The 71,888-nt window shown below is 44.5% G+C and overlaps 5 protein-coding genes and 2 pseudogenes across 6 annotated transcripts; all 7 read right to left on the bottom strand.

The window, feature by feature from the left end:
* Window positions 1–21,071: 21,071 nt before the first annotated feature.
* Window positions 21,072–22,016, bottom strand: LOC146566333 (olfactory receptor 8G17-like). The gene has a single exon (XM_085289960.1). The coding sequence runs from the start codon at window positions 22,014–22,016 to the stop codon at window positions 21,072–21,074; it is 945 nt and encodes a 314-aa protein (XP_085146086.1).
* A 5,606-nt stretch (window positions 22,017–27,622) lies between these two features.
* On the bottom strand, window positions 27,623–28,550 carry LOC146566332 (olfactory receptor 8G17-like; annotated as a pseudogene).
* Window positions 28,551–31,909: 3,359 nt separating this feature from the next.
* On the bottom strand, window positions 31,910–32,854 carry LOC146566331 (olfactory receptor 8G17-like). The gene has a single exon (XM_085289958.1). It carries the CDS (start codon window positions 32,852–32,854, stop codon window positions 31,910–31,912), a length of 945 nt encoding a protein of 314 aa, XP_085146084.1.
* Window positions 32,855–33,051: 197 nt separating this feature from the next.
* On the bottom strand, window positions 33,052–34,360 carry LOC146566330 (olfactory receptor 2J3-like; annotated as a pseudogene).
* A 12,380-nt stretch (window positions 34,361–46,740) lies between these two features.
* LOC146566329 (olfactory receptor 8G17-like) lies at window positions 46,741–47,685 on the bottom strand. The gene has a single exon (XM_085289959.1). It carries the CDS (start codon window positions 47,683–47,685, stop codon window positions 46,741–46,743), a length of 945 nt encoding a protein of 314 aa, XP_085146085.1.
* Window positions 47,686–61,034: 13,349 nt separating this feature from the next.
* On the bottom strand, window positions 61,035–62,335 carry LOC146566328 (olfactory receptor 8G17-like). Of its 2 annotated transcripts, XM_085289963.1 has the most exons (2): window positions 61,420–62,335; window positions 61,035–61,060 (listed from the first exon to the last, which is right to left on the bottom strand). In XM_085289963.1, the coding sequence occupies exons 1-2, from the start codon at window positions 62,333–62,335 to the stop codon at window positions 61,035–61,037; spliced, it is 942 nt and encodes a 313-aa protein (XP_085146089.1). The 2 variants fall into 2 exon arrangements, with proteins under 2 accessions (XP_085146089.1, XP_085146088.1); XM_085289962.1 differs by lacking the exon at window positions 61,035–61,060 and having other exon boundaries at window positions 61,391–62,335.
* Window positions 62,336–69,432: 7,097 nt separating this feature from the next.
* Window positions 69,433–70,603, bottom strand: LOC146566327 (uncharacterized). The gene has a single exon (XM_085287875.1). It carries the CDS (start codon window positions 70,601–70,603, stop codon window positions 69,476–69,478), a length of 1,128 nt encoding a protein of 375 aa, XP_085144001.1. The 3' UTR covers window positions 69,433–69,475.
* Window positions 70,604–71,888: the final 1,285 nt, after the last annotated feature.

Genomic DNA, 71,888 nt, shown 5'->3' with positions numbered 1-71,888 from the left:
AAAATATTAAATACCTGAGTCAGAACGTTACACGCGGATCACCTTAAGAGTCTGGGAAACTTTGTAGCTGCCTAACTTTTTTTTGAATGTTCTAGCTCCGTTGATTTGACACATTGGAATGTGTCAAAAAAGGGGGGGAAGGTTGAGCTTTGACATCAAACAAGGATTATTTGAACATTTTATAACTTCATTTGTGTCTTTAATAATTTAGGAATGGTAAAGCTTAAGCTAATAGCGGTCCGAGAAGACGGACCTTTTAGAGAATCAGTGAAAAAGCATAAACTATCACTTTCATGTTTAATCATTACTCATTGAAATGAACTGAATAGCGTTTAGAAGATTTGTTAATTTTTGTCTTTTGTTAAAAAGAGGGGTTTCAATAATTTTCAGACACACCTTGCAAATGTGCTTATAACGAGTTGGCACTCGGCCTATTGAAGGTCAGAAGCTTCGTTCGGCGTGACTGTCCGGACTGATAAAGTGTAAGAAATGCCTTGAGTGCGGAGGGCTAAATGCAAACACTGCTTACACACACATAAGATATGATTAGAATAAGTCCCTGGGACATTCTGAATGTTTTAGACCAATTCTGAATCACTAGAAGGTCAGTAGATAAGAACATTAGATTATTAGGGTTAGGAAGAGAGGTGTTTTGGTTTTCTGTCTCTTACAGAGAAAGGAACAGACACCAGACGAGGTCACAGAGATGCGAGGATCCTCCGTAGCAGAGTCAGACACAGTGACTGCCGAGACATCAACTGGGTCCAAGGGTCATGGCGTTTGGGCTCCAGCTAGTCACCACAAAAGGATGGATCCCATAAACACAGCAATAACCATGAAGGGGTTGGCGGAAATCCGGGAACACCAGACCAACGAAGTTCGAGAGGCTTTTGGGCAAAAAGGGGACACCTTCCTGTTCCTTTTTCTGGAGAATACACAGATCGTTGTTTGAAATCGGAGCAGAATAATCCCCTGATCTGTGTTACGACTGAAGGGTTGTCTAACCCCTAAGGTTGGAGAATTAAGAGCAGAGGATCACCCAACTGGACGACACTGGTAGCTGCAGCAATAAAATAAAGGTTAAGAGCTCTTCGGACAGAGGTTCTAGTCTATGTCTGAATGGTATAAGGGAACACCAAATAAAGCAGTGGGAGACAAGGACATTGTCATCTGGACCTGCTACTGTTGGAATCCTAGTTTTTCTTGCACCTGACTTGCGTAAACACAGAGGTCATCTTACATATGGTTTGCCCCTCAGGGGGACAAAGGACCTCAGGAGTGAGAAGAGATGAACCCGGCCACACTGGGCTACAGGGTGTTTGTGAGGTCATTATTCTAATGACCTCATCAGGGGGAATTGTAATATTATGATATTATTTTATGCCATGTTATACCCCTAATTAAAGATTGTGAATTATTATGTAGTTTTAGTTTGCATTATTCTCCTGAATTAGAAGAAGCTGATAACTATTGCATTAGTTAAACTGATTTGCATTACATTAAATTGCTGACTTGTTGTGAATGAATGATATTGTTTTATGATGCATTATATTGCTGAGTTATAAGAAATACTGTTCGCAGAAGGTTATTGTCTAATTTGTCTGAGTAGAAGAGAACAGAGTGTGCTGGAGTTTTCTGCCCCATTTCAGCAGGAGCAGATAAACAGGGAGCCAAGGTCGTAGCTTAGGCGCTGTGTGAGAGAGAGCATGTGAATGTTTAGGCTTTTTATGATAAGGTGGAGGCACCAGAGGTTATAAAAGTTTGAGCAATGCTCCACCATTTTGAGATTTTGAGGCTGTCTGCATCAGTGTCCATCTCCCACGTGTGTGATCATTAAATCATCGTTTGACTCAACCCGGCCGGACCAGTGTTGTTATTGTGGTTTTTTCTCTTGTCTTCATCCCCAATATTTTGAACCTTAACAGAACCCACACAAACACGGGGAGAACATGCAAACTCCACACAGAAAGACCCCGGCCTGATGTTGGAATGTTGGCAGCACGGTGGCACGGTGGTTAGCACTGTTGCCGCACAGCAAGAAGGTCCTGAGTTCAATTCCAACATCAGGCCATGATGATCCACTTGGTAAAATAAATCCGCTTGGCATCTTTCTTGGCCTTAAGACAACAATTCTGATGGCTAAAGATCCAAACGGGACACAAAAAAAAAAAAAAAAAATCCAATAAAGGTAAAAAGGTTGCACGAATCAAATGTCTTCTTACTTGGAGGGAGAAACAGGATTGGTTTCTAAAAAAGTAACCTAGTTTTAGTTTTAACTTCGACACAAGCCTTTGAATGTGAGTCTTAAATGACAAATTCTGATCTATAATGATCCCTAGATACTTGTAAGATGTGACCATTTCAATTTCAGATCCTTGAATTGTTTTAATCTTAGGAGACATAGCTAACAACTCTTTGCCATTTGAGAATAACATTAACTTGGATTTCTCTGGATTTAACACCAACTTAAGTTGAGTTAAATGGGACTGAACGACATCAAAGGCAGACTGCAGAAATTGCAGGGTTTGTGCTACTGAAGGGGATGAACAATAGATAATTGTATCATCTGCATAAAGATGAAATGCTGCATTTGACAAATTATCACAAAGGTCTTTTATGTAAAGAGAAAATAGCAATGGTCCTAATACGGAGCCCTGCGGAACTCCTTTGGATACTGGGAGAAAAGAGGAAGAAGACCCAGCAGCACGGACACACTGTTTTCTTCTGACAAGTAATTTGAAAACCAACTTACATCATTTACAGATAGACCGATATTGTTTAGTCTATTTAATAAAATAGCATGGTCAACTGTATCAACAGCCTTTGACAAGTCAAGAAAAAGAGCAGCACAGTATTTTTTGCAGTCCATTGAATCAACAATGTCATTAACTACTTTAATAGCAGCAGTTATTGTGCTGTGTTGTTTTCTGAATCCTGACTGATGTTGGGAAAGAACTGAATTTTTGTCCAAAAAGTCTTTCAGTTGTTCACTAATGAACTTTTCTAGAACTTTTGCTAGAACACACAATTTAGTTAAACAACTCCTTGGTGGCAGAGCCCCTGGTGTTGATGAGGTCCGCCCCGAGTTCCTGAAGGCTCTGGAAGTTGTAGGGCTGTCCTGGTTGACACGCCTCTGCAATGTTGCGTGGAGATCAGGGGCAGTACCTGTGGACTGGCAGACCGGGGTGGTGGTCCCCATCTTTTTTTTTTTTTTTTTTTTTTTTTTTTTTTTAATGGGAGGTTCTTTATTCATTTTTTTTTTTTTTTTTTTTTTTTTTGGCCTGTCCCGTTTGGCTCTTTTGCCATCAGAATTGTTGTCTAAAGGCAAAGAAAGATGCCCAACGGATTTACTGTACCAAACTGACCATCCCAGCCTTGCCGTAATGGTCCATTTGATTCACCTTTTATTGTTTATTTTATTTTCACTTACTGAATACGGGACAGACTTGACTGGGGGAAAGAAGGGGAGAAAGAAAGAGGGAAAGAGAAACAGCTGAGAAGAGGGACGGGGGAGAAGGGCAAAAGACAAAAACCAACAGAACGGGCAGAGAAAAAAAATGCATATATCAATCACCTGGCTCACCTGCTGAGAAAGAAAAAAGAAAGCAAGCAGAAGAGAACAAGAGTAATAGAATAAACAACATCACAATGATATATGGGAATATGACAGTAAATACTAAATGTTAAACATTATTGTGCAGCACATAAGATCAACAGAACACAGTGTGCTTTGAGGTAGGAGCCAAAAAGGGTGTAGTTTGTGGGTGTGATCGCCCGTGTGTACACCTGTGAGCATGGACGCGCTTGTTTTTTGTTTTTTAAAAGGTTCCTTCATGTAATAATCTGCTAGAGGGTGTGGGGGGGCCACAGCCCCGTCCTCCAGGGCGTGAAGCAGGTGTGGAGGAGATCAAAACTCCAGACATCCAGAGGCCCCCAGAACACAAGAGACCAAGGAAGACCAACAGAGGGGCAGCTGCGCCACTGTCCCGGAAAGAGCTGAGGAGAGTCCCAGATGAGGGCTCACTCAGCAGCCGCGGAGCAGAAGCCAGGGGGAGTTGCAGTGACGCGCCCGTGAGCTCCGCCGGCAGCCAGCTGCGCCTGAGTGACCGAGCCCCAGGCCGAGAGGCCGGGGGCACCCCACCTCCGAAGTGGCCCGAGCGAGCCCCAGGCTCCAGGCCCCGATAAGCGGCCGCCAAGGAGTGAGCCGGTGTGTACCTGGACGCCCATCCCCGGACACAAAGATCCACCAACGCACCGATGTCTGAGGGGGTCCGCCACTGGCAGGGGAAGTGGTGGTAGGGGGAGATAGGCCTCCAAACCTTGGAGGGCCTGAGATGTCCCCAGAGAGGTGGCGCCTGACACCCAACCTGACATATAGACACAGACATACAGGCACACACAGATACAAACATCCATTCCCACCCTCATGCTCTCATATGCACTTACTCCACACTAAACCAACGTGGAGACAGACATAAAGAGACGTTGTACACACGATCACACTCCCCAAGCGTACTCTACAAACCGGGTCTAGGTGCCCTCGCCCCTGGAGGGGGGAACTGCACCCAGACCCAGGTGGTGTTTCCCTTTTCCCTGCGGTGGGGGGAGGCAGACCGCCCCGACTCCGCAGCAGCAGGAAGGCTCCACACTCCAGACCGCAGTCGGACGGCCAACTCCTCCTCCTAGCCCCCCTGCTCCAGCAGGTCGCAGAGAACGGGGGTGAGAGAAGACTCCAAACCTCCCTCCACCCGCTCATTGTAATGTTGATGCATGTGTGTTCTAAGGTGCATTTAAAACCCAGGAGGGCATGGAGCTACCTGCCAGAGAGCAGCAGGTAAGCGCATGGTCCCTCCTGCTAGCCCTCAATGTCTACGTGTATTTAAAATTGAGAGGTGGGCAACGATGCCAGGGGTGGGGTGTACACCCTGATGGTACTTTGGACTCCGTGTATCGTGCCCACCCCCAAGACCCTATATGTATGTGTAATGAGAGTGTGAGTAATGTGAATGTCTAAGTTGTGGGATAAAATTGAGGCAGAGGCAGCCAGAAGGGGACAGAGGGGGGGGGGGGGTAGCCTCCTCTGCACCCTGGTGACATACCCCTACTCCAAGGCCCTGCATGTGTGGGTTGTTGTGGTGGAGCGGGAAGAGGGAGGCAGCTGGAGATGGGGAGGGAAGGAAGGGAGGGGCAAGTGACCCCTCCCTGGGGCCAGCTCCCCCGCTGACCCCAGTAGGCACCCCCATACTCCGCGACCCGCCAGGGAAAGGGGACCCAGGCCCATCCAGACCGGGCCCAGTGCAGCAGCGCCGCCCGGCCCCACAGAGCCCGGGACAGTCCACCCAACCCCACCACAGAGAAAACTGCACCCACCCCACCATCCACTCATCTTCCAAACTACATGAGACAATAGACGCCCAGGCTGAGATCTTCCTCCACCTCTCCTGTATCTCCCCCTCCTGCAGAGGGAGCTCCTGAGGAGAGGAAAGCTCCTGCAAGATGTGACAATCTCCCCCACCAGTTGAAGAGCCCCCCAGGCGGCTCGACGCACCGGCGGCACCCTGCTCCAGGGCTGGGCCCCCATGCACCCACCCGCCCACAACCCCGGCAACACACCAACCAGGACCCAAGCCCCCGAGGCCCAGTCCGGGTCCCAGCCCAGAGACGGAGCGCCCCCAGAACCTCACGCCCATCCCGGACCCACCCAGGGCCAGCCAGGCTACCAGGTCAGTAACCCACGTCCGTCAGCACAGACCCTCCCCTAGCCCCGCTGCACGCAGCCGCGAGGAAACAGTCACCGGAGAGCCAACAGAGCCCCTAACCGGACATGACCGCTACCCCGGGTTGAGCTCCCCAAGGAAGATGCCTCCGGGGAACCCCCCGACGCCCTAAGCCTGTCCCTACCCCCACACCAATCACAACAGTGAAGGCGGGACCAAACTATGACCCCCCACCCCCACTAGGTGATGGAGCTGATCAAAGGAGCCCAGAGCAATTGATCTGATGTGGTGGCAGAGGCTGTATCAAGACTAATGTAATCTAATAGATAATTTCTATATTGGTTAGAATTAAGATTATTTTTATTTTTCCAGTTCATGAGGACTGTTTTCTTGGCTATGCATAGGGCAGTGAAAACCATATGGGCGATATTCTTTTCTGAAGTGACATTATCTAAGCTGCCCAACAAACACACTAAGGGGGAAGTTGGAATGTTACATTTCAGACACTTCGATAAGTCTTCACATATCTCGCGCCAAAACTTCTGAACTGGTGGACAGAACCAAAGAGCGTGGATATAATTGTCCGGTGAATTGGTTTGGCAGTGTGAGCAGTTGTTGGTAGACGTAAAGCCCATCTTGAACATCCGATGACCTGTATAGTGTACTCTATGTAATATTTTGTATTGAATTAATTGAAGACTGGGATTTCTAATTAGATGAAAGGTTTTTAAGCAAATCTGAGACCAGAAGTTTAGGTCTAAGTTAACTGATAAATCCGCTTCCCATTTTGCAATAGGAAGTGATATTGATTCATCTGTTTTAGAAAGCATTCTGTATATTTTGGATAGTAATTTGGGGGGTCTAAGAGTAAGAAATTGAACCACACTTGGTGGTGTTTGTAGTTCAACTTGACCCGGTTTAAATTTCGTTTTTACTATGGATTTAATTTGTTGATATTCTAAAAATCTTTTCTTGTTGATCCCATATTGTGTAACTAGTCCGTCAAATGAAATAAATTCTGTTCCTTCTAGTATATGTTCTAAATATTTGATTCCTTTATCACTCCAATCTGAAAAGTTTATCATATTATTGTTTTGTAATATGTCAGGGTTGTTCCAGATAGGTGTACGTTTGCATGGGATTAATGAAGACGCCGTCAATTTTAGAAACTCCCACCATGCTGTCAGAGAAGAGCTGATGTTGATGCTTTTAAAGCATTCATGTCGTTGGATGTTTGAGCTGATAAATGGTAGGTCTGAGATATCTAGATTATTGCAGAGTGCTTGTTCTACATCTAGCCAAGGTTCATCTAAGAGGGTGTGTTTTAGCCATCCTGAGATAAACTGAAGCCTGTTGGCTAAGAAGTAGTGCTGAAAGTTAGGCAGTTCTAGTCCTCCTTTATCCTTGGTCTTTTGTAGTGTTTTTAAGCTTATACGTGGGGGTTTATTTTTCCAAAGGAATTTGGACATACATGAATCTAGAGATCTGAACCAATCTTGTGGCGGTTTAGTTGGGATCATTGAGAATAAATAATTTATTTTTGGTAAGACCATCATTTTTATAGCGGCAACCCTTCCCATGAGTGATATGGGTAGACATTTCCATCTAGCCAGATCATCTTCTACCTTCTTTAAAAGTGGGATATGGTTTAATTTAGTTAGATCTGCAAGCTTGGGAGAAACATTAATACCTAAATATTTTATATTTCCCGATTGCAGTGGTGTAGAAGAGGAATTATGGAAGGAGCAATTAATCGGTAGGACTGTAGATTTTGACCAGTTAATTGAGTAATCTGATATTCTTGCAAAAGCGTTTATCAATTCAATCACCCCAGAGATATTGGTTTGTGAATTTTGGAGAAAGAGTAACACATCATCCGCATAAAGGCTGATTTTATGTTCCACGTTCTTGCATTTTATGCCCTTAATTACTGAATTCTGTCTAATTGCTGCTGCTAGTGGTTCAATAAAAATTGCAAATAGTGAAGGGGAGAGTGGGCATCCCTGCCTGGTGCCCCTCAAGAGACAGAAGCTGGAGGATGTCTGGTCATTTGTTCTAACACAAGCTGTTGGGGAATTATATAATATTTTTAACCAGTTTATGAAAGAGGATCCAAAACCAAATTTGTGTAAAGTTGCAAATAGAAATTTCCAGTTAACTCTGTCAAATGCTTTTTCTGCGTCTAAAGAGAATATTGTAGTTTCTAGGTTTTTACTGTATGAGTAGTCTATCAAATTAAGTAATCTACGTGTATTTGTTGATGAGTGCCTACCTTTTATGAAACCAGTTTGGTCAGGATGAATTAAGAGGGGGGTTATTTTCTCCAGTCTCTTTGAGAGAGCTTTGCAGATTATTTTAAGGTCTACATTTATAAGGGATATTGGACGATAGCTTGAGGGATATACAGGGTCTTTGCCTGGTTTTAGCAGGAGATTAATGTTTGCAGAATTCATATTTGATGGAAGTCTGCCCTTTTCTTTAATTTCCAACAACGTTCTGTAGAAAACTGGTGCTAGAATCGACCAGAATTCTTTGTAGAATTCTGCAGGAAAGCCATCTGGACCTGGAGCCTTATTATTGTGCATACTTATCAGGGCTTCCTGGAGTTCACCTGGTGTCAGTGGTGAATCCAGTGCCATTGCTTGAGTGTCCAATAATTTTGGAAGAGTTATGTTGTCCAAAAACTGATCAATTTCTTTTTTAGATGGGTTTATTTGTGGTGAATACAACGTTTTATAGAAATCCCTGAAAATGTTCTTTATTTGTATCGGTTCATATAATGTGTTCCCAGATGAATCTTGAACAGCACATATAGTTGTTTTTTCTTTATTTATTTTTAGCTGGTTTGCTAGAAATTGACCGGATTCATTACCATGTTCATAATTTTGTAGGCGTAGTCTTTGTACTAAGAATTTTGTTTTTTTATCAATTATCTCATTTAATTCTAGTTTTGTTTTGCGTATTTTGTTCAATGTTTCCTGATCTTGGTGGGACGCGTAGGCTTCTTCTAGTGATTTGATGTTTTTTTCTAATTCCTGAATATTTTTGTTTTCTTTTTTCTTTTTATGTGATGAGAAAGAAATTATTTTACCTCTCATCACAGCTTTCCCTGCTTCCCATAGAACAGAAGCTGATGTTTCGGGAGTGTCATTATAGTTCAAATATGAAGTCCACTCTTTTTTAAAATATTTAATAAAGTCTTCATCTTTAAGTAGTGATATATTAAATCTCCAGTTTTTTCTTGGCGTAGTATTATTCTTGTGCATTAGTGTTAAAGATACAGGACCATGATCGCTGACAGCTATAGGGTGAATCTCAGTGTCTGAAATGTCGTTCAGCAGTGAGCTGCTGACCAAAAAATAATCCAGACGAGAGTAGGAGTGATGGACATGTGAGAAAAAAGTATATTCCTTACTGGTGGGGTGAAGGGAGCGCCATGCATCGCAAAGACCAAAGTCGCTCATATATTTTTTGATTATATTTGTGGACTGCCAATTACGCTGAGTTCCCGCTGTATTGAGCCTATCCATGTCTTCATTTAGTGGTCCCCATCTTTAAGAAGGGGGACCGAGGGTGTGTTCCAACTACAGGGGGATCCCACTCCTCAGCCTTCCTGGGAAAGTCTATGCCAGGGTGCTGGAAAGGAGGGTTCGTCCGCTAGTCGAACCTCGGTACACGAGGAACAATGCGGTTTTCGTCCTGGTCGCGGAACACTGGACCAGCTCTTTATCCTCTCGAGGATACTTGAGGGCACATGGGAGTTTGCCCAACCAGTCTACATGTGTAGACTGGTTGGGCAAACCAGGGCTGCCCTTTGTCTCCGGTTCTGTTCATAATTTTTATGGACAGGATTTCTAGGCGCAGCCAAGTGGCGGAGGGCTTTCGCTTTGGTGGCCTCAGACTCTCATCTCTGATTTTTGCGGATGATGTGGTTCTGTTGGCTTCATCGGGTGAGGGCCTCCAGCTCGCACTGGAACGGTTCGCAGCCTAGTGTGAAGCAGCGGGAATGAGGATCAGCACCTCCAAATCTGAGGCCATGGTTCTCAGCCGGAAAAGGGTGGAGTGCCCACTCCGGGTCAGGGATGAGTTCCTGCCCCAAGTGGAGTTCAAGTATCTCGGGGTCTTGTTCGCGAGTGATGGGAGAAGGGAGCCGGAGATCGACAGACGGATTAGGGCTACAGCTGCAGTAATGTGGACGCTGCACCGGTCCGTCGTGGTGAAGAGGGAGCTGAGTGTAAAAGCGAAGCTCTCAATTTACCGGTCGATCTACGTCCCTACCCTCACCTATGGCCACGAGCTGTGGGTAGTGACCGAAAGAACGAGATCGCGGATACAAGCGGCAGAAATGAGCTTCCTCCGAAGGGTGGCTGGCCTCTCCCTTAGAGATAGGGTGAGAAGTTCGGCCATCCGGGAGGGGCTCAGAGTAGAGCAGCTGCTGCTCCACATCGAAAGGAGCCAGCTGAGGTGGTTCGGGCATCTGACAAGGATGCCCCCTGGGCGCCTCCTGGGTGAGGTGTTCCAGGCATGTCCCACCGGGAGGAGGCCCCGGGGCAGACCCAGGACACGCTGGAGAGATTATATCTCTCGGCTGGCCTGGGAACGCCTTGGTGTTCCCTTGGATAAGCTGGAGGAGGTTTGATCTTAGTTTTGTTTTCATTCAAAATAAGAGAATTGCCGACAACCAATCCTTGACCTCTTTCATGCAGTCTAACAAGCAGTACTGTGGCGTGGTTTAAAGCCAGACTGAAATTTGTCAGTAATATTATTTGTGTTTAAGTAGGGCTGTATTTGCAAAAAGACAATTTTCTCTAGTACTTTAGATAAGAACAGGAGTTTGGAGATCAATCTATAGTTTGCATGATCATTCCGGTCAAGGCTGCTTTTCGTCACACGTTTAAAGGCAGTTGGGACACAGCCCACCAGTAATGATAGGTTCATCAAAGATAGAATATAAGGCCCAATTACATCAAAACCATCCTTAATAATGCAGAAAGGGGGGGTGTCATGTACAGAATTAAACCTTCTCAAGTGTTCAATTAATCTCTTGAGGGTGGAGAGTGAAATTGGCTCAAACTGATTAAAATTTGACTGACATCTTAAAGTAGGAAGAGGTTTCACCACAGAAGGGTGTAAAGTGAAGCCTTAAGAAATAAAACATTTTCTTGTAAAATGAAAGAGTAGAAAGAGTCATAGGAGGGGCAGCCAGCCTCAATAACTGTACTTCGGAGCTAGAAAAGGTGGGAGAAGGCAATTGTCGGACTGTAAATTTATTTTTAAAAACCGAGGCTAGGCCACCATCCCTCCCAGAGGATCTCGATGAGGTGAAGAAAACACAATCCAGGGGAAGAAGTTTAGAGAAGGAAAAGGACTCACCAGGGCAAATCCAGGTTTATGTCAGGAACAAAGTATCCAACTGCAAGGTGAGAAACAAACCAAACACAAGGAGCTAGAAAAAAAAAAAAAAAAAAAGCAACACTGGAGCCCGGAGAGCAACAGAACAAAAACAGGCTCACGACAGGCGCAGGCGGCCAGGAAAAACAGTTCACACAAAGTTCAAGGGGGCGGCCCGGAGGCTGACGGCCCAGGAGCCCAGAAAACAGGTCAGGGGGCCGGGCAGGCGGGAGGCACCGGCGGCGACCGAACAGGTCAGGAGGCCGGCCGGGCGGGAGGCACCGCGGGCGACGTAGTTCAGGGGACAATAACGTCCAGTCATCGGCCTGGAAAGCGGCTGAACAGGACGTGCAGGATGAGCAGGCCGGACAGGACATGCAGGCCGGACAGGACGTGCAGGCCAGACAGGACGTGCAGGATGAGCAGACCAGACAGGACGTGCAGGCCGGACAGGACGTGCAGGCCGGACAGGACGTGCAGGACCAGATGGCATGGGGACCTCAGGCGCAGACGAAGCTAGACGGAGCAAGGGAGGACCAGGCGACGCCGAAGGCGAAGACACGGAGGCTGGACCAGGCGACGCAGAGGCTGAAGCTGGACCAGGCGAAGCTGAAGACTCGGAAGCTGGACCAGGCGAAGCTGATGACTCGGAGGCTGGACCAGGCGAAGCTGAAGACTCGGAGGCTGGACCAGACGAGGGCGAAGACTCGGAGGCTGGACCAGACGAGGGCGAAGACTCGGAGGCTGGACCAGAATCAGAATCAGAATCAGAATCAGAATCAGAATGGGGTTTATTGCCAAATGTTGAGCAGGTTTACAACATTAGGAAATTGCTGCGGTGCTTCAGTGCAAACATGCTGTCATAAATAGCACTTAAATAGACATGGAAAAAAATAAAAGTAGGGATAAGAATTAAAAGTGCTACGTGGAAAGATATGTGCATGAGATATACATGAGATATATACATGAGAATAAGAATTAAGAGTGCTACGTTGAAAGATATATACATGAGTGCAGGTGGTGATCAGTGCCAAACATAGAATGATGCAGTGACACAGCGTAGGGTCATGTGTTAGTGGCGGGTACAGTCATATGGTTATTGTTCATGTGTCCAACAGCAGAGGGGAAGAAACTGTTCTTATGGCGAGAGGTTCTGGTGCGAATGGACCGGAGCCTCCTGCCTGAGGGGAGCAGGTCAAACAGACTGTGTCCAGGGTGAGAAGGGTCAGCTGAGATCCGAGCTGCACGCCCCAGTGTCCTGGAGGTGTACAGGTCCTGCAAAGATGGGAGTCTGCAGCCAATCACCTTCTCAGCAGAGCGCACAACACGCTGCAGTCTCTGTTTGTCCCTGATAGTGGCTCCAGCGTACCACACGGTGATGGAGGAGGTGAGGATGGACTCGATGATTGCAGTGTAGAACTGCATCATCGTCCGTGTTGGCAGGTTGAATTTCTTCAGCTGCCTCAGGAAGTACATCCTCTGCTGGGCTTTCTTGATGACGGAGGTGATGGTGGGCTCCCACTTCAGGTCCTGGGTGATGGTGGTACCCAGGAAGCAGAATGAGTCCACAGAGGTGATGGGGGTGTCAGTCAGGATGATGGGGGGGAGTGGGGCTGTGTGCTTCCTGAAGTCCACAATAATCTCCACTGTCTTCTGGGCATTCAGCACCAGGTTGTTGTGGCTGCACCAGGACACCAGACGTTCAACCTCCCTCCTGTAGGTAGACTCGTCCCCGTCCGAGATGAGTCCAATAACGGTGGTGTCATCTGCAAACTTGATTAGCTTGACAGACTGGTGGGTGGAGGTGCAGCAGTTGGTGTACAGGGAGAAGAGCAGAGGAGAAAGAACACAGCCCTGAGGGGAGCCGGTGCTGATGGTCCGGGAGTCCGAGACATTCTTTCCCAGCCTCACATGCTGCTTCCTGTCCGTCAGGAAGTCAGTGATCCACCGGCAGATGGGATCAGGCACATTCATCTGGGAAAGCTTGTCTCGGAGATGGTCTGGAAGGATGGTGTTGAAGGCAGAGCTGAAGTCCACAAACAGGATCCTGGCGTAGGTTCCTGGGGAGTCCAGATGCTGCAGGATGAAGTGTAGGGCCATGTTGATGGCGTCATCTACAGACCTGTTGGCTCTATATGCAAACTGCAGGGGGTCCAGGAGGGGGGCCGTGAGGGTCCTGAGATGGGAGAGAACCAGGCGCTCAAAAGACTTCATGACCACAGATGTCAGAGCCACGGGTCTGTAGTCATTTAGTCCAGTGATCCTAGGTTTCTTGGGGACAGGGATTATGGTGGAGGACTTGAAGCAGGCAGGCACATGACATGCCTGCAGTGAGGAGTTGAAAATGCCAGAAAACACTGGGGCCAGCTCGTTTGCACAGTGTCTGAGGGTGGCAGGAGACACACCGTCTGGGCCGGGAGCTTTCCGAGCATTCAGGTTCTTAAACTGCTTCCTCACATCTGCTTCATGACCAGACGAGGGTGGCGCTGCAGGCGACGGCGTGGGAGCCGCAGGTGGTGGCGCTGCAGGCGACAGCGTGGGAGCCACAGGTGGCGGCTGGACGGGCCCCTATGAGGAACACCCCTATGAGGAACACCCAAGGCAGGTGTTCCGCGTCACCGGTGCCCCAGCACCCTCTCCCGGTCCAGGAGGGACATACAGCATTCCGGTAAGGACTCGAGAGGGGTATATGCCATGCTTTGGTGGACACGGGCTGTACGCAGACCCTCGTGCACCAAAGCTTGGTTCGCCCTAGGGCATTGCTGGAGGCAGAACGGGTGGAGGTGAAGTGTGTCCATGGTGATGTTCACTGGTATCCCATAGTGCCGCTGTTATTAAAGTATAAGGGCAAAACGCATAGAGTAACAGCTGCGGTTAGCCCGCGCCTGTCGCATCCCCTAATTCTGGGCACGAATTGACCGGGGTTTCATCATCTGTTAGGGCAGTATGCGGGGATGTGATCACGACCGTTAGTAGCGTGTAGTGTCTGCGCGGCGCTCAGGGGTGACGTGGGGTCGTCCGACGCTGACTCCGGGGAGGGGGAGACAGCGGGTCCTTCATGGGAGGCCCCGCCGGCTCCGGAAATTTCCCCCATGGGTGATTTCCCACTGGAGCAGTCTCGTGATGACACCCTACGCTCAGCCTTTGACCAGGTGATTGAGATTGATGGTCACGTGGTGCGCCCTGAAGTCGTGCGGACCTACCCGCGCTTCATTTTATTAAAAGATAGGTTATATCGAGTGAGTTGTGACACTCCCACGGAGGAGACACACACTCAGTTGTTGGTGCCGCAGGGCCGCTGGGAAATGATTTTCCAGCCGGCTCATTATAACCCCATGGCAGGGCATATGGGATACGAAAAAACTCTGGAGTGAATAACGGCCCGATTTTATTCGCCGGGCATCCGAGCGGATGTGCGCCACTGGTGCGCGTCCTGCCCGGACTGCCAACTTGTTAATCAGCCGGCCATACCAAAAGCGCCTTTGCGCCCACTCCCACTTATAGAGGTCCCATTTGAGCACATTGGCATGGACCTCATCGGGCCATTTCATCGGAGTGCACGCAGCTACCGCTTTGTATTAGTCCTGGTGGATTATGCAACGCGGTACCCGGAAGCAGTCCCGCTGCGCAACATCTCTGCAAAGAGTGTGGCGCAGGCACTGTTTCAGGTCATCTCCCGAGTCGGAATCCCGAAAGAGATACTGACTGACCAGGGCACGTCGTTCATGTCTTGCACACTGCGGGAACTGTACAAATTACTGGGCATTAAATCTATTCAGACCAGCGTCTACCACCCTCAGACAGATGGGCTGGTGGAGCGGTTGAATAAGACTTTAAAATCCATGATTCGTAAGTTCATTACCGAAGATGAACGCAATTGGGATCGCTGGCTAGACCCTCTGTTATTTGCAGTGCGGGAGGTGCCCCAGGCCTCCACGGGATTTTCTCCCTTTGAACTGCTGTTCGGCAGGAAGCCGCGTGGAGTACTCTACCTGATTACAGAAACCTGGGAGGAAGGTCCGAGCCCCGCCAAGAATGAGATTAAGTACGTGTTGGACCTGAGAGCGAAACTCCACACTTTGGGGAGGTTGTCACGGGAGAATTTGCTCCAGGCTCAGCAGCGTCAGCAACGCCTGTATGACAGAGGGGCTAGACTCAGGCAATTTTCACCGGGAGAAAAAGTGCTTGTATTACTCCCTTCTTCTAGCTCAAAGTTGCTCGCCAAGTGGCAAGGACCCTTTGTGGTCACACGGCGAGTTGGGGACGTTGACTACGAGGTCGCTCGGTCGGACAGGGGAGGGGCCAAGCAGATTTATCACCTCAATCTCCTTAAAGAGTGGAGAGAGGCTGAAACCGCTTCTGTGGTAAGCCTGGTTAAGGAGAGAGATGAGTTGGGGCCGGAAGTACCAAATTCCATCATTCCCGCCTCCCTCCCTTGTGATGACCATCTCACACAGACCCAGAGAGCGGACGTTGTCGCGTTACAACAGCGTTTTGCTGATGTGTTCTCCCCCCTGCCCAGCCGAACGTCTCTCATTGAGCATCATTTTGAAACGCAGCCTGGCATGACGGTGCGTTCACGGCCCTACAGGCTTCCTGAGCATAAACGGCAAATTGTTCAGAGGGAATTAGCTGAAATGCTGAAAATGGGAGTGATAGAAGAGTCGCACAGCGCCTGGTGTAGCCCCATCGTTCTTGTGGTGAAGAAGGATGGGTCTATACGGTTCTGTGTCGACTATCGCAAGGTGAATGAAGTGTCACGCTTTGATGCTTATCCCATGCCCCGGGTCGACGAGCTCCTGGATCGGTTGGGCACGGCCCGTTTTTTCACGACACTGGATTTAACCAAGGGCTACTGGCAGATTCCCTTGTCTGCTGAGTCAAAGGAGAAAACGGCCTTCTCCACTCTGTACGGTTTGTACCAATTCGTTACGCTTCCGTTCGGCTTGTTCGGAGCCCCTGCCACCTTTCAGCGCCTCATGGACCGGGTGCTGCGTCCGCACGCTGCATATGCTGCTGCCTACCTGGATGACGTGATCATCCACAGCGACATCTTGGCGGAGCATGTGCAGCGGGTGTCCGCGGTCCTGGAGTACCTGAGGAGGGCGGGGAAGTCTGCAGTTGGACGGAGGGAGGTACAGTATCTGGGGTACCACTTGGGGGGTGGGCAGGTGCGTCCACAGGTGGAGAAGACGGCAGGTATCGCATCCTGCCCGCGCCCCAAGACTAAAAAGGAGGTGAGATGGTTTCTGGGGCTGGCAGGTTACTACCACCGTTTCGTGCCGGGGTTTGCGCAGCTGACCAGCCCCTTGACCGATCTCACCCGAAAGAGTGCTCCAGATCTGGTTCAGTGGACGGGGCCGTGCCAGGCGGCATTTGTGCAGGTGAAAAAGGCTCTCTGTGGGGAGCCGCTGCTTCACACTCCTAACTTTTCCCTCCCTTTTGTTCTGCAGACTGACGCCTCGAACAGAGGGCTGGGGGCTGTTTTGTCCCAGCAGGTAAGGGGGGCCGACCGTCCCGTTCTTTACATCAGCCGGAAGCTGGCAGAGCGTGAAAGACGGTACAGCACTGTGGAGAAGGAGTGCTTGGCTATCCGGTGGGCGGTCGACTCCCTTCGCTATTACCTCCTGGGGCACTCATTCACCCTCTGCTCGGACCACGCCCCGCTGCAGTAGCTCCACCGCATGAAGGATGCCAACGCCTGGATCACCCAGTGGTATCTGGCTTTACAGCTCTTTAAGTTCAAGGTGGTCCATAGGCCGGGGGCGCAGCTGCAGGGGAGGAGTGGTGCAGTGAGCTCAACGGGGCGGTGCTGGAGACGCAGGTGAGAACAGCTGATGGCGTTTGGACTGATGATGGTTTCCTTCCCTTTTATAGTGAGACGGAGAGGAGCGGAGGGGAGGCTGGAAATCAGCTGAGACCGGAGCTGTCAGATTGTGGTCGGTCATAACATATGTAAACTATAAATAAACGTGGCATCTGGCGACAAACAAATGTGCGTGTGTGTACCTGTGTGAAGTGCATTTCACAGACATATATATTTCTTTTTTAAAATCCACATACATTTTAAGTCATTACATACATTTCCGACTACACATATGGGGAAAAGCCCTACAAAGAAAGAAAAAACAGTATTTACCATCTATTCCTCAACAGATTTAAAAAATAAACTACAAGTGTGAACTCTCATCCTTTATGCTGACTTCCTAATTACCTGGGGGCACCTTAAAAACAGCCAGCCCCTCTCAAGAATTGGGATGGTAAATGGCCTGTATTTGTATAGTGCTTTTACTAGTCCCGCCTAGGGACCCCAAAGCACTTTACACACCCAGTCATCCACCCATTCACACACACATTCACACACTGGTGGAGGCAGCTACAGTTGTAGCCACAGCTGCCCTGGGGGCAGACTGACAGAAGCGAGGCTGCCATATCGTGCCATCGGCCCTTCTGACCAACACCAGTAGGCGGTAGGTGAAGTGTCTTGCCCAAGGACACAACGACCGAGACTGTCCGAGCCGGGGCTCGACCGGCAACCTTCCGATTACAAGGCGAACTCCCAACGCTTGAGCCACGGTCGCCCGGGATAGATCATTTGGCAAAAAAAAACAAGCAAAGGGGACCAAACATTGAGGAGCAAATCCTCATTTTCTGCTAAGGCAGCAGCAAATCTTTCATGAGAAATAACTTTAAACAATTCCCTGTACCACAAAGTAACAGTGGGTTTAACGGTTTAACGTTAACCTCCTAGGACCTGGTGTCCACATATGTGGCCATCACATTTTGGGTTGTCTAGACCAAAATATCAGGATCAGCACCTCCAAATCTGAGGCCATGGTTCTCAGCCGGAAAAGGGTGGAGTGCCCACTCCGGGTCGGGGATGAGTTCCTGCCCCAAGTGGAGTACAAGTATCTCGGGGTCTTGTTCGCGAGTGATGGGAGAAGAGAGCCGGAGATCGACAGACGGATTGGGGCTGCAGCTGCAGTAATGCGGACGCTACACCGGTCCGTTGTGGTGAAGAGGGAGCTGAGTGTAAAAGCGAAGCTCTCAATTTACCGGTCGATCTATGTCCCTACCCTCACCTATGGCCACGAGCTGTGGGTAGTGACCGAAAGAACGAGATCGCGGATACAAGCGGCAGAAATGAGCTTCCTCCGAAGGGTGGCTGGCCTCTCCCTTAGAGATAGGGTGAGAAGTTCGGCCATCCGGGAGGGGCTCAGAGTAGAGCAGCTGCTGCTCCACATCGAAAGGAGCCAGCTGAGGTGGTTCGGGCATCTGACAAGGATGCCCCCTGGGCGCCTCCTGTGTGAGGTGTTCCAGGCATGTCCCACCGGGAGGAGGCCCCGGGGCAGACCCAGGACACGCTGGAGAGATTATATCTCTCGGCTGGCCTGGGAACGCCTTGGTATTCCCCCGTATAAGCTGGAGGAGGTGGCTGGGGAGAGGGAGGTCTGGGCCTCTTTGCTTAGGCTGCTGGCCCCGCGACCCGGCCTCGGATAAAGCGGATGAAGATGGATGGATGGATGGATGGATAGACCAAAATACTAAATTTAGCTCCACAAGGGACTGATATCCACTTACGAGAACATTACACTGCCTCTGTTTTATCAAAATTTAAAACAAATTTCTTCATATGTGGCTCTCGTTTTTCTTAGAAACAAAAATTGGGTAAAAAAAAATCTGGTAATTCTTTGTTTTTACATTCATTGGGTTCCAATCAGCCCAAATATCAAAGAGAAATTAAAAACGCATGCCGTGGAAGAGTTCAGGTCTTAGGAAGTTAACTGAGTTAAGAATAAGAAAACATTTCCGAGCTAACAGCAATATTTTATCACATAATTTACGCTGTGAGTAAGTTAATGTTAATTCTTTTGAAGGTAAACCAAGAATAAAATATCCAGGGTTCTTTTGGATCCAATTCTTAAAGATATTACTCAGATCTTGAGATATAGAACTCCAAAATCTTTTAATTAGTTTGCATTGCCAAAAGTAATGGGAAAACGTACAAGTTTCTTTTTGACATTTGATACAGACACATCAGGTGTAATCTTATGCAGGCATTAGGAGTTAGGCGGTGTCAAATTTTTTTATTGGGTATCTTGCAAACAGTTGCAAGTAAAAGTAGATCTAGCTATGTTTCCACTCCTCCTCCACATATTGATTATTAAGATCTCTCTCCCATTTATGAATAGCACTCAATGTGCTGCTACTATGAGTATATAGTAAAGAATAAAAGGCAGAAATAAAATGAGTTCTGTCTTTTTGTTTAATAAGAAAAGTCTCCAAATCTTCATATATAGCTGTTTCTGCAGATTGTGAAATTTCAGAATCAACAAAATGACAAACATGGAGAAAGCCCAAAAAAAATTTCTCTAGGAATATTAAAATTTGAATCCAGTTGCTGAAAGTTCATCAGTGTGTTGTTTAAATACAAATCGCCCTTAGCCTGTTGTTATGCCACATATCAAACAGACTGCGAGACATTCCTAGAACAAAGTCTTTGTTTCTCAATAAAGGAGTCAAAAAAATCTCTGCCCAACCTTTTGTGCATTTCCCTCCAAAACCTTATTGTATTATAAATAACTGGGTTATTGTTAATCTCTGTTTGTAATTTCTTTTTGTCACAGACAACTAGGCCCCAAAGTGAAGAAGGTGAAGCAGACCAAGAGTAAAAAAAAAAAGACTGAACTTTATACCCTTTGTGTTCTGAACATGCACGAAAGGTCTGACAGATGGCAGGGTCATTGTATTTTAGCATAAAAATCATACTCTTTAAAAACATTTTCCTTTTAGTTAACATGAGAGAATGAGTAACTATTGATGTACTTTATGCAGTAACTTTATGAATTTAAAGAAAACAATCTTAATGGGGGTTTTTTTACCTCACAAATGAAATGCATTTGGAAATCAACAACTCAAATTTTACTGTACAAGAATCTCACTTAAGATTATCACAATGACATGCCTAATGCCAAATTGCCTTATTATAATGGATTGGATTTATATAGCACTTTTCAAGGCACCCAAAGCGCTTTACAATTCCACAAATTTCCACTATTCATTCACTCTCGCATTCACACACTTATTATTATTCTTTCAGTTTAGGTTCAGTTTCTTACATATACAATACTGAACCAAAATGGTGATATGTGCTGATTTTGTGAACTGTTCCTAATTCACTGTTCCAGTCTGATTTGCCAACATATGCACAGTAGTAAGAACAAAATTGGCTAGTGTGCATGTGTCATAAATGTGAGGGATTTTTCATACAAGCTAATTTTTGCAAGAAAATAAACACATTTTTTTCATGGGGTAAGAAGCTTTTCATGCTGATATTAGTGAATTATTCCCAATGAGTCTTTTGTCACTGGATTAATTAAAGCTCTCTCTCTCCTTTGCAGTATTGTTTTAATTCAGCTGTATTTTAAGCGGCCTGTTTAAGTTCATATAAACATCTCAATCAGATTTAAGTCCAGAGATAGTCTTTTTTGGTTTTAAATGAAAGCTACGGTATAAGTAAGAATACTAAAAATTACTTCCATGCAAAGGTATTCTCTTGGCCTTTAAAATTCATTACATCGGTATAACCGGGTGTTATTGCTGGTTTCATACCATTATGTTCTTTCTTAAATACTAATTATGTATTTAGCTCCAATAAAACTGCACAGTCCTTGTGTCTGTGTTTAACAAAGGCTTACCAGCAGATAGCGAACATTTGCTTTTGTATTTAACGTCATCTAATGTAAATTAAACTTCATGAATGAGACAAAACCACAGATTGGCTTAAGCTTTTATTTTACACAAACATACACACATTTTGAAATGCTGACTAAAGTTTTATACATTAGTTTCTTACAGCAGCAAAAACATTAACTTCCGTCTAATTATGATTAAAATAGCTGTCAGAGATGATCTCCCTTTAGATGTTGAATTTCTATAAAAACAAACAGAAACACATTCTGTTTATGATGCCAAAACCTTCTTGGATACACAAAACTTCAAAAGGGCTTTTTGTAGGTCTTTGGACTGCACACCATAAATAATGGGGTTCAGACTGCCTGGAAATATACCAAACAGAATAGCAGAGATTTTTCTGTACTCTGTGTACTGAGGGAAGCGATGCAGAGTAATAAGTGCCATTCCACTAAGTGTCATAATCAGATAAACAACCAGATGAGTGCTGCAGGTCTTCAACGCTTTACTGTTCAAAGACTTGTTCTTACTGGTCAGACAAACCACTGCAATGCTTGTATAGGAAAGAACTATTGCCCCTATAGAGCCCACATAAAGAGCCACAGTGAAAGTGATACCATAGATGTTGTTAATGACCACACTTTCACAGGAAAGTTTAAACAATGAGGCATTGTCACAGTAGGGGTTTGTGATCAAAGTCCTGCATCGACTCAGTCGTGTGGTCAGACCTAGAAGAATCCCGACCAAAACAAAGGCCACTCCCCAGGCACAAACTGTCAGCTTGATCATCATTTTGTTGGTCATTATGGAAACATAGTGAAAAGGATTACAAATGGCCACATATCTGTCATAGGCCATAATCATGAGAACAGTGTGACTTGTGGTTCCAACCAAGTGCGCAATGTAGGCCTGAACAACACACTGATTATAACTAATGAGGCGCTCAGATGGAGGTCTCATAAGGTCTATAAGCAAACGGGGCACCACGTTAGAGTTTACAAGAATATCATTCAATGGCAAGTTGCAAAAAAGGAGATACATGGGCTGGTGAAGATTCTTGTTCATGACAATCAAAATAGTAATGCCCACATTTATAATCATTATAAACAGGTAGGAGAAAAACAAGAAAAGAAAGGCGGGGTAGAGAGAATCCTTTGAAGTGTTTAAGCCCTCTAACTGGAGGATGTAGCTGTTGTAGGTGTAGTTCTCCATCATCCTGAAAGAACGTTATTTTACACTTACAGATCTTATGAGATAGTAAGTCCATATGATCTTATCAGAAACAATAAAAGTTACAGGAGGAACTTTATAGTAGTGAAAACAATGAGGCTGAGTTATAGAAAAGCTGATGTAAAGCTGTTGGTAGACTAATACATCAACGCACAGCTTGTTTGCCACTGTTCTCCGCTGTCTTATAGGCACAGACTCCCAGAGGGTGTCCACATTGCCTCAGATTTTGAATGATGTAATTGCAATGATAATAAGATCAAAGGTGGTTTGTTCGTGAAAACTCAAGGCAATTCCTTTGTTATCAGGGCCCTTACCAAATAATCCTCCAAGAGAAAGCACACAACACCCACAAATGACCAAAATAGTAGGAACAAGCATTTTACCATTTCAATTCATTCAGATATCTTTTATTTTGACAAGGAATTTCTTTCCATCTTTTCCTTATAATACACGCAGATAGTAGGGGTGCAACGCTACACAAAATTCACGGTTCGGTTCGATTCTTTGGTGTCACGGTTCGATATTTTTTCGATACAAAAAAAATGTTCATGCCTTTTTAATTTGTCATTTATTAAAATTATAAATATATATTTTAACTCAAAAGTACAGTTTTTAAATTTAATGTTGCTGAAACAACAAAGTAACAAAATAATAAATCTATCTGATTGAGGAATCACTCATCTTTGGAAAAGAGAGTTTATTACAGAGAAATGGCTCTTTCCCAAAATAAAAGCTATACTATACGCTTCTTCTGGGCTATATTCTCAGCAGCATATTAAACATATCAGGTCCCCATAAGGAGAATCCTGTGCTAACGGCTGTCTAAACGACTCGGGTAAAGTTTGTAGCCTGCTTGTTGTTTTTGTCTGCTTCCACTTGTCTTTGCACTAGGATGCTGTCGGAGTAAATGTGTAGTCATATTCGTTGTGTTCCCACTAGAGCTGTCAGCTTTAATCTGAAATGACGTTAACGCCACAACACGGCAAATCTCCGTTAACAAGCTAACACGGATCGCCCCGTGCATGGGGCTGGACGGCCAACACGTTAACGAGCTAACTGCGCTAACGCACTAGTTCCCACCCATGTAATTGAGCATTACGTGGCACATCCGACATACTGTTTTACTTTTGTCCATGACGCGCTTACCTTCAGGGTCATACCGTCACATGGAAACCAAAATAGTTCCAAACGCCAGAATGAGGGTGGGGGAGGTTCAATTTGCCATGTTGCAACGAGAGCTTAACTTCTGTCTCGTTAGCTTGCCCTGCGCTCAGTGAATCTGCGTTCGACTACTCCGCCTAGGCTGCACTGTCGAGCGCAGATCACTGAGCGCTCAACACAGACAGCATCGTCAGAAGGAAAGTTGATAAAATAAATTAAAAATTTTGTATTGTTCGATACATATGCGTACCGAACCGAAAGCACTGTATCGAATGGTTCAATATCGATACGAGTATCGTTGCACCCCTAGCATATAGAGTGCAAAAAGCAGTGCTTCAGAAGCAGTTTCAGCAGTGTTGCATTACTCCCTTTTATTTTAGCAATCTGGTACTGACAGAAATGTAATGACTTTAATTCATATTAATAGAATTGGAGAAGTAAATTTGTAATACTGACAACGGATCGAGTTGGCAAAGATCTCATTTATTAAGCCAGGTTTGTCACGGTGGTGGACGGACTCAGGCACAGACTGAGGTATCATGGTTCAACAACACTTTATTAATAACTCCAGTGCGCTATGTACACATGAAGGGGGGGTGGAGAGAAACACCAGGGTCCCAGGGATAAATAGGCCGGGGAAACACACTTCTTCACACTTGCTCCGCTCCTTGTCCAAACACTCCTCACACGAGCAACCCACTCACACTCACGGAGTCAAAACGGGCGGGTCCAAATAAACCTATAAACATAGACGAGGGTAAGTCGGCGGCAAGCACGGGAACAACTGATTCACAATGAAGCCAGGCAATACTGATGAGGGTTACTCAATATTCCAGCAACGAATAGCTCAGAGCCCCAGCCTTAAGAAGAGCCAGGGATCAACTGCAATTCACTCGAGATCAGCTGCAGGTGCGTGGGCCAAGGGCAGGAGCCCAATCAGAGCTCCGCCCAGGCAGACAGGTAGGAGAGAGAGAGGGAGAGAGAGAAAAACAACAAAAACTTGTGGCCACACTGGGCTGGCCAGGGAGGCACAGGGACCATGACAGTACCCCCCCCCCCCCTCAACGGGAGCCTCCCGGCGACCCACCAGGCTTACCCGGGTGCAGGCGGTGGAAGTCCCGGAGCAGACCCCTATCCACGATAGCCGACCGGGGCACCCAGGAACGTTCCTCTAGCCCGTAGCCCTCCCAGTCAACCAGGTACTGAAATCCCCGACCCCGGCGCCGGGAGTCCATGATGCACGAGACGGTGTAAACCAGCTGGCCATCCACGAGCCGGGGGGGCGGCGGGGGCCTGCAACGAGGGCATACCGGGCTGGAGACCACTGGCTTGACCTGAGAGACATGGAATACATCATGAACATGCATATTGCGTGGCAGTGCCAATCAGACGGATGCAGGGTTGATTATAGCACTGATTTCAAATGGGCCGATGAAGTTGGGGGAGAGTTTTTTAGATTCGGCACGTAAGGGCATGAATCGAGTGGAGAGCCATACCTTCTGCCCCACCACATATTCAGGGGCGGCTGTCCGGTGGCGATCTGCGAGTGCTTTATTGCGTTCCTTCATCCGGAGTAAAGCCGCCTGAGTGGCCCGCCAGGCCCTGCGACACATGCGGAGGTGATGTCGGACAGATGGAACAGTATGCTCACCTTCAACCATGGGAACCATGGGTTGGTATCCCAGAGACGCCTTGAAGGGTGACACGCCGGTAGCAGAGGATGTGTGACTGTTGTGAGCATACTCCATCCATGGCGGAAGGATGGAAGCCAGAGGAGAGGCTGACCTTGGCTCCTATGGCAGAGCAGAACTCCTTCCACACCCATGACGCGAACTGAGGGCCCCGTCCGAGACAATGTCCTCAGGGATGCCATGGAGCCGCAAAACATGTGTGGTGAGGAGTCGGGCAGTCTCCAAGGCTGTAGGGAGCTTAGGAAGCGCAATGAAATGAGCAGCTTTGGAGAAACGGTCAACAATGGTCAATATTGTAGTGTTACCTGCAGATGGTGGCAGACCAGTGACGAAATCCAGAGAGATGTGGGACCAGGGTCGGCTGGGTGTGGAGAGTGGCTGCAGACGTCCAGACGGGTGTTGATTGGAGTGCTTATTTTGAGCACAAGTGGTGCAGGCGGTTACGTACTCCCGTGAGTCTTTAACCCTTTAAGACCTACCATAGAACCAAGTCCACCAGAGCTTATATTATATTTTTACATGCTGTAGTGCCATTTTTGGGAGCATTTCAAGTTGCTATACATCAATACAACAATTATAGCCCAGATTTTAATGATATGTATTCATTAAGTGCATAGTAATTACATAAATTGCAAAAAAGTGCAATAAACTACAAAAAAATTGAAAATCGTTTTTGCTTTTTTAACATATATTTCTAGTTAGAGAAATTTAAGAGGCTTATCCCTCAAAACTGTAAATACAAAAAAGTTGCACAAAATAGTTTCCTACCACAGGAAATTTATTTTGAGTGTCTTCATAGTTTTATTTTTGAAATACACCAATTTTTATATACTGCAGGAAAAACTAAAATAAATATTATACTGCAAATTTGCAAAAACTATTTCCAGCAGTGCAATATGAGTCCTAAGCATCCCAGAAAAGACACAGAAAGTCACAAAGTCAAATATAACTTTTAAAAACACCAGTATAGGCCCTGAGTCCCTGATGGTAAAAACAAACTACATTTCCGCGAAAATGACGTCACTTCCGGTTTCGGGCAGGTAATGGCGGACATGCAAAAGTTCGCGCTGACGTCTATTCCAACGTAGGAAGTGTTATGAACAGCTGGAAGGATCGGCAAAAGCGTGTTTCTGGAATATTATGTTTTTGTTGCTGCAAGCGCTTTTTATGCAGTTTTTGCAAAGCTATATGTGGAAGGAAACTGTGACATAGGACAAGCTGATGGCATAAGATGTAAGTACAACTCCTCCGGTTTCATATGCAAAACAAATTATTGCGCTAGCTTACGTGGTTGCAGAGCTACCAGGATTTAAAAATAGTTATGCAAAACAGAGCGTGCCCGCTCCGACCGGCTCATAAGGGTTAATGAGGGCGGGCCACCAGAAATACCTGCGCAGGAATGCAGTGGTGCGGTTAACTCCTGGATGGCAGGAAAAACGGGCTGTGTGAGCCCACTGGAGCACTCGGGACCGGACAGCCGCCGGAACGAAGAGTCGATCAGGGGGGCCCGTGCCAGGATCAGGGTCGGTTTCTTGTGCCTCCCGGACGAGCTCTTCGATCTCCCACGTAACGGCTCCAATAATACAGGAAGCAGGCAGAACAGATCCAGGGTCGGACTTCTCTCCGACTGGAGCGAATTGCCAGGAAAGAGCGTCTGGTTTAACGTTTCGGGAGCCTGGCCTGTAAGTGATGGTGAAATTAAACCGGGTGAAAAACAAAGCCCACCTGGCCTGCCATGAGTTGAGCCATTTCGCCGAGCGGATGTATTCAAGGTTTTTATGATCAGTCCATACAATAAACGGCTGTGTGGCCCCCTCCAGCCAGTGTCTCCACTGCTCCAGAGCCAGCTTCACGGCCAGAAGTTCGCAGTCTCCGATGTCATAATTCTTCTCGGCTAGGGAAAGACGACGAGAGAAAAAGGCACAGGGGTGGAGCTTGCCCTCGAACTGTTGAGAGAGCACGGCCCCTACGCCAGTCTCTGATGCATCCACCTCCACGATGAACTTCAGGGAGAGGTCTGGCTGGCGAAGGATTGGGGCGGTGGCGAACTGTTCCTTGAGGCAAGAGAAGACTTCCTGAGCCAGCCGGTCCCATTGGAATGGCACCTTGGGTGACGTTAACCTAGTGAGAGGCAGAGCAACTTTACTAAAATCCCCGATGAAACGTCTGTAGAAGTTAGCAAACCCCAGAAGGCGCTGAAGCTGCCGGCGATCGGGTGGTTTGGGCCAGTCCAACACTGCCTGAACTTTTGCCGGGTCAGGTTTCAAATCCCCTCTGGTGATGATGTAGCCCACAAATGCCACTGAATCCATGTGGAAGTCGCATTTCTCTCCTTTAACAAAGAGCCTATTTTCCAGTAGACACTGCAGGATCTGCCTTACATGGACCTTATGTTCCGCTTTAGATTTGGAGAAGACGAGAATCTCATCTAAGTAGACAAAAGCACATCGGTTAATAAAGTCTCTGAGAACATCATTAACAAGAGCCTGGAACACAGCTGGGGCGTTGGTCAGGCCGAACGGCATCACAAGGTACTCGAAATGGCCCAGGTGAGTATTGAAGGCCGTTTTCCACTCATCCCCTTCACGGATTCTCACCAGATGGTAGGCGTTGCGCAAGTCCAACGTACTGAAGATCGTGGCGCCCTGGTTAAAATCAGGTTACAATCTCTGCACACTGTCAGTTTAAAAAACATTAATATGTCACTTCAAACTGTTCAAATAACCCTGAAAATTGTCTTTAAAATAATGGCAAAACCTTCTTTAACTTAACATTTGATATATCTCTTTGGATTGCATACCATAAATGATGGGATTGAGGCTTCCAGGGATGATGTGATACAGGACAGCAACAATTTTTCTGCTCCCTTAGTACTCAGGAAAGCGATGCAGAGTGATTATGGACATACCACTGAACAAAAAAATCAGATATACAACCAGGTGAGTGCAGCAGGTCTTCAAGGCTTTATTGTTCAAGGACTTGTTCTTAGTGGTTAGACACACCACAGTAATCTTAGTATAGGTAAGAACCATGCTACTGATAGAACCTGTGAACAAAAGCACAGTGAAAGTGAGGCCATAGACATTGTTAATGAACACATCCTCACAGGACAGGTTAAACAGTGCAGCATTGTCACAATAGGGGCTTTTGATCAGAGTTCTGCATCGGCCCGGTCTCAAGGTCAGACCGAGCAGAATCCCAACCAAAACAAAGGCCACCCCCCAGGCAGAAACTGTCAGCTTCATCAACATCTTATTTGTCATTACTGCAGCATAACGCAGAGGATTACAGATGGCTACATATCTGTCAAAGGCCATTATCATAAGCACTGTGTGAGCTGTGGTACTAAACATTTGTGTGGTGAAAGCTTGGACCACACATTCATAATAACTGATGAGGCGCTCAGACGGAGGCCTCAACATGTCTACAAGCAAACGAGGGATCATGATAGAGTTTCCAAATAAATCATTAATGGACAGATTACAAAAAAGGATATACATGGGCTGGTGAAGACTCTTGTCAACAAAAACCAAAACAGCAATGCCCACATTTGCAACAATTAGAAACAAGTAGGAGAAAAAAGAAAAAGAAACACAGCATATGTGGCTTCCTGTGGGACATTTAAACCCTCCAGCTGTATTGTGAAGATGTTGTTTGTATTTTGCATGGACCTGAAAGAACAAGACAATTTCAAAGGCATTTCAAAAGCAATCCAGTAACTATCTAAAATCACATTTTGGGTTGTCTAGACCAGAGATGGGCAGTAACGCTTTACTAGTAACGCTTTACTGGTAACGCGTTACTGTAATCTGATTACTTTTTTCAAGTAACGAGTAAAGTAAGGGATTACTATTGCAAAAACGGTAATTAGATTACTGTTACTTTCCCGTAGGAACGCTGCGTTACTGCGTTACTAAAACCGGGATTTTTTTGCGAGAATGTCTCACGACAGTGGCGTAAGCGAGTGCGCCGTTCTCACAACAGCTGTGTGCAGATCAACAATGGATCACATATCGATTGTGTATGAGCGTGCAGCGTTTAAAGCGTGGAAGTACTGACCTTACTTTGAGTTTGATTCCATAAAAAGTGACAAAAACATTAGCATCCATCGTGCGTGGGAAGAAAACTTCTTTTTACAGCGAAAAAAAACCCCTAAACTTCCAAGCAAGCACCGAGTAGCTACGACGTAATGCGCAACTGACCGCGGCACACCTGCACCAAGGTAAACCTCCGCCTACTGCAGTCCTGCTTTACAGGTGAAAATAGAGCAACAGGACCGCTGAGTCTTTGACTTTATTTATTTTCTGCTGTGTTTTACTTGCATCTATTTGAAAGACTGAGTGTAAACAAAAAAAATATTTTATTTTATGTGCTGGAATGTGCAGAAAATAGGTTTAAATGTTAAACTAATTTATTCAAGTCAGAGAATGTTGCATATAATTAAATTTTTGCTTGATGCATAAAGTTAAAAGATTAAAACTGATAAAAACAAGTTTTAAAAGGAGACTTTTCCATTTGATTCCATTTTGTATGATGGATTATGCAGAAAAAGTAGAATTGGGCTGAAAGATCTATCACTTTATCACCTCTAAATCGTGTTTTTAAAAAGTAACTAAGTAACTAAGTAATTAATTACTTTTGAAAATAAGTAATCAGTAAAGTAACGGGATTACTTTTTTGGGGAACTGATTACTTTTTTCAAGTAACTTGACCAACACTGGTCTAGACCAAAATACTAAATTTAGCTCCACAAGGGACTGATATCCACTTACGAGAACATTACACTGCCTCTGTTTTATCAAAATTTAAAACAAATTTCTTCATATGTGGCTCTCGTTTTTCTTAGAAACAAAAATTGGGTAAAAAAAAAATCTGGTAATTCTTTGTTTTTACATTCATTGGGTTCCAATCAGCCCAAATATCAAAGAGAAATTAAAAATGCATGCCGTGGAAGAGTTCAGGTCTTAGGAGGTTAACCCAGTTAAGAATAAGAAAACATTTCCGAGCTAACAGCAATATTTTATCACATAATTTACGCTGTGAGTAAGTTAATGTTAATTCTTTTGAAGGTAAACCAAGAATAAAATATCCAGGGTCCTTTTGGATCCAATTCTTAAAGATATTACTCAGATCTTGAGATATAGAACTCCAAAATCTTTTAATTAGTTTGCATTGCCAAAAGTAATAGGAAAAGGTACAAGTTTCTTTTTGACATTTGATACAGACACATCAGGTGTAATCTTATGCAGGCATTAGGAGTTAGGCGGTGTCAAATTTTTTTATTGGGTATCTTGCAAACAGTTGCAAGTAAAAGTAGATCTAGCTATGTTTCCACTCCTCCTCCACATATTGATTATTAAGATCTCTCTCCCATTTATGAATAGCACTCAATGTGCTGCTACTATGAGTATATAGTAAAGAATAAAAGGCAGAAATAAAATGAGTTCTGTCTTTTTGTTTAATAAGAAAAGTCTCCAAATCTTCATATATAGCTGTTTCTGCAGATTGTGAAATTTCAGAATCAACAAAATGACAAACATGGAGAAAGCCCAAAAAAAAATTTCTCTAGGAATATTAAAATTTGAATCCAGTTGCTGAAAGTTCATCAGTGTGTTGTTTAAATACAAATCGCCCTTAGCCTGTTGTTATGCCACATATCAAACAGACTGCGAGACATTCCTAGAACAAAGTCTTTGTTTCTCAATAAAGGAGTCAAAAAAATCTTCTCTGCCCAACCTTTTGTGCATTTCCCTCCAAAACCTTATTGTATTATAAATAACTGGGTTATTGTTAATCTCTGTTTGTAATTTCTTTTTGTCACAGACAACTAGGCCCCAAAGTGAAGAAGGTGAAGCAGACCAAGAGTCAAAAAAAAAAGACTGAACTTTATACCCTTTGTGTTCTGAACATGCACGAAAGGTCTGACAGATGGCAGGGTCATTGTATTTTAGCATAAAAATCATACTCTTTAAAAACATTTTCCTTTTAGTTAACATGAGAGAATGAGTAACTATTGATGTACTTTATGCAGTAACTTTATGAATTTAAAGAAAACAATCTTAATGGGGTTTTTTTACCTCACAAATGAAATGCATTTGGAAATCAACAACTCAAATTTTACTGTACAAGAATCTCACTTAAGATTATCACAATGACATGCCTAATGCCAAATTGCCTTATTATAATGGATTGGTTTTATATAACACTTTTCAGGGCACCCAAAGCGCTTTACAATTCGACTAATTTCCACTATTCATTCACTCTCGCATTCACACACTTATTATTATTCTTTCAGTTTAGGTTCAGTTTCTTACATATACAATACTGAACCAAAATGGTGATATGTGCTGATTTTGTGAACTGTTCCTAATTCACTGTTCCAGTCTGATTTGCCAACATATGCACAGTAGTAAGAACAAAATTGGCTAGTGTGCATGTGTCATAAATATGAGGGATTTGGAGTATTGTTTTAATTCAGCTGTATTTTAAGCGGCCTGTTTAAGTTCATATAAACATCTCAATCAGATTTAAGTCCAGAGATTGTCTTTTTTGGTTTTAAATGAAAGCTACGGTATAAGTAAGAATACTAAAAATTACTTCCATGCAAAGGTATTCTCTTGGCCATTACTCTGATTCATTACATCGGTATAACTGGGTGTTATTGCTGGTTTCATACCATTATGTTCTTCTTAAATACTAATTATGTATTTAGCTCCAATAAAACTGCACAGTCCTTGTGTCTGTGTTTAACAAAGGCTTACCAGCAGATAGCGAACATTTGCTTTTGTCTTTAACGTCATCTAATGTAAATTAAACTTCATGAATGAGACAAAACCACAGATTGGCTTAAGCTTTTATTTTACACAAACATACACACATTTTGAAATGCTGACTAAAGTTTTATACATTCGTTTCTTACAGCAGTAAAAACATTAACTTCCATCTAATTATGATTAAAATAGCTGTCAGAGATGATCTCCCTTTAGATGTTGAATTTCTATAAAAACAAACAGAAACACATTCTGTTTATGATGCCAAAACCTTCTTGGATACACAAAACTTCAAAAGGGCTTTTTGTAGGTCTTTGGACTGCACACCATAAATAATGGGGTTCAGACTGCCTGGAAAAATAGGAAACAAAACAGCAAAGATTTTTCTGTACTCTGAGTACTGAGGGAAGCGATGCAGAGTAATACGTGTCATTCCACTAAGTGTCATAATCAGATAAACAACCAGATGAGTGCTGCAGGTCTTCAACGCTTTACTGTTCAAAGACTTGTTCTTACTGGTCAGACAAACCACTGCAATGCTTGTATAGGAAAGAACTATTGCCCCTATAGAGCCCACATAAAGAGCCACAGTGAAAGTGATACCATAGATGTTGTTAATGACCACACTTTCACAGGAAAGTTTAAACAATGAGGCATTGTCACAGTAGGGGTTTGTGATCAAAGTCCTGCATCGACTCAGTCGTGTGGTCAGACCTAGAAGAATCCCGACCAAAACAAAGGCCACTCCCCAGGCACAAACTGTCAGCTTGATCATCATTTTGTTGGTCATTATGGAAACATAGTGAAAAGGATTACAAATGGCCACATATCTGTCATAGGCCATAATCATGAGAACAGTGTGACTTGTGGTTCCAACCAAGTGCGCAATGTAGGCCTGAACAACACATTGATAATAACTAATGAGGCGCTCAGATGGAGGTCTCATAAGGTCTATAAGCAAACGGGGCACCACGATAGAGTTTGCAAGAATATCAGTCAATGGCAAGTTGCAAAAAAGGAGATACATGGGCTGGTGAAGATTCTTGTTCATGACAATCAAAATAGTAATGCCCACATTTATAATCATTATAAACAGGTAGGAGAAAAACAAGAAAAGAAAGGCGGGGTAGAGAGAATCCTTTGAAGTGTTTAAGCCCTCTAACTGGAGGATGTAGCTGTTGTAGGTGTAGTTCTCCATCATCCTGAAAGAACGTTATTTTACACTTACAGATCTTATGAGATAGTAAGTCCATATGATCTTATCAGAAACAATAAAAGTTACAGGAGGAACTTTATAGTAGTGAAAACAATGAGGCTGAGTTATAGAAAAGCTGATGTAAAGCTGTTGGTAGACTAATACATCAACGCACAGCTTGTTTGTCACTGTTCTCCGCTGTCTTATAGGCACAGACTCCCAGAGGGTGTCCACATTGCCTCAGATTTTGAATGATGTAATTGCAATGATAATAAGATCAGGGACTTGTTCTTAGTGGTTAGACACACCACAGTAATCTTAGTATAGGTAAGAACCATGCTACCAATAGAACCTGTGAACAAAAGCACAGTGAAAGTGAGGCCATAGACATTGTTAATGAACACATCCTCAAAGGACAGGTTAAACAGTGCAGTGTTAGGTTTTGTATTGTTTATTGTCATTTATGCTTAGAAATATCTACTTATATATGCTTAGACTTTTATAATTAGTTGTAGATTGGTAGAGGTTTGATCCTTAATAGTCTGCAAACTTTGTGTGCATTCCAGAGCACTCTGGAATGCACACAAAGTTTGCATTGGAGAGGTCGTACCTTGTCTTATTGTTTTATGGTAGGATAAATGTGTCTATATCTGTTTTAGGCTAAGTGCCTTTTGTTTAGATGAACTGCTGGACTTCCAGACCAATGTAAATAGCTGACCTGACTGGATACCTCCCTGGACTTTTTTAAGGGGGGGGGGGGCAGGAAACAATGTTTAAAACAATAACAATAATTATATTTATATTTATATTTATAACAAGGTGCAATAATAATTAATGTGCAATAATAACAGTGTGCGATACACATGCACTGATTCTTCTTTTTTATACTAAGTTAATATACTGTGTTGTGTTGTTTGTTGCGTTGTGATGTGTCATATCGTGTCGTGTTGTGTTATATGTAGTGCCGACGTAGGACAGTTTTCCAATTTCATTGTACTACCGTACTATGTATGACTGTGCAATGACAATAAAGAGTTATCTTATCATTGTCACAATAGGGGCTTTTGATCAGTGTTCTGCATTGGCCCGGTCTCAAGGTCAGACCGAGCAGAATCCCAACCAAAACAAAGGCCACCCCCCAGGCAGAAACTGTCAGCTTCATCAACATCTTATTTGTCATTACTGCAGCATAACATAGAGGATTACAGATGGCTACATATCTGTCAAAGGCCATTATCATAAGCACTGTGTGAGCTGTGGTACTAAACATATGTGTGGTGAAAGCTTGGACCACACATTCATAATAACTGATGAGGCGCTCAGACGGAGGCCTCAACATGTCTACAAGCAAACGAGGGATCATGATAGAGTTTCCAAATAAATCATTAATGGACAGATTACAAAAAAGGATATACATGGGCTGGTGAAGACTCTTGTCAACAAAAACCAAAACAGCAATGCCCACATTTGCAACAATTAGAAACAAGTAGGAGAAAAAAGAAAAAGAAACATAGCATATGTGGCTTCCTGTGGGACATTTAAACCCTCCAGCTGTATTGTGAAGATGTTGTTTGTATTTTGCATGGACCTGAAAGAACAAGACAATTTCAAAGGCATTTCAAAAGCAATCCAGTAACTATCTAAAATCACATTTTGGGTTGTCTAGACCAGAGATGGGCAGTAACGCTTTACTAGTAACGCTTTACTGGTAACGCGTTACTGTAATCTGATTACTTTTTTCAAGTAACGAGTAAAGTAAGGGATTACTATTGCAAAAACGGTAATTAGATTACTGTTACTTTCCCGTAGGAACGCTGCGTTACTGCGTTACTAAAACCGTGATTTTTTTTGCGAGAATGTCTCACGACAGTGGCGTAAGCGAGTGCGCCGTTCTGACAACACCTGTGTGCAGATCAACAATGGATCACATATCGATTGTGTATGAGCGTGAAGCGTTTAAAGCGTGGAAGTACTGACCTTACTTTGAGTTTAATTCCATAAAAAGTGACAAAAACATTAGCGTCCATCGTGCGTGGGAAGAAAACTTTTTACAGCGAAAAAACCCCTAAACTTCCAAGCAAGCACCGAGTAGCTACGACGTAATGCGCAACTGACCGCGGCACACCTGCACCAAGGTAAACCTCCGCCTACTGCAGTCCTGCTTTACAGGTGAAAATAGAGCAAAAGGACCGCTTAGTCTTTGACTTTATTTATTTTCTGCTGTGTTTTACTTGCATCTATTTGAAAGACTGAGTGTAAACACAAAACAAATTTTATTTTATGTGCTGGAATGTGCAGAAAATAGGTTTAAATCTTAAACTAATTTATTCAAGTCAGAGAATGATGCATATAATTAAATTTTTGCTTGATGCATAAAGTTAAAAGATTAAAACTAATAAAACAAGTTTTAAAAAGAGACTTTTCCATTTGATTACATTTTGTATGATGGATTATGCAGAAAAAGTAGAATTGGGCTGAAAGATCTATCGCTTTATCACCTCTTCAGGTTGTAAATCGTGTTTTTAAAAAGTAACTAAGTAACTAACTAATTAATTACTTTTGAAAATAAGTAATCAGTAAGGTAACGGGATTACTTTTTTGGGGAAGTAATCAGTAATTCGTTACTGATTACTTTTTTCAAGTAACTTGACCAACACTGGTCTAGACCAAAATACTAAATTTAGCTCCACAAGGGACTGATATCCACTTACGATAACATTACACTGCCTCTGTTTTATCAAAATTTAAAACAAATTTCTTCATATGTGGCTCTCATTTTTCTTAGAAACAAAAATCGGGTAAAAAAAAAACAGTAATTCTTTGTTTTTACATTCATTGGGTTCCAATCAGCCCAAATATCAAAGAGAAATTAAAAATGCATGCCGTGGAAGAGTTCAGGTCTTAGGAAGTTAACCCAGTTAAGAATAAGAAAACATTTCCGAGCTAACAGCAATATTTTATCACATAATTTACGCTGTGAGTAAGTTAATGTTAATTATTTTGAAGGTAAACCAAGAATAAAATATCCAGGGTCCTTTTGGATCCAAATCTTAAAGATATTACTCAGATCTTGAGATATAGAACTCCAAAATCTTTTAATTAGTTTGCATTGCCAAAAGTAATGGAAAAAGGTACAAGTTTCTTTTTGACATTTGATACAGACACATCAGGTGTAATCTTATGCAGGCATTAGGAGTTAGGCGGTGTCGAATTTTTTTATTGGGTATCTTGCAAACAGTTGCAAGTAAAAGTAGATCTAGCTATGTTTCCACTCCTCCTCCACATATTGATTATTAAGATCTCTCTCCCATTTATGAATAGCACTCAATGTGCTGCTACTATGAGTATATAGTAAAGAATAAAAGTGTCATGGTCCTGCGGCCATGACTCAGTGACTTTGTGTTTGTGTTCCTTATTGTTATTATTCTCTTTATTATTCTTGGGCTGTTTTGGGATGGTTTGTGTTTTGGGATTTTAGATACTGGGTTTTGGGTTTGTGCTCCCTCTATTGGTCCCTGGTGTTAGTGTTCCCCTGTCTCGTCAGGTTAATCAGGTCCAGCTGTGTCTCCCACCTGTGTGTGATTTCCCAGTGTCTCTCTGTGTATTTATAGTGTGTGTTTGCCTCTGTTCCTCGTCGCGTCGTCTGTGTTCATACCTGGTGAATTTCCCTGCGTGCTCTCCCTGCTGTTCTCCCTTCATGTTCAGGTTTGCCACTCCTTTGTGTAGTTTCTCCCAGTTTAGTTCGTCCTTAGTTCTGTTTGCCATCTCCACTTTATGTTCAGTATTGTCAATAAATCACCCTTCACGTCTGAAATAGTGTTGCGTTTGAGTCCTCCTTCCACTCTTCACACGGCTGCTGCCCCGAGCCGTGACAGTACGACGCGACCACAAGATGGACCCAGCAGCGCTTAATCCGTCCAGGGAGCTACGGGAGACGCTCATCGATGCCACACAGGAGCTGATCGACCTGTGGCTGGAAAGCCCGGGTGGCACGTCCCAGCGCGCTATAGAGAGGCGGCTACAGCGTCTGGTGACCGGTCTCCCATGGCTTCTGGACTCGCTCTGTTCGTGGGAGCGGGAGTTTCTCCTTTTGGACCTTGGACTTCACCCCCCGTCTGCATTTACTTTCGAGCACCCCGAGGCGGTGAGTGAGCGGGATGCATTGGCTTCCCCAGATTCCGGGACTTTGTTTTCTGGGGCTATTCAGAGCGGGATGGGAGACTGTACGGGTCGCTTACCTACCTTCGTGGTAACAGATCCTTCGCAAGTGGGCGTGTACAAACCCTCTGTGAAACCGAGAGACTGTTTCTCTGCCGCCCCTTCTGAGCCAGGACTTTATCGCCATTCTCCGGCTCAGTTCTGTGTCCAGCCACAAGCCTCCCAGTCTGTAGCTCAACCGCTAGCCTCCCCAAGGACACAATTACCTGTTCTGCCGCCGCTCCAGTTAGCCACTCAGCCACCACCACCGCTTGCATCACCGCAACCCGTAGTTCACTAGCATCCCCAGGCTTCTACCTTTCTACCTATAAAACCCGGAGAGCAGTCAAATGGTGGAAGTGGAAGCTAAATTGGCTAGTCATTCATATGTATATTAAGATAAGATAAGATAAGATAGAACTTTATTAATCCCTCGGGTGGGTTCCTCTGGGAAATTCGACTTCCAAAAAGCACAGCAACGACCGAAGTTACAGTTACAGAATTGTTATATATATATATATATATATACACACACACACACACACACACACACACACACACACACACACACACATATATAAATACAGAGACAAATATAAATAAAATATACAAAGGGGATAAATAGAATAAATAGGAATAAAAAATAAAAATACAAGTGAATTGCACATTTCAAGTATTGAGTCTATTGCACTGTTGACTATTTACAAAAAGTATTGCACAAGGTATTGTACAGTGAGGTGAAGAGGCACTACAGCTTAGTTGTTCCCCCCTCCTTTGTTCTCCTGTTTCCCCTCCCTCTCCCCTCCAGAGAGGAGTTAAACAGTCTGATGGCGTGTGGGACAAAGGAGTTTTTAAGTCTGTTAGTTCTTGTCTTGGGGAGAAGCAACCTGTCACTGAACAGACTCTTCTGATTGTTTACCTGGGAATTCTGGAGGGAGGGGAGTGGGGGTGAGTGATTGAGGGGGTGGGGGAGCTGCTAAAAGCTGTGAACTTCCCTTTTGTGTTTCATCTTGATGCATTCTCAATCATCCAGGGAAATAAATCTCCAAAAGTCACCAACTTGGAGTGTTTCAGTTTGCCATCTTAGGGAGAAATCAACACACATGGGTGTATGTCCTTTGTTGCTGAGATTTATTGATAAAAACAGTACAAAAAACCAACCATTTGTACACATATTTACAAATAATAATAAAAAGCGAGTGAGTACATTACAACATTTTCAGCAATCACTCACAATCCTGGCACTGCCATGGTATCTGTAGTCTGCATTTACCACATGTGTATAGGGATGGGTATTGATAAGATTTTCACGATTCCGATTCCATTTTCGATTCTGTTTAACGATTCGATTCTTTATCGATTCTCTTATCGATTCTTTTTAAAAAAGGAGAACACTAAGTTCGATTAGCTTAGAACTTTGTTTTATATCTTCTCTTTGAACAAGATAGAAATTTAGGAGTAACATGGCCTTACAAACCCAACAGTGAGACCTTAAGAGATCCAGCCTACGGCTCTTCAATGGGTGTCACAGGGTCCCCAGGAAAAAAAATTGTAAATGTAAAATAATAAAATAAATATTCTTCTGTAGCAATAACAAAGCATAACATAAATTATTCAGTAGCAATTACACAAGAATATCCAGTAATGTCCCTGCCTACAATTAAACACATTCACTTACCTAAAATTGGGGGCATCTGCTGTGGCAAATGGGTTCAAGCCAGTGTTTCCAACTTAGCGACTTTGTCGCTATATTTAGCGAGTTTTCAGACCCCTTAGCGACTTTTTTTTTTTTTAGAAAAAAAGGTCGCTAAAAAAGGACGTGAAAGCGCGTATCGATTTTACTCTCAACAAGCAGTGGGTGCTGTAACGCAGTCAGTTCTTCTTTTACTCGTATGCTGTTTTGTGGATCACAAGGTTTAAAACTACTTATAAACACACACACAAAGTAACTCCACCAGAGTGCCTATTTCAGGTCACTTTTGCCGGTCCAAGCCCGGGTAAAGGAGCAGGGTTGGAATTGTGACATTAAAAAAAACAATAATTGCTAAAATAAATTTAATTTGTAGTTCTAAATAAACTAAATGCATTTAGGAAGTTTTTTACTCACTTTATGTCTCTTCCACGATGTTATTTCTCTCTCCAACAACATAGGTTACAATTAGATTAGCATGACCAATTATGCAAATCAGGCGATGACATCATTTAGCGACTTCTAGCGACTTTTAGGACAGCCAATAGCGATTTTCCTTACTGAGGAGTTGGCAACACTGGTTCAAGCCTTTTACCACAAACTTAGTCACTGCTCGGTGACGTTCGTCTATCCTGGCCTGAAAGGAGACGCTACCGGTAGACTGCAGCGAGAACTGCCAGCATCTGAGCCAGACTCTGTCTCTCTCATCATGGTCACCTAAATGCACAGTAATAGCAGGTTTTGTAATAAGGCAGATCGCGCTAACATAATATGCACTGTTAGTTGATTATTTACCTGCCGCATTAACGGGAGAGGACGTGCAAACGTTACCGCTGCTGCTGGGTTGAGATTCACGAGTCCGGAGCGGAATTAAAAACATGACATTCATTTAAGGTTATCACGTGTTTTGTGAGCAAATGCTTTTGCATATTCGTAGTGTTTCCTCCCTTAAATGAAGTATCTACTTTGCAAGTATTGCAAGTTGCCCTGTTGTCATCCGTTCTCGTAAACTTTTGAGCGTTTGAGCCGCTTACGCGCCGTGTTTCCTGCCAGGTAAATGACGCTCCGCAACGTGGTGACGTCATTCGGGGCGACTGGAATCGATAAGGGAATCGTTTGCAAAAATGGCAAACAATTCCAAGGAATTGAAACAGTGGGAACCGGTTCTCAACAAGAACCGGTTTTCGATACCCATCCCTACATGTGTATCTGTAGCAGTGAACACATCGCACAGTGGCCTGATTTTTCTTGCATTTGTGTTTGACTGTCAGGTCAAACACAAATGCAAGTCCACCATAGTTGGTGACAAATGATCCCCACACACTGGAAATTGCAGCGAACTTATCAGTTGTGATTATGCTTTTATTATACCAGTGGTCTGATTGATGCCACAATGGACCAGTCACAATGATCAGTCGTCCATTGTGGCATCAATCAGACCCGTCCATTGTGGCAACCCGTCACACCCCGCTTAGCGACACTGCAAGCGATTATGCTTTTATTGTACCAGTGGTCTGATATATGGGTATATATATGATACAATCTCACTGCACTTAGCCTAATCCTTCATTGCCCTGAAGAATTCTGTGGTGTACGGACCTCCTCTCCAAGGAAAGAAAATGCAGAGAAGACTCACCACTCAGCAGGCCTTGGAAATGATCCTGAGGGAAGTCGACCCTTGTGACTCGGATGGAGAAGACCTAGAAGTTCAGCCGGATTCGGACTCAGAGCTGTCTGATCAGTCTTCCGGTTAGTTTCATTTCATGTTATTTCCTTTTTCATTTCAAACAAGTAAGTGGATGTAGTTAGTAAGTAAGATATTTCAGACATTATTCTGATACAGAGGAAGAGATACTGGAATTATAATTAGTATCTATGCATGCATTTGTGATTTTGTTTGACCTTCCCATTGCTCACAATTTGAATTTGTTCACACTGCAGATGAGGAGACTGCTTCTCCACCGAAAAAGAGAGCTTGTTTGGGGACTGAGACAGCGAAAGATGGCACAGTGTGGCGTGAAGAACATGTGGGGACCCGTCTCCCTTTCACCCCAATAGAAGCGTACGCTGCAGATGGAGAGCCAACGGCTAAGGCCAGGAGAAGTATCTCGAGTCGCCTTCAGAGCTTCCTGTGTTTCATCACTCTTGACATGCTTCGTAGCATTCAAGAATGGACTATTCAACATGCACAGCAAACGGAGCATGTTCATTGGTTCATGGACCTCCTTGAACTAATGGCATTTATCGCAATTGTCATCTTGCGGGGGGTTTACAGGGTTCCATCTGTAAATGACTGCTGGTCAGCAAACCTGGGAAACCCACAGATAATTGGAACTATGGCACGAAACCGCTTCCAAGACATCATGCAACACCTACGCTTTGATGGCAAGTCCACCCGCTGTGATCGAGCAAAGACTGACAAGTTCGCTGCAATTTCCAGTCTGTGGGGATCATTTGTCACCAACTGCATCACGTGCTACAACCCTGGTCTACATATCACCGTTGATGAACAGCTTTTCCCATCAAAGACTCGGTGCTGTTTCCTGCAGTATATTGCAAGTAAACCTGACAAGTTTGGGATCAAGTTTTGGGTGGCTTGCGACCTAAAATCCAAGTACATTTGCAATGTCTTCCCATATCTTGGCAAGGACCCCAATCGTCCCACTGGGGAGAGACTTTCTGAAAATGTAGTAATGAGGCTGATGGAACCATTCCTAGACAAGGGCAGAAATGTTACCACGGACAATTTTTTCACATCGCTTTCACTTGCGCAAAAACTTCTTAGACGGAAAACCACCATCCTCGGCACAGTCAACAGGATTCGCAGGGAAATTCCTCAATCCACTAGACAGACAGATCGCAATGAGTTCACCACTCAGGTATGTTGCAGGTCTTTTGTGGTTCTATGTTTATGTGTTTCATTGTGTGTAAAAGGGCTATGGAAATAACAATTTATCTTATTTCTTAGGTGTTTTCAACCTCTGCTGCCACGCTGACGGCGTATGCGGCCAAACGGAAGAAGACAGTCTATATTCTTAGCAGCATGCACAGCGTGGTTCAGACTGATAACACTACCAAAAGGAAGCCAAACACTGTCACCCTTTACAACAAAACAAAGTGTGGCGTGGATGTGATGGACCAGATGGTTCGGGAGTACACTGTCCGCAAAGGAACACGGCGCTGGCCAGTCGCCGTGTTTTATAACATGATTGACATGGCAGCACTGAATGCACATGTGCTGTATCAAGCATGCACCGGGACGAAGGAAAGACGGGTGGACTTCCTGGTGGCGCTTGCAACAGAGTTGGCTCGCTCTCATGTAGCTGCGAAGAAGGCAAGAAAAGAACAGTTGCTTCGGGCACAACCCTCCACACCTAGCCCTAGAAAAAGAGCCACGTGTCAGGTCAAACACAAATGCAAGAAAAATCAGGCCACTGTGCGATGTGTTCACTGCTACAGATACACATGTGGTAAATGCAGACTACAGATACCATGGCAGTGCCAGGATTGTGAGTGATTGCTGAAAATGTTGTAATGTACTCACTCGCTTTTTATTATTATTTGTAAATATGTGTACAAATGGTTGGTTTTTTGTACTGTTTTTATCAATAAATCTCAGCAACAAAGGACATACACCCATGTGTGTTGATTTCTCCCTAAGATGGCAAACTGAAACACTCCAAGTTGGTGACTTTTGGAGATTTATTTCCCTGGATGATTGAGAATGCATCAAGATGAAACACAAAAGGGAAGTTCACAGCTTTTAGCAGCTCCCCCACCCCCTCAATCACTCACCCCCACTCCCCTCCCTCCAGAATTCCCAGGTAAACAATCAGAAGAGTCTGTTCAGTGACAGGTTGCTTCTCCCCAAGACAAGAACTAACAGACTTAAAAACTCCTTTGTCCCACACGCCATCAAACTGTTTAACTCCTCTCTGGAGGGGAGAGGGAGGGGAAACAGGAGAACAAAGGAGGGGGGAACAACTAAGCTGTAGTGCCTCTTCACCTCACTGTACAATACCTTGTGCAATACTTTTTGTAAATAGTCAACAGTGCAATAGACTCAATACTTGAAATGTGCAATTCACTTGTATTTTTATTTTTTATTCCTATTTATTCTATTTATCCCCTTTGTATATTTTATTTATATTTGTCTCTGTATTTATATATGTGTGTGTGTGTGTGTGTGTGTGTGTGTGTGTGTGTGTGTGTGTGTGTGTATATATATATATATATATATATATAACAATTCTGTAACTGTAACTTCGGTCGTTGCTGTGCTTTTTGGAAGTCGAATTTCCCAGAGGAACCCACCCGAGGGATTAATAAAGTTCTATCTTATCTTATCTTATCTTAATATACATATGAATGACTAGCCAATTTAGCTTCCACTTCCACCATTTGACTGCTCTCCGGGTTTTATAGGTAGAAAGGTAGAAGCCTGGGGATGCTAGTGAACTACGGGTTGCGGTGATGCAAGCGGTGGTGGTGGCTGAGTGGCTAACTGGAGCGGCGGCAGAACAGGTAATTGTGTCCTTGGGGAGGCTAGCGGTTGAGCTACAGACTGGGAGGCTTGTGGCTGGACACAGAACTGAGCCGGAGAATGGCGATAAAGTCCTGGCTCAGAAGGGGCGGCAGAGAAACAGTCTCTCGGTTTCACAGAGGGTTTGTACACGCCCACTTGCGAAGGATCTGTTACCACGAAGGTAGGTAAGCGACCCGTACAGTCTCCCATCCCGCTCTGAATAGCCCCAGAAAACAAAGTCCCGGAATCTGGGGAAGCCAATGCATCCCGCTCACTCACCGCCTCGGGGTGCTCGAAAGTAAATGCAGACGGGGGGTGAAGTCCAAGGTCCAAAAGGAGAAACTCCCGCTCCCACGAACAGAGCGAGTCCAGAAGCCATGGGAGACCGGTCACCAGACGCTGTAGCCGCCTCTCTATAGCGCGCTGGGACGTGCCACCCGGGCTTTCCAGCCACAGGTCGATCAGCTCCTGTGTGGCATCGATGAGCGTCTCCCGTAGCTCCCTGGACGGATTAAGCGCTGCTGGGTCCATCTTGTGGTCGCGTCGTACTGTCACGGCTCGGGGCAGCAGCCGTGTGAAGAGTGGAAGGAGGACTCAAACGCAGCACTATTTCAGACGTGAAGGGTGATTTATTGACAATACTGAACATAAAGTGGAGATGGCAAACAGAACTAAGGACGAACTAAACTGGGAGAAACTACACAAAGGAGTGGCAAACCTGAAAAACCTGGCAAAACACAGGTGGAGAAGCAGCCCCACTCCCCTCCCTCCAGAATTCCTAGGTAACAGCCTAATATACATATGAATGACTAGCCAATTTAGCTTCCTCCAGCATTTGACTGCTCTCCGGCTTTTAAAGGTAGAAACGCAAAATGATGGCTCCGCGGGGGTAAAATGATGGCTCCGCGGGGGTTTAAGTGCATCACCACAACCCGTAGTTCAGTTAATGGCTGAGTCACAATATTCACACTGTTTTTCCACCGCTGTTTCTAAGCAGGGAGATGAACTGTTTTACAACGGACCTGTTCCTCAAAAGCTGGCAACAATAGAGACTATTGCTCACTCCGGGGCTTCCCCAGAGGCTGGGTTACTGCCCTCAGCTTACTCTGGACCCCTGGAGGCCAAAATGCCAGCTGTGAACTGCACCGGGCTGTCACTGCCTGAGCAGGGTCATTGCTCTGCGCAGCTGCAGCCCTCTGTATGTGTGCCAGAGGCCCACGTGCCTACTGGTTTTGTTTCGTGTGTGCCAGAGGCCCACGTGCCTACTGGTTTTTTTTCATGCGTGCCAGAGGCCCACGTGCCTACTGGTTCTTTTTCATGCGTGCCGGAGGCCCGCGTGCCTCCTAGTTTTGTTTCATGTGTGCCAAAGGCCCACGTGCCTCCTAGTTTTGTTTCATGTGTGCCAGAGGCCCACGTGCCTCCTAGTTTTGTTTTGTGTGTGCCGGGGGCCCCGGTGCCCGCTGGTTCTGCGGCTGTTTTTGCTGGGGGGCCCGAGGAGCCCGTCCAGCCTCCTGTTTCGCCTGCTGGGGGGCCCGAGGAGCCCGTCCAGCCTCCTGCTTCGCTAGCTGGGGGGCCCGAGGAGCCCGTCCGGCCTCATGCCACACCGGCTGCCACGTCGGCTGGGGGGCCCGAGGAGCCCGTCCGGCCTCCTGTGGCTGCTTCTCCACCTGTGGCTGCTTCTCCACCTGTGTTTTGCCAGGTTTTTCAGGTTTGCCACTCCTTTGTGTAGTTTCTCCCAGTTTAGTTCGTCCTTAGTTCTGTTTGCCATCTCCACTTTATGTTCAGTATTGTCAATAAATCACCCTTCACGTCTGAAATAGTGCTGCGTTTGAGTCCTCCTTCCACTCTTCACATGGCTGCTGCCCCGAGCTGTGACAAAAAGGCAGAAATAAAATGAGTTCTGTCTTTTTGTTCAATAAGAAAAGTCTCCAAATCTTCATATATAGCTGTTTCTGCAGATTGTGAAATTTCAGAATCAACAAAATGACAAACATGGAGGAAGCCCAAAAAATTTTTCTCTAGGAATATTAAAATTTGAATCCAGTTGCTGAAAGTTCATCAGTGCGTTGTTTAAATACAAATCGCCCTTAGCCTGTTGTTATGCCACATATCAAACAGACTGCGAGACATTCCTAGAACAAAGTCTTTGTTTCTCAATAAAGGAGTCAAAAAAATCTCTGCCCAACCTTTTGTGCATTTCCCTCCAAAACCTTATTGTATTATAAATAACTGGGTTATTGTTAATCTCTGTTTGTAATTTCTTTTTGTCACAGACAACTAGGCCCCAAAGTGAAGAAGGTGAAGCAGACCAAGAGTAAAAAAAAAAACACTGAACTTTATACCCTTTGTGTTCTGAACATGCACGAAAGGTCTGACAGATGGCAGGGTCATTGTATTTTAGCATAAAAATCATACTCTTTAAAAACATTTTCCTTTTAGTTAACATGAGAGAATGAGTAACTATTGATGTACTTTATGCAGTAACTTTATGAATTTAAAGAAAACAATCTTAATGGGGGTTTGTTTTTTACCTCACAAATGAAATGCATTTGGAAATCAACAACTCAAATTTTACTGTACAAGAATCTCACTTAAGATTATCACAATGACATGCCTAATGCCAAATTGCCTTATTATAATGGATTGGTTTTATATAGCACTTTTCAGGGCACCCAAAGCGCTTTACAATTCGACTAATTTCCACTATTCATTCACTCTCGCATTCACACACTTATTATTATTCTTTCAGTTTAGGTTCAGTTTCTTACATATACAATACTGAACCAAAATGGTGATATGTGCTGATTTTGTGAACTGTTCCAAATTCACTGTTCCAGTCTGATTTGCCAACATATGCACAGTAGTAAGAACAAAATTGGCTAGTGTGCATGTGTCATAAATGTGAGGGATTTGGAGTATTGTTTTAATTCAGCTGTATTTTAAACGGCCTGTTTAAGTTCATATAAACATCTCAATCAGATTTAAGTCCAGAGATTGTCTTTTTTGGTTTTAAATGAAAGCTACGGTATAAGTAAGAATACTAAAAATTACTTCCATGCAAAGGTATTCTCTTGGCCATTACTCTGATTCATTACATCGGTATAACCGGGTGTTATTGCTGGTTTCATACCATTATGTTCTTCTTAAATACTAATTATGTATTTAGCTCCAATAAAACTGCACAGTCCTTGTGTCTGTGTTTAACAAAGGCTTACCAGCAGATAGCGAACATTTGCTTTTGTCTTTAACGTCATCTAATGTAAATTAAACTTCATGAATGAGACAAAACCACAGATTGGCTTAAGCTTTTATTTTACACAAACATACACACATTTTGAAATGCTGACTAAAGTTTTATACATTCGTTTCTTACAGCAGTAAAAACATTAACTTCCATCTAATTATGATTAAAATAGCTGTCAGAGATGATCTCCCTTTAGATGTTGAATTTCTATAAAAACAAACAGAAACACATTCTGTTTATGATGCCAAAACCTTCTTGGATACACAAAACTTCAAAAGGGCTTTTTGTAGGTCTTTGGACTGCACACCATAAATAATGGGGTTCAGACTGCCTGGAACCATATAACACAGAATAGCAGAGATTTTTCTGTACTCTGAGTACTGAGGGAAGCGATGCAGAGTAATAAGTGCCATTCCACTAAGTGTCAAAATCAGATAAACAACCAGATGAGTGCTGCAGGTCTTCAACGCTTTACTGTTCAAAGACTTGTTCTTACTGGTCAGACAAACCACTGCAATGCTTGTATAGGAAAGAACTATTGCCCCTATAGAGCCCACATAAAGAGCCACAGTGAAAGTGATACCATAGATGTTGTTAATGACCACACTTTCACAGGAAAGTTTAAACAATGAGGCATTGTCACAGTAGGGGTGTGTGATCAAAGTCCTGCATCGACTCAGTCGTGTGGTCAGACCTAGAAGAATCCCGACCAAAACAAAGGCCACTCCCCAGGCACAAACTGTCAGCTTGATCATCATTTTGTTGGTCATTATGGAAACATAGTGAAAAGGATTACAAATGGCCACATATCTGTCATAGGCCATAATCATGAGAACAGTGTGACTTGTGGTTCCAACCAAGTGCGCAATGTAGGCCTGAACAACACATTGATAATAACTAATGAGGCGCTCAGATGGAGGTCTCATAAGGTCTATAAGCAAACGGGGCACCACGTTAGAGTTTACAAGAATATCATTCAATGGCAAGTTGCAAAAAAGGAGATACATGGGCTGGTGAAGATTCTTGTTCATGACAATCAAAATAGTAATGCCCACATTTATAATCATTATAAACAGGTAGGAGAAAAACAAGAAAAGAAAGGCGGGGTAGAGAGAATCCTTTGAAGTGTTAAAGCCCTCTAACTGGAGGATGTAGCTGTTGTAGGTGTAGTTCTCCATCATCCTGAAAGAACGTTATTTTACACTTACAGATCTTATGAGATTGTAAGTCCATATGATCTTATCAGAAACAATAAAAGTTACAGGAGGAACTTTATAGTAGTGAAAACAATGAGGCTGAGTTATAGAAAAGCTGATGTAAAGCTGTTGGTAGACTAATACATCAACGCACAGCTTGTTTGCCACTGTTCTCCGCTGTCTTATAGGCACAGACTCCCAGAGGGTGTCCACATTGCCTCAGATTTTGAATGATGTAATTGCAATGATAATAAGATCAAAGGTGCTTTGTTCATGAAAACTCAAGGCAATTCCTTTGTTATCAGGGCCCTTACCAAATAATCCTCCAAGAGAAAGCACACAACACCCACAAATGACCAAATTAGTAGGAACAAGCATTTTACCATTTCAATTCATTCAGGTATCTTTTATTTTGACAAGGAATTTCTTTCCATCTTTTCCTTATAATACACGCAGATAGTAGGGCTGCAACGATACACAAAATTCACGGTTCGGTTCGATTCTTTGGTGTCACGGTTCAATATTTTTTCGATACAAAAAAAATGTTCATGCCTTTTTAATTTGTCATTTATTAAAATTATAAATATATATTTTAACTCAAAAGTACAGTTTTTAAATTTAATGTTGCTGAAACAACAAAGTAACAAAATAATAAATCTATCTGATGGAGGAATCACTCATCTTTGGAAAAGAGAGTTTATTACAGAGAAATGGCTCTTTCCCAAATAAAAGCTATACTATACGCTTCTTCTGGGCTATATTCTCAGCAGCATATTAAACATATCAGGTCCCCATAAGGAGAATCATGTGCTAACGGCTGTCTAAATGACTCGGGTAAAGTTTGTAGCATGCGTGCTTGTTGTTTTTGTCTGCTTCCACTTGTCTTTGCACTAGGATGCTGTCGGAGTAAATGTGCAGTCATATTCGTTGTGTTCCCACTAGTGCTGTCAGCGTTAATCTCGTTGAAATGACGTTAACGCCACAACACGGCAAATCTCCGTTAACGAGCTACCACGGATCGCCCCGTGCATGGGGCTGGACGGCCAACACGTTAACGAGCTAACTGCGCTAACACACTAGTTCCCACCCATGTAATTGAGCATTGCGTGGCACATCCGACATACTGTTTTACTTTTGTCCATGACGCGCTTACCTTCAGGGTCATACGTCACATGAAAACCAAAATAGTTCCAAACGCCAGAATGAGGTTGGGGGAGGTTCAATTTGCCATGTTGCAACGAGAGCTTAACTTCTGTCTCGCTAGCTTGCCCTGCGCTCAGTGAATCTGCGTTCGACTACTCCGCCTAGGCTGCACTGTCGAGCGCAGATCCACTGAGCGCTCAACACAGTGCACACTTTTGTCAAATCACATGCCAAAAATTTGGGGGTTATACTTGACAGCAATTTCACCTTTGAAAAACAAATTAGCTCAGTTGTACAGCGGTCTTTCTTCAAACTGAGGCTTTTATCTAAGGTGAGATCATTTTTATCTTTTAAAAACTTTGAACGAGCGATTCATGCTTTTATTATATCCCAGCTGGACTATTGTAACTCCTTATATGCTGGAGACAGCCAGACCTGCCTGGCAAGGCTGCAGTTGGTCCAGAATTCTGCAGCTCGTCTTCTGACACGTACTAAAAGATGTGAACACATTTCCCCGGTACTTGCCTCCCTTTATTGGCTCCCTGTCCGCTTAAGAATTAATTTTAAAATTTTATTGTTGACTTACAAAGCCCTGAATGGACAGGCTCCCGGGTATTTGTCTGACCTCTTGCAGACTTATACCCCCCTTAGATCTCTTAGATCAAGTGATCTTTTGCTTTTAGCTGTACCAAGGTCGAGGCTGGTTCATAGAGGTGATCGAGCATTTGCAGTCGTAGCGCCTAAGCTGTGGAATAATTTACCCCTACACATCAGACAGGCTCATACTGTCAATCTTTTTAAATCTTATCTTAAAATGCATTTTTATTTACTGGCTTTTAATACAGCATGAGAGTTATTTGTTAATTCATATTTGGTGTTTGCCTTTAATACTCTAAGTTGTTTTTATTATGTATGTTGTATTCTTGTACAGCACTTTGGTCAACGCTCCTGTTGTAATTAAATGTGCTATATAAATAATTAAACTATTAAACTATTAAACACAGACAGCATCATCAGAAGGAAAGTTGATAAAATAAATTAAAAATTTTGTATTGTTCAATACATATGCGTACTGAACCGAAAGCACTGTATCGAATGGTTCAATATCGATACGAGTATTGTTGCACCCCTAGCATATAGAGTGCAAAAAGCAGTGCTTCAGAAGCAGTTTCAGCAGTGTTGCATTACTCCCTTTTATTTTAGCAATCTGGTACTGACAGAAATGTAATGACTTTAATTCATATTAATAGAATTGGAGAAGTAAATTTGTAATAGTGACAACGGATCGAGTTGGCAAAGATCTCATTTATTAAGCCAGGTTTGTCACGGTGGTGGACAGACTCAGGCACAGACTGAGGTAGCATGGTTCAACAACACTTTATTAATCACTCCAGTGCGCTATGTACACGTGAAGGGGGGGTGGAGAGAAACACCAGGGTCCCGGGGATCAATAGGCCGGGGAAACACACTTCTTCACACTTGCTCCGCTCCTTGTCCAAACACTCCTCACACGAGCAACCCACTCACACTCACGGGGTCAAAACGGGCGGGTCCAAATAAACCTATAAACATAGACGAGGGTAAGTCGGCGGCAAGCACGGGAACAACTGATTCACAATGAAGCCAGGCAATAGTGATGAGGGTTACTCAATATTCGAGCAACGAATAGCTCAGAGCCCCAGCCTTAAGAAGAGCCAGGGATCAACTGCAATTCATTCGAGATCAGCTGCAGGTGCGTGGGCCAAGGGCAGGAGCCCAATCAGAGCTCCACCCAGGCAGACAGGTAGGAGAGAGAGAGGGAGAGAGAGAAAAACAACAAAAACTTGTGGCCACACTGGGCTGGCCGGGGAGGCACAGGGACCATGACAGTACCCTTCCCCCCCCCCCCCCCCCCCCCCCCCCCCTCAACGGGAGCCTCCCGGTGACCCACCAGGCTTACCCGGGTGCAGGCAGTGGAAGTCCCGGAGCAGACCTCTATCCACGCTAGCCGACCGGGGCACCCAGGAACGTTCCTCTAGCCCGTAGCCCTCCCAGTCAACCAGGTACTGAAATCCCCGGCGCCGGGAGTCCATGACGCACGAGACGGTGTAAACCAGCTGGCCATCCACGAGCCGGGGGGGCGGCGGGGCCTCGAACGAGGGCACACCGGGGTGGAGACCACTGGCTTGACCTGAGAGACATGGAATACATCATGAACATGCATATTGCGTGGCAGTGCCAATCGGACGGATGCAGGGTTGATTATAGCACTGATTTCAAATGGGCCGATGAAGTTGGGGGAGAGTTTTTTCGATTCGGCACGTAAGGGCACGAATCAAGTGGAGAGCCATACCTTCTGCCCCACCACATATTCAGGGGCGGCTGTCCTCCGGTGGCAATCCGCGAGCGCTTTATTGCGTTCCTTCATCCGGAGTAAAGCCGCCTGAGTGGCCCGCCAGGCCCTGCGACACATGCGGAGGTGATGTCGGACAGATGGAACAGTATGCTCACCTTCAACCATGGGAAACAGAGGTGGTTGGTATCCCAGAGACGCATTGAAGGGTGACACGCCGGTAGCAGAGGATGTGTGACTGTTGTGAGCATACTCCATCCATGGCGGAAGGATGGAAGCCAGAGGAGAGGCTGACCTTGGCTCCTATGGCAGAGCAGAACTCCTTCCACACCCGTGACGTGAACTGAGGGCCCCGTCCGAGACAATGTCCTCAGGGATGCCATGGAGCCGAAAAACATGTGTGGTGAGGAGTCAAGCAGTCTCCAAGGCTGTAGGGAGCTTAGGAAGCGCAATGAAATGGGCAGCTTTGGAGAAACGGTCAACAATGGTCAATATTGTAGTGTTACCTGCAGATGGTGGCAGACCAGTGACGAAATCCAGAGAGATGTGGGACCAGGGTCGGCTGGGTGTGGAGAGTGGCTGCAGACGTCCAGACGGGTGTTGATTGGAGTGCTTATTTTGAGCACAAGTGGTGCAGGCGGTTACGTACTCCCGTGAGTCTTTAATGAGGGCGGGCCACCAGAAATACCTGCGCAGGAATGCAGTGGTGCGGTTAACTCCTGGATGGCAGGAAAAATGGGCTGTGTGAGCCCACTGGAGCATTTGGGACCGGACAGCCGCCGGAACGAAGAGTTGATCAGGGGGGCCCGTGCCAGGATCAGGGTCGGTTTCTTGTGCCTCCCGGACGAGCTCTTCGATCTCCCACGTAACGGCTCCAATAATACAGGAAGCAGGCAGAACAGATCCAGGGTCAGACTTCTCTCCGACTGGAGCGAATTGCCAGGAAAGAGCGTCTGGTTTAACGTTTCGGGAGCCTGGCCTGTAAGTGATGGTGAAATTAAACCGGGTGAAAAACAAAGCCCACCAGGCCTGCCATGTGTTGAGCCATTTCGCCGAGCGGATGTATTCAGTCCATACAATAAACGGCTGTGCAGCCCCCTCCAGCCAGTGTCTCCACTGCTCCAGAGCCAGCTTCACGGCCAGAAGTTCGCGGTCTCCGATGTCATAATTCTTCTCGGCTAGGGAAAGACGACGGGAGAAAAAGGCACAGGGGTGGAGCTTACCTTCGAACTGTTGAGAGAGCACGGCCCCTACTCCAGTCTCTGATGCATCCACCTCCATGATGAACTGCAGGGAGAGGTCTGGCTGGCGAAGGATTGGGGCGGTGGCGAACTGTTCCTTGAGGCAAGAGAAGACTTCCTGAGCCAGCCGGTCCCATTGGAATGGCACCTTGGGTGACGTTAACCTAGTGAGAGGTAGAGCAACTTTACTAAAATCCCTGATGAAACGTCTGTAGAAGTTAGCAAACCCCAGAAGGCGCTGAAGCTGCCGGCGATCGGGTGGTTTGGGCCAGTCCAACACTGCCTGAACGTTTGCCGGGTCAGGTTTCAAATCCACTCTGGTGATGATGTAGCCCACAAATGCCACTGAATCCATGTGGAAGTCGCATTTCTCTCCTTTAACAAAGAGCCTATTTTCCAGTAGGCGCTGCAGGATCTGCCTTACATGGACCTCATGTTCCGCTTTAGATTTGGAGAAGACGAGAATCTCTTCTAAGTAGACAAAAGCACATCGGTCAGGCCGAACGGCATCACAAGGTACTCGAAATGGCCCAGGTGAGTATTGAAGGCCGTTTTCCACTCATCCCCTTCACGGATTCTCACCAGATGGTAGGCGTTGCGCAAGTCCAACTTACTGAAGATCGTGGCGCCCTGGTTACAATCAGGTTACAATCTCTGCACACTGTCAGTTTAAAAAACATTAATATGTCACTTCAAACTGTTCAAATAACCCTGAAAATTGTCTTTAATATAATGGCAAAACCTTCTTTAACTTAACATTTGATATATCTCTTTGGATTGCATACCATAAATGATGGGATTGAGGCTTCCAGGGATGATGTGATACAGGACAGCAACAATTTTTCTGCTCCCTGAGTACTCAGGAAAGCGATGCAGAGTGATTATGGACATACCACTGAACAAAAAAATCAGATATACAACCAGGTGAGTGCTGCAGGTCTTCAAGGCTTTATTGTTCAAGGACTTGTTCTTAGTGGTTAGACACACCACAGTAATCTTAGTATAGGTAAGAACCATGCTACCAATAGAACCTGTGAACAAAAGCACAGTGAGAATGAGGCCATAGACATTGTTAATGAACACATCCTCACAGGACAGGTTAAACAGTGCAGCATTGTCACAATAGGGGCTTTTGATCAGAGTTCTGCATCGGCCCAGTCTCAAGGTCAGACCGAGCAGAATCCCAACCAAAACAAAGGCCACCCCCCAGGCAGAAACTGTCAGCTTCATCAACATCTTATTTGTCATTACTGCAGCATAACGCAGAGGATTACAGATCGCTACATATCTGTCAAAGGCCATTATCATAAGCACTGTGTGAGCTGTGGTACTAAACATATGTGTGGTGAAAGCTTGGACCACACATTCATAATAACTGATGAGGCGCTCAGACGGAGGCCTCAACATGTCTACAAGCAAACGAGGGATCGTGATAGAGTTTCCAAATAAATCATTAATGGACAGATTACAAAAAAGGATATACATGGGCTGGTGAAGACTCTTGTCAACAAAAACCAAAACAGCAATGCCCACATTTGCAACAATTAGAAACAAGTAGGAGAAAAAAGAAAAAGAAACACAGCATATGTGGCTTCCTGTGGGACATTTAAACCCTCCAGCTGTATTGTGAAGATGTTGTTTTTATTTTGCATGGACCTGAAAGAACAAGACAATTTCAAAGGCATTTCAAAAGCAATCCAGTCACCATCTAAAATCACATTTTGGGTTGTCTAGACCAAAATACTAATTTTAGCTCCACAAGGGACTGATATCCACTTACGAGAACATTACACTGCCTCTGTTTTATCAAAATTTAAAACGAATTTCTTCATATGTGGCTCTCATTTTTCTTAGAAACTAAAATCGGGTAAAAAAACAAAACAGTAATTCTTTGTTTTTACATTCATTGGGTTCCAATCAGCCCAAATATCAAAGAGAAATTAAAAATGCATGCCGTGGAAGAGTTCAGGTCTTAGGAAGTTAACCCAGTTAAGAATAAGAAAACATTTCTGAGCTAACAACAATATTTTATCACATAATTTACGCTGTGAGTAAGTTAATGTTAATTCTTTTGAAGGTAAACCAAGAATAAAATATCCAGGGTCCTTTTGGATCCAATTCTTAAAGATATTACTCAGATCTTGAGATATAGAACTCCAAAATCTTTTAATTAGTTTGCATTGCCAAAAGTAATGGGAAAAGGTACAAGTTTCTTTTTGACATTTAATGGCGCCGGTGAGGTCGGCTGCCGTCACGACTGCTCCGACCACTTTTTCTTTGTCTTTGCTTTTTAAGTTAGTTTTCAGCGTTTCTAAATCGGCAAAATCATCACCATTGGGTACATTAGGTATGACAGTGACACTCTTGTTTCTATTGGTATACAATGTACTCACAATTCGAAGTTTTTAACTCCGGATCCGAGCTGGCCGAGTGAGATCTCGAGGGAGAACAAAGGGAAGCGGCGGCGGCCTAGAGGGAAGCGAGCCGGCGTCAGGAACAGGCTGAGAGCTCGTGCACACCGCACACCTCTGCCTAGCATCCTGCTCGCCAACGTCCAGTCACTGGAGAACAAGCTTGACGACCTCAGGGCCAGGATAAAGTTCCAGAGAGACATTCGGGACTGCAATCTCCTCTGCTTCACCGAGACATGGCTGAACCCAGCGGTGCCGGACCACGCCATCCAGCCGGCCGAGTTCTTCTCGGTTCACCGCATGGACAGGACACGGGACTCGGGGAAGTCAAGGGGAGGCGGCGTGTGTTTAATGGTGAACAACAACTGGTGCAACAGTGCGAACGTTGTTCCTCTCACACGCTCCTGCACACCAAATCTGGAACTACTGTCCATCATGTGTCGTCCTTTTTATCTACCTCGGGAATTTACATCGGTCATTGTAAGTGCCGTTTATATTCCACCACAAGCGGACACGGTCACCGCCTCATGCGAGCTGCATGAGGCACTCACACAGCACCAGACACAACACCGGGACGCTGCGCTTATTGTGACGGGGGACTTTAATAGCGCCAACCTCAAACGCGCAGCGCCGAACTTTTATCAACACATCACCTGCCCCACCAGGGGTGAAAGGACACTGGACCACTGCTACACTACGGTCAAGGACGGCTACAAGGCACAATCCCGCCCCCCGTTTGGCAAATCTGATCACGCCGCCATCTTCCTCATGCCAAAATACAAACAAAGGCTGAAACAGGAAGTTCCGGTTCAGAGGAAGGTCGCGCGCTGGACGGATCAATCGGTGGCCGCGTTACAGGACGCACTCGATGACGCAGACTGGGGCATGTTCAGAAACAGCTCCGATGATGATGTCAATGTGTTTACGGAAGCGGTTGTGGGATTCATCGGGAAACTAGCGGATGATACCGTGGAGACAAAAACTATCACAACGTTTCCCAACCAGAAGCCGTGGGTGGATAAAACCATCCGCGACGCTCTGAGATCCCGCACCGCTGCCTACAACACGGGACTCATGACGGGGGACATGGACCCGTACAAAGCCGCGTCATATAACGTGCGGAGGGCGGTGAAAGAGGCGAAGCAGCGCTACGGGAGGAAACTAGAGTCACAACTCCAACAGAGTGACTCTAGGAGCCTGTGGCGGGGACTAAGGACAATAACGGACTATAAAGCACCAACAACCGGTATGACGAACGCGGCCGTGACTCTGGCAGACGAGCTGAACACTTTCTATGCTCGCTTCGAGGCTGCAGCTAAGGTCTCCAACAATGCTAGTGTTAGCGGCGCTAACGGCTGCAGACAGGAAGATACTGCCAGCACCGGAAACGTGCTCATCATCTCCGAGCATGAAGTAAGGAGAGCCTTCAAGAGAGTGAACACCAGGAAAGCAGCAGGACCAGACGGCATCCCAGGTCGTATCCTAAGAGACTGCGCATACCAGCTAGCTCCTGTGTTCACTGAGATATTCAACATCTCTTTATCTCAGTCGGTGATCCCCACATGCTTCAAAGAGTCCATCATTGTTCCTGTCCCGAAGAAACCCCACCCTGCTTCTCTCAATGACTATCGCCCTGTAGCCCTCACCTCAGTAGTGATGAAGTGCTTTGAACGCCTGGTCAGAGACTTCATCATTTCTTCACTACCAGACACACTGGACCCACTACAGTTCGCTTACCATCCAAATCGTTCCACAGACGATGCCATCTCTCATCTCCTCCACACATCACTCACTCACTTGGACACTAGAAGGGGGAATTATGTTAAAATGCTCTTCATAGACTACAGCTCTGCATTTAACACCATAATTCCCTCCACACTCACCACCAAGCTGGAGCATCTGGGACTCAGCTCATCTATGTGTCAGTGGATCTCCAACTTCCTAACTGGCAGACCACAGGCAGTAAGGATGGGCGGACATGTCTCAGCCTCCACCACTCTCAGCACTGGAGCCCCCCAGGGGTGTGTTCTGAGCCCCCTGCTGTACTCTTTGTACACATATGACTGTGTGGCCACTACCAGCTCCACCACCATCATCAAGTTTGCTGACGACACCGTCGTGGTGGGCCTGATCTCTGATAACAACGAGACGGCCTACCTGAAGGAGATTAGGAATCTGGAGAACTGGTGCCAGAGGAACAACCTCCTTCTAAACGTCAGTAAGACAAAGGAGCTGATAGTGGACTTCAGCACTAAGCAGGAGAGGAACTACCAGACCCCCGTCATCAACGAGTGCCCAGTGGAGAGAGTGGACAGCTTCAAATACCTCGGAGTTCACATCACGCAGGACCTGTCATGGTCCTGTCACATCAACACTGTGGTGAAAAAGGCCTGACAGCGTCTCTACCACCTCAGACGCTTGAGAGACTTCCAACTGCCCTCCAAGGTGCTCAGGAACTTTTACTCGTGCACCATAGAGAGCATCCTGGCGGGAAACATCTTAACCTGGTTCGGGAACAGCACCATGCAGGACAGACGAGCTCTACAGAGGGTTGTGCGGTCAGCTGAGCGCACCATCCGCTCCGAGCTCCCTGACCTGCACTCAATCTACAGCAGGCGGTGCTGGACCAAGGCCAGGAAGATGGTGAAGGACCTCAGCCATCCCAACAACAGACTGTTCTCTCTGCTGAGGTCAGGAAAGCGATTCCGCTCCCTGAAGACCAACACAGAGAGACTGAGGAGGAGCTTCTTCCCGCAGGCGATACGGTCTCTCAATCACACCACCACACAGTACTGACCCACACATATGGTTCTTACACACACACTGGACTTTCTGGACTTTGGTTTTGCACAACACTGGTCACTATATTCTTCATTTCCGGTTAATACTTGTACAGCTGCTGTTATTGTGTATATATTTATTTATATTTAGATTTCTTCATACATTCTTATATAGTTCTATATTGTGTATTGTGTATTTTGTTGTACAGTTATTTTATTTTCAACTTTAATTTATATATTTATCTTTATCTTATTCTTCCCAGTTAAATTTACCCTTCATTCTAATTTGTGTTGTACAGTTATTTCATTTTTAACCTTAATTTATATTTTATTCCTTCCTAGTTAAATTTACCCTTTTTAATTTTTCATATTTATTTCCTATCTTATTCATAGCCTTTTCCTTTTTTGTTTTCTTTAGGTCACGAGCAGTTGTCCAAGCATTTCACTACATATCGTACTGTGTATGACTGTGTACGTGACAAATAAAATTTGAATTTGATTTGATACAGACACATCAGGTGTAATCTTATGCAGGCATTAGGAGTTAGGCGGTGTCAAATTTTTTTATTGGGTATCTTGCAAACAGTTGCAAGTAAAAGTAGATCTAGCTATGTTTCCACTCCTCCTCCACATATTGATTATTAAGATCTCTCTCCCATTTATGAATATCACTCAATGTGCTGCTACTATGAGTATAAAGTAAAGAATAAAAGGCAGAAATAAAATGAGTTCTGTCTTTTTGTTTAATAAGAAAAGTCTCCAAATCTTCATATATAGCTGTTTCTGCAGATTGTGAAATTTCAGAATTAACAAAATGACAAACATGGAGAAAGCCCAAAAAAATTGTCTCTAGGAATATTAAAATTTGAATCCAGTTGCTGAAAGTTCATCAGTGTGTTGTTTAAATACAAATCACCCTTAGCCTGTTGTTATGCCACATATCAAACAGACTGCGAGACATTCCTAGAACAAAGTCTTTGTTTCTCAATAAAGGAGTCAAAAAAATCTTCTCTGCCCAACCTTTTGTGCATTTCCCTCCAAAACCTTATTGTATTATAAATAACTGGGTTATTGTTAATCTCTGTTTGTAATTTCTTTTTGTCACAGACAACTAGGCCCCAAAGTGAAGAAGGTGAAGCAGACCAAGAGTCAAAAAAAAAAGACTGAACTTTATACCCTTTGTGTTCTGAACATGCACGAAAGGTCTGACAGATGGCAGGGTCATTGTATTTTAGCATAAAAATCATACTCTTTAAAAACATTTTCCTTTTAGTTAACATGAGAGAATGAGTAACTATTGATGTACTTTATGCAGTAACTTTATGAATTTAAAGAAAACAATCTTAATGGGGTTTTTTTACCTCACAAATGAAATGCATTTGGAAATCAACAACTCAAATTTTACTGTACAAGAATCTCACTTAAGATTATCACAATGACATGCCTAATGCCAAATTGCCTTATTATAATGGATTGGTTTTATATAACACTTTTCAGGGCACCCAAAGCGCTTTACAATTCGACTAATTTCCACTATTCATTCACTCTCGCATTCACACACTTATTATTATTCTTTCAGTTTAGGTTCAGTTTCTTACATATACAATACTGAACCAAAATGGTGATATGTGCTGATTTTGTGAACTGTTCCTAATTCACTGTTCCAGTCTGATTTGCCAACATATGCACAGTAGTAAGAACAAAATTGGCTAGTGTGCATGTGTCATAAATGTGAGGGATTTGGAGTATTGTTTTAATTCAGCTGTATTTTAAGCGGCCTGTTTAAGTTCATATAAACATCTCAATCAGATATAAGTCCAGAGTAGGGATGGGTATCGTTTAGGTTTTATCCGATACCGGTGCCAAATCGGTACTTTTGAAACGGTGCCGGTGCTTAAACGGTGCTCAAACCGGTGCTTAAAGAATGGAGAACACAAAATTGGTCCAAAAACCTCTCATGTTCAGCTGGTTCACCAGGCCATCAGACTGCTGAACACGTCATAGACACCTCAGCTTCACTACTGGAACTTTAACATTATGCACTCCATACTGTACAGTAATGCCACTGTTTTGCACATGTCTCAACTCTGTATATTTTATATATTTTATTTATTGTTTACTCTATTTAATTTGTAAAATATGTGTACACACACACACACACACACACACACACACACACACACGTAGGAAAATATTTACTATACACATCCAGAAATGCATATACTATTATATATTGTACATATATTTATTAGTTTCAGATGTAGCCATTCTTGTATTTTGCTTGTTTACATTATTGTATTTTGCACAACTCTGTTGCTTGTGAAGCTCGCACACAAGAATTTCACTCACATGTGCTGTACCAATGTACCTGCACATGTGATGTGACAATAAAAGTGATTTGATTTGATTTGGTTTTTGTAAAAAGATAACAATGTTAGCCTTTTCTGCAGCTATAGGGCATATATGGTATCACTCTTGGCTGGAAGCAGTGCTTAATCAATGGAAAAAACACAAACTTTGTCCAAAAACCGCTCATGTTCAGCTGTTTCCCTCTTTTTCTTTGGTCATTTTAGCCTTTTTGGCCAGGGTGAAGGGAGTAGCTGCCATCAAACAAGAAGACAGCCGCATGTACATATGATGATGTTTGCTAGTTCACCTTACATGCATTAATTTAATAACGTGGTTAGCCTACTCAACGTAAATTACTCACGCAGAGAAGAACGGCTGCTGCTGCTGCTGCCATCATCATCCGTCATCATTTCTGCTACACTGGCAGGGCTAGGGGCCAGGACTCTCCTCTTCGTGTTTTTAGGTATGTTGCTAACTCCGGGTCCGATAACAGGCACCACACCGCAGTAGATGCGCTCGGTGTGAGATCTCGCAGCAAGCTATCAAATACAGCGCATTTCTTGGTTTTTGGAGAGAAAAAAACGCTATGCGTCGCTAGGTGTTTCATCGGATTTGAGGAGTTACCTCCTTTGACAGTATCAGCTTAAAGCACTTGTTGCAGGCTGCTGAGTTTGCATCTTTTGCTGTGAAGTACAGCCAGACTTTTGACCGCTTCGCCTTGGGCATTTTTAATCTGTAGCTCTGCATAAAAGAACGTACGTACCTGGCCCCGCCTACTATCCTCGGAAACGTAAAATGATTGTCTAGAAGTGTATCACAGCTCAGGAAAAAAAAGCACCGAAATAAAGCACCGAAATGTGCGCTGCTTTTCGGTCTGGTTACTACCGTTTATGTCAGAACCGGTGCCATCATGGCACCGGACACCGGTACCCATCCCTAGTCCAGAGATTGTCTTTTTTGGTTTTAAATGAAAGCTATGGTATAAGTAAGAATACTAAAAATTACTCCCATGCAAAGGTATTCTCTTGGCCATTACTCTGATTCATTACATCGGTATAACCGGGTGTTATTGCTGGTTTCATACCATTATGTTCTTCTTAAATACTAATTATGTATTTAGCTCCAATAAAACTGCACAGTCCTTGTGTCTGTGTTTAACAAAGGCTTACCAGCAGATAGCGAATATTTGCTTTTGTCTTTAACGTCATCTAATGTAAATTAAACTTCATGAATGAGACAAAACCACAGATTGGCTTAAGCTTTTATTTTACACAAACATACACACATTTTGAAATGCTGACTAAAGTTTTATACATTAGTTTCTTACAGCAGCAAAAACATTAACTTCCATCTAATTATGATTAAAATAGCTGTCAGAGATGATCTCCCTTTAGATGTTGAATTTCTATAAAAACAAACAGAAACACATTCTGTTTATGATGCCAAAACCTTCTTGGATACACAAAACTTCAAAAGGGCTTTTTGTAGGTCTTTGGACTGCACACCATAAATAATGGGGTTCAGACTGCCTGGAACCATATAACACAGAAGAGCAGAGATTTTTCTGTACTCTGAGTACTGAGGGAAGCGATGCAGAGTAATAAGTGCCATTCCACTAAGTGTCAAAATCAGATAAACAACCAGATGAGTGCTGCAGGTCTTCAACGCTTTACTGTTCAAAGACTTGTTCTTACTGGTCAGACAAACCACTGCAATGCTTGTATAGGAAAGAACTATTGCCCCTATAGAGCCCACATAAAGAGCCACAGTGAAAGTGATACCATAGATGTTGTTAATGACCACACTTTCACAGGAAAGTTTAAACAATGAGGCATTGTCACAGTAGGGGTTTGTGATCAAAGTCCTGCATCGACTCAGTCGTGTGGTCAGACCTAGAAGAATCCCGACCAAAACAAAGGCCACTCCCCAGGCACAAACTGTCAGCTTGATCATCATTTTGTTGGTCATTATGGAAACATAGTGAAAAGGATTACAAATGGCCACATATCTGTCATAGGCCATAATCATGAGAACAGTGTGACTTGTGGTTCCAACCAAGTGCGCAATGTAGGCCTGAACAACACATTGATAATAACTAATGAGGCGCTCAGATGGAGGTCTCATAAGGTCTATAAGCAAACGGGGCACCACGATAGAGTTTACAAGAATATCAGTCAATGGCAAGTTGCAAAAAAGGAGATACATGGGCTGGTGAAGATTCTTGTTCATGACAATCAAAATAGTAATGCCCACATTTATAATCATTATAAACAGGTAGGAGAAAAACAAGAAAAGAAAGGCGGGGTAGAGAGAATCCTTTGAAGTGTTTAAGCCCTCTAACTGGAGGATGTAGCTGTTGTAGGTGTAGTTCTCCATCATCCTGAAAGAACGTTATTTTACACTTACAGATCTTATGAGATTGTAAGTCCATATGATCTTATCAGAAACAATAAAAGTTACAGGAGGAACTTTATAGTAGTGAAAACAATGAGGCTGAGTTATAGAAAAGCTGATGTAAAGCTGTTGGTAGACTAATACATCAACGCACAGCTTGTTTGTCACTGTTCTCCGCTGTCTTATAGGCACAGACTCCCAGAGGGTGTCCACATTGCCTCAGATTTTGAATGATGTAATTGCAATGATAATAAGATCAAACGTGCTTTGTTCATGAAAACTCAAGGCAAATCCTTTGTTATCAGGGCCCTTACCAAATAATCCTCCAAGAGAAAGCACACAACACCCACAAATGACCAAAATAGCTATGATAAGAAAACCCTAATGGACATAATGCAACCTTTCCATTGCCCAGAGAAAGAGGTCATCCCCTCCTCCAGCGGATTGTCAACTCCCAAGAGCTCATACATGAGTTGAGACAAGGTCTTCAGGCCTTCCAGTGCTCTGGTCACAGTTTCATCAGGGGGAGTATTGTTGAGAAGAGAAGTGGGTCCTAATTGCTCTGCTAATCCTTCTACTGCATCACAAGTTAAGTTTGCGTACCTAAGCACATTGTAGTGGATGTAATTAATAAGGTCAACAATCTAATTTGGAGTAATTGGGATAAGTGAAATAATCCCCACAACTACTGGCAACGTTTTAAACCCAGCCACAATTTGGTCAGCCAATTTATATTCGTTTGGAACCCCTCTAGGCAGCCCAATAGCCTCTATACACGTTGGTGAACCCACAGAAAGGTCAAATGAGCCTATCAAGCGCTTCCTCAAAACATGGCATCCACGCTTCGCTGTTAATTGGGCAATGCCGGGTTCACCCAGTCGCACCCCCTTTTCACCCACTAAAACTAAAGGCGCCCCGACACGTACCATGACACACAGGCCAGAAGTCCAGCTAGGGATTCTGACGAATAGCCTGTACTCACCGATTTGATTTACCTTTCCTCTGGACAGATACATCACAGCGGATCACCAGTCAGAGTCGACATCTCCAGCGTCGTGCTTGTGGCTTCCCTGATCGCTTACTGTAAAATTAAAATAAGTATAGTTAGCTTTTCTCGGGGTGAAATGTCCTGGACCTGTTTTGTCGTAAATTTGTGGGGACAGCCTGGCCAAAGTGGAGTAGTTTCCTGTAGAAACAGCACTTCCAGTTAATTTAAACATACAACCAAGTCCCCCATGTATCAATGGGATACAGAGGACCAGGTTCAGTGAATACATGTGGGCGGGCGGCTGCGCACGCCACACAGTCTAACACCTTTTGCTCTTTTGTATTTTAAATTAGCCAATCTAGCCAGAAGATTGCTATCTTTATACTCACTAGGTGTCGGTTCTCCTAGTTGTTACGCTTCTTTTCTTTCTATGGGCCCTCTCTCCCCCTTTAACGGATGGACCACATGTGGGATGACCGCTGTATTCGGGCAATTGACATAGCTTTCGTAATAGTTTGTGATTTTATGCTAATACTCTCCCATTACTTTCCAGCTTCACCCAAATCTTGTTGTTTCCTGCTGCCACCTTTGTGCTCAAACAAGAACCTCTTTCTGAGGGGCTTGTGAGCTATGTGAGAATGCTCTTTCTGGACTTCAGCTCAGCATTCAATCATATCATCCCGGAGATCCTGGTCCAGAAACTGTCTCACCTGGGACTCTCCACCCCCATCTGCCTCTGGATCAAGGACTTCCTGACAAATAGACCACAGTCGGTCAGACTCGGCCCCCACCTGTCCAGCACCATCACACTCAGCACCGGGTCTCCACAAGGATGTGTTTTGAGTCCCCTCCTGTTTACGCTCTACACATCCGACTGCTCCCCTACCCATCTCTCAAACACCATCATAAAGTTCGCGGATGACACCACAGTGGTTGGACTCATCTCAAGGGGGGATGAGTCGGACTACAGAGATGAGGTCAACAGACTGACTGAGTGGTGTTCAGTTAACAACCTCCAACTGAACACCACAAAAACTAAAGAACTTATCTTGGACTTCAGGAAGGGCAGAGCAGACCCGGCCCCACTTTACATTCACGGGAACTGTGTGGAGAGGGTACACTCCATGAGGTTTCTGGGTGTGCAGATATCTGATGACCTCTCCTGGACTGCAAATACTACGGCGGTGGTTAAAAAGGCCCAGCAGCGTCTCCACTTTCTGAGAGTGCTCAGGAGGAACAACCTGGAGGAGAGGCTGCTGGTGACATTTTACAGAGCCACCATAGAGAGCATCCTAACGTACGGCATAACATCATGGTATGCAGGGTGCTCAGCTGCGGACAGGAAAGTACTGCAGAGGGGCATCAACACAGCCCAGAAGATCACTGGCTGCTCTCTGCCCAGCCTGGAGGTCACTGCAAACTCTCGGTACCTCAGCAGAGCTGGCAATATCATCAAGGACCACTCTCACCCCAGCAACCAACTGTTTGAACTATTACCGTCAGGCCGACAGTACAGGTCACATAAAACCAGGACAAACAGATTCAGGGATAGCTTCTTTCCCAGAGCTACCACCGTAGTAAATAAGCACAAAAACAATTGAACCTATTGTCAAAGGAGCTTGCAAAGAAAAGCGTCTGGACTTCTTTAAGTTGCTTGAAGACGTTTCACCTCTCATCCGAGAAGCTTCTTCAGTTCTAAGGTCAAATGGTGGAGAGTCCCAGATATAAACCTAGTGGCAGTTTCCCCCCACAGAGGGACAAAAGGACCCCCTGATGATCCTCTAATCGCCTGAGCCAAGGTGTGAAACTGGGTGTGGGTCCCAATCAGCCAGAGTTTCGGGTGAGTTCATTGTGAAACCTGGCCCCACCTTATCATGCGAATTCCTGAGGTCAGATGGCCCAGGATGTGAGTGGGCGTTAAGGCGTCTGGGAAGGATCTCAAAACTGGATTATAGATGGCAGAGAGTTGGTGTCGTAAACCACCGCCTCTGTTCAAAGATGGTCGCTCACAGTGGACATAGATGGCTTCTTTCACTCCTCTTTCAAACCATCTGTCCTCTCTGTCCAAAATGTGACCATTGGCATCCTCGAAAGAGTGACCTTTATCCTTAAGATGCAGATGGACTGCTGAGTCTTGTCCTTTGGAGGTGGCTCTTCTGTGTTGTGCCATGCGCTTGTGAAGTGGCTGTTTGGTCTCTCCAATGTAGAGGTCTGAGCATTCCTCGCTGCACTGTACAGCACACACCACATTGTTTAGTCTGTGTTTTGGCGTTTTGTCTTTCGGGTGAACCAGTTTTTGTCTGAGCGTGTTGCTGGGTCTGAAATGCACCGGGATGTCATGCTTGGAGAAAACTCTCCTGAGTTTTTCTGATACACCGGCTACATAGGGGATGACAATGTTGTTGCGTCTGTCCTTCTTATCCTCCCTCGCTGGTGTCTGGTCTTCTTTTCTGTGCCTCTTTGCTGACTTTAAGAACGCCCATTTAGGATAGCCGCACGTTTTGAGTGCTTCCTTTACATGTGTGTGTTCCTTCTTTTTTCCTTCAGGCTTAGAGGGAACATGTTCTGCCCGGTTGTGTAGGGTCCTGATTACTCCAAGTTTGTGTTCCAAAGGGTGATGGGAGTCAAAGAGGGAGTCAAAGGGTCAAAGTCCAGACGCTTTTCTTTGCAAACTCCTTTGACTACGATGACCTGGATGACTGAGAACCTTCACAGACAATTGAACCTATTCCATACCGTCACTGTCATTATATTATGCTGCTATTCATACTGTCATTATATTAATGCTGCTATCCTGTATATATTGTACATACTATTGTTTGAGTACTTACGATTGTTTTTTTGTACTTTTTATATTTTACATTTATATTTATTATTGAAACTTGCACCAAGGGAGTGGCACTCCAATTTCGTTGTACTCTGTACAATGACAATAAAAGGCTATTCTATTCTATTCTTGTGACCTTCTTTACAGTTAAACAGCTAATCTTCCAGGACGGGTGATTCTCTCCGCTCTTTTCCTCTTCTTGCTTCAAACTCAGGGGTGGAATACCCTGAGGTCCAGGATTTTTTCTGACTCAGCCAAGTCAGGACCTCCGGCCTCTTTGGTGCAGTGCTTCTGTATTTCCACCAACCCCCTTCGTGATTATTGCTGTGGTTCTAGAATCCTCACGAGGTGACTAGCAGGAGCCCAAATGGCATGACCCTTGACCCCAATTGCTATCTTGGCAGTCTCGGCTTCTGCTACCAAGGATCCTCGTATCTCCGTGACCTCACCTAGTGTCTGCTCCTTTCTCTGTAAGAGACAGAAAACAAAAACACCTCTTTGCCTAGCCTTAATAATCTACTGTTATTATCCATTGTTCTTCTAGTGATTCAAAGTTGGTTTAGAATATCATATTCGGAGCTCTCTGACCCAGAGACTTATTCTAATCATAATCTATGTGTTTAAGTGTGTTTGCAATTACCCCTCTGCACTCTAAGTCATTTCAGTATACAATATATCAGTCTGGACAATCACGCGGAACAAAGCTTTTGGCCTTCAAAAGACTGAGTGCCAACTCTTATGAGCACATTCACAATGTGTGTATGAAAATAATTATAACTGCTTATTTTAGTAAAATAAATCAAACATTTTCAACCCTAACCTTCCCTCGTTTCACACATTTTAACATGTGAACAATAGAGCATGTGTTTTGTTCAGCCTGTCTCCTCATGAAAATGCACTAAATGAACACAGGCATTTTATCTTCTAAACACGATTCAGTTTCTTTTGATCGTTAAACCTGTGTATTAATAGCATTGGAAGTTTCAAGACGGCGCTGTCTTTCAAACTTTTTTTTCTCCACCTTCCTTTAGTTTGTGGAGAGCAGGGAACTTATTTTGCTGCTATTGTTAATAATCATCATCATTACCATTGCATTAATAATATAATCTACAGCATTGATATTGCATTCAGATGTTTAAACAGTGTGTGTCTTTCAGAAAGACTAAGTTGCAGGCTGATTGCATGTTTGCAGAGTGTGCCTTTTGCAGAAGTGAAACCGAAAGCAGAGTCTAAGTGCAGGTTATTCTGAGGAGCTGTTTGGATGATGCTATTTGAATAACCACGTTATTCATTGTTATCTTTTATTTCATTTATATCTGTTGATTAAGCTTTTAGTAGAGGTTCTTGATTAGGACATTTATTCAATATATTACACATATTGTTTCAGTTGTGTTAAAAGTCATTGTGGTTTTGATCTGACCTATGTATGAAATGTATCTGACGTTGAAGGGGCGTCATTAAATTCAAGCCCTGATGGTATCAAATATCTGCTTATGCTTTGATCAGTCGGAGATCAGCGCTGTCTGCGAACGGAGCTGGTCCCCCCACGCGTGTATTTCATTAAAATCAATTGTTTGACCAAGCTCTTCTGGACCATGGTGTTTTGTACTCTCCTTCCTCAATTTTTGAACCTTAACAAGTTACTTTACTTTCTACCTTTTAGATATAGTATGGATAACGCACTTTTTAAAACTTCTGGAACCAGCTCCTTCATCTACTCGAGAATGGAGCTGCTGGCACTAAACACAAAGACACAGACTGGCATGAGACACAACATCCCAGCCGAGCGAAACAGGAGCTACAGAGGCTGCAAGGCTGGAGTGAGGAAAGCGGATCACCAAAGGCGATTCATGCCATCAATCCCGACAGTGATAATGGGCAACGTGAACTTGTTACAGAATACGATTGATGACCTGTGCGCTCTGAACAACCACCGACTCTACCGTGGGTGCAGTTTGTTTATCTTCACGGAGACATGGCTTACCAAGCTAACGCCGCAGGCTAACATAGATCTATGTGGATTCACATCCGTGAGAGCCGATAAGGGACACAGGCCAGCGGAAAAAGCGGAGGTGGGGGACTCACTGTCTACATTTTAACATTTTGTACATTTTGTAACCCTGGACACGTCTCCGTTAAAGTATCGGTATGCCGACCGGACCTGGAGCTGCTAGGCATTAGCTTGCGGCCGTATTATCTACCTCGGGAGTTCAGTCATGTGATCTGTGTGTGTGTTTACATCCCTCCAAGGGCCGACGCAACAGCTGTCTGTGAGAAAATACGCACAGTTACAGCAAGACTGCAGACACAACACCCCAAGGCTTTCATTATTATATCTGGAGACTTTAATCATGCCACACTGGATTCTACTCTGACTGCTTTTCACCAGTTTGTGAATTGTCCCACAAGGAGCAACAGGACAATTGACCTACTGTATGCTAATGTGTCCCCCCACTAGGGAAGTCAGACTACAATCTGGTTTACCTACAGCCACAATACACACCCTTTGTCCAAAGGCAGCCTGTGACAACACGCTCCATTAGAAGATGGACCCCAGAAAAGGAGGATGCTCTGAGGGACTGTTATGACACCACAGATTGGGATGTGCTTCTGAACCCACAGGGTGAGGAGATAGAGGGGGCGACACACTGTCTGACAGACTATCTCAACTTTTGTGAGGACGCGGTCGCCCCTGCTAAGATGGTTATCCTAATAGGGCTTTGGAGTTGATGTCATGCCGCAGGGATCATGGCGCCATGTCAGTAAGCCAGAAAGCAAAACAAGCGCACAGTACTGGAGTGTTGGATTCGGGACTGCCAGAACCATGCTCAAAATCAGCGCAAAAGACAAAGAGCTTTATCGCAACCGATTGTGCCCAGACGCCAAGAGACAGTACTTTGAAAAAATTGCGTGCATCTTTGTGACCTCGTTGTGTGGACACAGAGAGACCTTGCTGTGATTCGCGTCTTCCCTGCTGTGGATTTCTGGAAACCGCGCTTAAAGCAAGCACAAGACTTCTTTCGTAAAGTGTGCCTTCCTGAACTTGTTGGGAAATACTTCTGGAAACAACGTGCTGCTCTAAATAGCCTGTAATGTTTCATGTTCTGGTTAAAGATTGATGACAGCTGTGTGGTGTGATGTAAATAGTTTGCATTTCATTTTTATGTGATTGCTGTGTACATGTGAATAGATCTATAATAAAGAAAAACAAACAAATATACTATTCTTTTTTGTTTTATTAAAACAACTTCACACATAGTACAACTATTTACAATGTACTGTACATCCAAAAAAACAGCTTTAAGAATACTCAACAGGAGCAAGTGTCATTTGGCCCTGGTTTGACAACAACACTGGGGTACATATTAACAAAAACACAGCAAACCTTAACGATCTTATCAAGAAATGTTGTGTCTTCAGCCTCACATGATAAGAGTAATCGGATTGGCATTGTAGTGTGTAACATTTTGAACGTATTGCGCAAACTACCTATTACTCGCTCAACATGAATTCTCAGGTGGGCAGTTGCTCTCGTTTGTTCAACGTCCCTTGCATCAAGTTGACAGTAGCCTTTTGTGAAAGCTGGAATCTTGACCTCCGCACACATCATTCCTACAGCATCTCTGATGTCAAAGCCTCTGTCAGCCAATACTACGTCCCCTGGTAACAGCCTTTGAAGAATGCCACATCTCTCTGTGATGTGTTTATCTGATGCACGACCCCCCCATCCCCTGGAAATGAAAGAAATAGCTCCATGGGGTGTAATCCCGATGAGGTATTTTATGGTGTGTGTACCCTTGTAATGAGAGTATGTTTGTGCACGTGCCTTTAAATTAGATGGTCTTTCTGTTCGAATCTCAAAACAGTCAACAATGATGGCTACTCGTTTTCCAAAAGTTTCAGTAAACTGTGGAGGCATTGTTGCCTGCAGACAGTGCCTCTCAGGCCAGTGCACCAGTGCTCCTAAGCGGGCATACAAAACATTAATGGTATCGGTGAAGACAGAAGACAGTGTTTTGTGGGACACATCGAATAGATGACAAAGATGCTGGACTGGAAGATCAAGTCTCAGACGCATCAGTGTGAGTAAGAGCATTTGGAAACCTGTCAGTGTCTTCGATATTGGCAGGAAATCTTTGACAGTGTTGAAGAGGGACATCAAGACAGCATAACAATGAAGTCCAGTGTAATAGCTTACTTTTTCGGTATTGTCCTTTAAGAAAGTTTCATTCAGCTCTGTCTTTTGCAACTGTGCTCGAAGCAGTCTGTTCTCCTCCAACAGCCGGTTTATTTCTGCTCTGCCCTGTTGACTGTACACACAATCCTTCGTCTGCCCTTCAGCTTCCGTGACGCTGTCACTCCCATCACCACTGTCCACATTTGCAGCTGGTACGTCAACCTCCACTTGTCCAACTGCTGTCCACTGCCTGCATGTCATGGTTATTTTGTTGTTGTTCTTCTGTCAGACCTTCATCGAACATCAAGCCTGTAAGATAAAAATAGTGCATAGACATAAGGTTAATGTACACCAATATTCCAATGACAGGTGTGTGATTCATCTTTAAGTTATGTGGGGGGGGGGGGGGGTTACCTGCAATGGGTGCTCTTTTTCGCTTCCGTTGCGTACGCCTTGCGTGCCGCTCCGAGTCTGACACAGGTTTGTCGTCGTGCCCCATGTGCAGTGTTGGTGCCCAGTCTGGATTTGTTACATCCATTTCATATGCTGGTTTGCCTGCAATTATGCCAAATCAAAAGCTACTCAGTCGACATGACGTGGTTCTGCAGCATCACACATTAGCATCTTTTATCTCATTATCTATGACTGCAGCGCATTGAAAAAAAATTACTAAAAGCCTTTTAATAGTGATATGAATTAATTTAGAACTCACCGGAAAGAAAATGCCGTGAGCAAACCAACAAAAAGCTGGGGATTGCACGGAACTCGATATCCGCTCGTCTCACCGCTGCAATCCATGCCTGCCGTCTTTGTTTGGTGATATCGGATACATGGGATCCCTCACGTTGCCGCCAGGATGGAAAACGATGAAAAGATAGCCCATTATCCAGTTTCTTGCCTTCACGATCGTGAGATCTAACGTTGCAACCGACTACACAACACGTACGAACCATAGCTGAAGCTGTATCCTTTGTCTGGCCTACTGTCATGGCGGCGGGGGGCGTGGCCCGCCTCCTGTGACATCACGCTCCAAAGCCCTATAGCAAACAGTGGGTTTGTTATTAGGATAGGGAAAGCTGTCCTCAACATGAAGAAGAAGGCCTTCAGGAGCAAAGTGAAGGAGGAGATGAAAGCAGCACAGCGGGAGGTGAAACGCTGCCTGAGGGAAGCACACCTACAGGAGGAAGGTGGAGCAGAAGTTGGAGAGGAACAATATGAGGGGAGTCTGGAACGGCGTGAAAACCATCACAGGCCACAACATCAAGAACAGCACAGTGGGGGGGACTGTGGAGAAGGCAAACGAACTCAACAACTTCTTCAACAGGTTTGACCAGCCCACAACCCCCCCACCCTCACCTTTACTACAGAGCCCTCTCCCTACTCTCGTACCCTCCTCGCTCCCCCCCCCCCCTCCCTGACACTATGACACCCCCTCTTCCTCCTCCAACCCCTCTCTAAACAGCATGACAGCCCCCCCCCCTTTCCAATCCACTCCCAGTGTCATAGTTGACCAGGTCAGGAGACAACTGAGGAAGCTTCGCCCCAG

The sequence above is a fragment of the Mchenga conophoros genome, linkage group LG10, assembly GCF_057382185.1.
Source record: "Mchenga conophoros isolate Kocher_MC1m ecotype Shallow Benthic linkage group LG10, M_conophoros_male_GT1.1, whole genome shotgun sequence".
Lineage (NCBI taxonomy): Eukaryota > Metazoa > Chordata > Actinopteri > Cichliformes > Cichlidae > Mchenga > Mchenga conophoros.
Note: the sequence above shows the minus strand (reverse complement) of the source record. Positions and strands in the feature narration are given on the sequence as shown.

Bases quoted from the DNA above. Each gene is read 5' to 3' on its own strand.
- LOC146566333 (XM_085289960.1), bottom strand. From the start codon at position 22,016: ATGATGGAGAACTACACCTACAACAGCTACATCCTCCAGTTAGAGGGC.
- LOC146566328 (XM_085289962.1), bottom strand. From the start codon at position 62,335: ATGATGGAGAACTACACCTACAACAGCTACATCCTCCAGTTAGAGGGC.
- LOC146566329 (XM_085289959.1), bottom strand. From the start codon at position 47,685: ATGATGGAGAACTACACCTACAACAGCTACATCCTCCAGTTAGAGGGC.
- LOC146566327 (XM_085287875.1), bottom strand. From the start codon at position 70,603: ATGACATGCAGGCAGTGGACAGCAGTTGGACAAGTGGAGGTTGACGTA.
- LOC146566331 (XM_085289958.1), bottom strand. From the start codon at position 32,854: ATGATGGAGAACTACACCTACAACAGCTACATCCTCCAGTTAGAGGGC.